Raw genomic sequence first — 72,089 nt, forward strand, 5'->3', positions numbered from 1 at the left:
CCTGCTTTATGATAAATACTAAAGGAAGTCCTTAAGGCCGAACAAAATTACACTAAGTAGTAACTCACATATACCTGAAAAAATAATGTTTATGGTAAAGGTAATATTAAAAAGTATATATATATTTACATGTATGTGTATATATATTTACATGTATATATATATTTTTCCTAACAAATTTAAAAGACAACCATATAAAAATAAATATTATCAAACTGTATCATTGCCCTTATGATGTATAAACATATAGTATACATGACAACCATAGCACAACATAGGAAGGAGAAAATAGAGCTATATGAGAAAAAAACTTCTATATTATTGCACAACTCTGTAAATTGTACTTTAGAAATTATTGAATTGTACACGTAGGATAGTGTATTAGTTCATTTTTATGCTGCTGATAAAGACATACCCAAGACCATGTAATTTATAAAGGAAAAGAGGTTTAATGGACTCACAGTTCCCTGTGGCTTGGGAGGTCTCATAATCATGGTGGAAGGTGAAAGGCAAGTCTTATACAGCAGCAGACAAGAGAGAATGGGAACCAAGTGAAAGGGGCTCCCCCTTATAAAACCATCAGATCTCATGAGACTTATTCACTACCATGAGAACAGTATGGAAGAAACCACCCCCATGATTCTATTATCTCCCACTGGGTCCCTCCCACAGCAAGTGGGAATTAAGGCAGCTACAATTCAAGATGAGATTTGGGTGGGAACACAGCCAAACCATATCAGATAGGAAAATTTTATGATATACAAATTATATCTCAATAAAGTTGGTATAAAAAAACAGGGCCAAATTTCTGCCAGGTATCACTGTACACTTTTATAAAAATAAATATTTTTTCTAGAGTTCTAGTGACTTCCTTACTGGTCTAAAGAGCACTACAAAAATAATGCATGTAAATTATGCTTTTTCATAACTATTTACACTTACATTTGTTTCAATGAAATGAAGCCAAAACATAAAATTCCAAAGCAAAGTTAGATCATGAATTGGCAGTGGAAGTCTGTACAGTGATGTATGAATAGAGAGGAAATAAAGCTGGAAAATGGAATCCAAATAGGGACCCTAAAGCTTCTGATATTGCCCCAGGTATTGTGTACAATATAAGGAGGACTTACAATGTAAAGAAGATTTATAGTTCAACTGAAGGCCTGCAGTGGGAGTCAGAATGGCTAGCTCTGTGTTCTGACTGACTTAGAGGAAGCTTTCTTCACAACATTGTGCTGAACATTCTCTTGGGATAGCATGCTATTTATCACTAGAAAAAAATTGTTTTGTAGCATGATGTGTTAGAATGTTGTTTCACTCTAAAGATGATGCTTTCTAGTGGGAGTTCTGCAGAAAATATAATGAAATTTGTACAAAATCCCACATAACCAAATCATTAGTTAGAACCATATTTTGGAGTTTTATAAAGTATTAATTCTAAAACATGTTCATGTAACAAGCATAAAACCAAGCTAAGTATAGCAAACAATGTAATCGGGAAATACCTGATTTAGGCTGCATTAGTAAATAGACATGAATATATATCAAAACTACACACAGATTTGCAGGAACTTCCTAATTCCAAATCATGGAAAACCATGTTTCTGAAATTCTTGGGTTGTTATTCATTATGAAAATGGTGTGTATTGGAAAATAAGCATTAGTAATTTTGAGTTACAGTTTTATAATATAAATGACGTATTTCAATATAATTATCTTGAGAGTTACACATTGGTTCAAAGAAATTTAGCAGAATGGATTCCTCTGGGAAAAACAAGAATGAATCCATTACAAAGAATATAAAGATGAGAATATTCTATTAGTGTATTATTTGTTATTTGACAATGTCTTATTAATTACATAGCATCTTTTATATCTGTAACCTCAGCTTTGAGCTCCTCATTCATTCCTTAATTCATTTACTTAATTCATAATTAACTTTTTAAGGAATGAAACTGGATGACAGAGGAGTGAATAGTGTATCAATTCCAGGTTCAGACCTTGGTTTGGTCTTTATTTTTCATTCCTTTCTTCTCACTTCCTACCTCTCTACCTTCCGTTTTTGACTGTTTGGTAGAGAAAAGCATTCATTCAAAACTGATAATAGAAAATAAGACAGAAGTACTATGGGAGTCTTGGCATTGGCAGCCATCTTGCAATTTTTCCTTTGCTGTTTTCTTTTATCTTTTTCAGCAAGAGTTAATCTGCACAGCCGTCACTGAATCTATATTGGTAAGACAACGTGTTGCATGGTTCCGAAAGGATATTCTATATTCCTTACTGCCTGCAGAAAAAGGGGACAATAAACAGCAGAAACAAATACTCTTTACACTAGACAAAATGACAACACCACTCACTGGCGGATAGGCTGGACTGCTTACCTAATCCTATACATGCTGTGAGGTTAGCCACCCTCCACAAGGGATCATCTTCTCTTGGCTGTTGGTTAGTGACCCAGGGGTCACCGGGTGGAGAGATACCTGGAACGGCATAATTGTGTTGGACTTACATCATTTTCTCCATATCTGTTTCCCCCTCTACTCTAGGCTGGACCTTATACTGAAAGGTAGTGGTGGTAAGGCATCATCCTAGAAGCAGTCCCTTCCTCTGGCTGATTGTTGTTGACTGATTGCTCATCACAGCAGCTTTACATGTATTACCTTTACTCTTCTCAGGAACATTTGCACTTGTAGGAGGAGACTCTATTCCAACTTTCCTCATCCGTTGGAGATATAAATGAGTACAATAATTCAGTAGTTACTGCAAGACTCATGGATCTTATTGGGGCACAGAAACTAATATAGTATGGATATTTGTCCCCTTCAAATCTCATGTTGAAATGTGATTTCCAATATGTTAGAGGTGGGACTTGGTAAGAGGTGTTTGGGTCATGGGGCAGATCCCTCATGAATGGCTTTGTCCCCTACCCAGGATAATGAGTGAGTTATTGCTCTGTTAGTTCACTCAAGAGCAGGCGGCTGGCACCTCCCCCACTCTCTTTTTCCCTCCCTCACCATGTGACATGCCTGCGAGCACACCTGCTCTGCCTTTGCCTTCGGCCAAGAGTAAAAACTTTTTCAGGCCTCAATAGAAACCAAGCAGACACTAGTGCAATGCTTGTACAGCCTGCAGAACCATGAGCCATATATACCTTTTTTCTTTATAAATTACTCAGTCTCAGGTATTCCTTTATAACACTGCACAACAGACTAATACAGAAGTTGATACCCCAAAATGTGGCATTTTGACATGCTGAACTGAAGAAGCTTCAAGCTGTCTCTGGCCTTCCGCTTCCCTCTGATTCTCCCAAAGCCTTTATCTACCTAAGATCAGACCCAGCAAAAGAAAAAAAATGTTTTTCTTCCTCTCCCTGTAATACCAAAAGTGTAACCACACCTGAACAGAACCTTTCACAAGATAATGTACACGTTAATTTCTGTTTCCTGATCTATTTATCCTTCCTAGTAATCCACTCAACAGAATTTCTCTTCTCCTGAACCATGCTGTGGGATAGGAAATCACTCAGTGATTTTCCTATGTATACACATTAAATAGATTTGTACACTTTTCTCCTATTAATCTGCTTCATGTCAGTAATTTTTAATGAACCTTCAGAGGCCCAAGGGGAACTTTCAAGTTTCAAGTTTTCTATCTCCACAAAGCTTAACAAGGGCAAGAAAATACAGATACATCTAGAAGTTCCTCTCCTTGTAGGCAAAGAATACCTAAAATCTCAAAAAGGAGGGGAAGGCTAACTGTCTAACTTATAATTCAGACCACTCTCCTCTCACAGACAATGTCCATCTGAGTTCATCTTTCATGATTCTAGATTGCCATCTAGTACTAGATTCAGAAGGAGGAGAACTGATGTTCATTCTAATGTCTTCAAGCAATATTACTTTGCTTCCTGTGTGTTCCAGCTCCCAAAAAACTCCATCAAGTTATGCCTCTCAATACCCTCCAATGACACTGATAGTGAACTGAAATAATAAATGAATTAATTAGCAGGAAAAAAGTTAACACAAAATCAATGGTCTACAAGTACATGAACAATAATCAGATGATGTTAAAAAAACACTTTTGTAATTGCTGCAAAATAAAAGGTAAAATATTTATGAATAAGTATAACAAATATGCAAAATATTGAGGAAAACTTTAACACACTCATGAAATACAGAAAAGTAAGCCTCACTAAATAAGAAGACATCAGTTGTAATACAACATTACAGAAGCATCATGCATAATTATCTCCTTTAGATAATTTATAAATTTAATATGATGTCAATAAAAATATAACTTTTTTTCCCCTGGAGGTAGAAAAGTTGATTCTAAAGTTCTTATGAAATAAAAAAGATAAAATCATAAAACAGAAGACCAATTGCAGGTGACTAGTTTAACAGTTATGTAAAATACTACAAAGCTCCCATACTTAAACAGTGTGTTACTGGTAAGTTAATAAACAGAAGGCTAATGAAAGGGAATAGTAAAATCAGAAATAGACCATGTTCATAGAAAAATTTAGTATATATTAAACATGGCAAAATGATGGAATTTTAATAAAAGATGTTGAGACAAATGATAATCAGTGAAAAAAAACATAAAATTTAAAGCATACTTCACAAAATCCAAATAATAAACTCGAAATAAAAAATCAGTTATTCTGTAGGTTACCTGTTTACTCTGTTTATTGTTTCTTTTTCTGTGCAGAAGCTCTTTAGTTTAATTAGGTCCCTCTTGTCAATTTTTTGTTTTTATTGCAATTGCTTTTGAAGACTTAGTCATTAATTCTTTCCCAAGACTGGTATCCAGAAAGAATGGTGTTTCCTAGGTTTTCTTCTAGGATTCTTATGGTTTGAGGTCTTACATTTAAATATTTACTACATCTTGAGTTAATTTTTATATATGATGATAGATAGTGGTCCAGTTTTATTCTTCTGTATATGTCAAACCAGCTGTCCTAACACCATTTATTGAATAAAGAGTCCTTCTCCCATCACTTATTTTTGTTGACTTTGTTGAAGATGAGATGGTTGTAGGTGTGTGGCTTTATTTATGGGTTCTCTATTCTGTTCCACAGGTTGATGTGTTGGTTTTTGTAGCAGTATCATGCTGTTTTGGTTACTGTAGCCTTATAATATAGTTTAAAGTCTGGTGATGTGGTATCTCCAGCTTTGCTCTTTTTCCTTAGGATTGCTTTGGTAATTGGGGTCTATTTTGGTTCCATATGAATTTTAGAATAGCTTTTTTCTAGTTCGGTGAAAAATGACACTGGTAGTTTAATAAGAATTGCATTGAATCTGTAGATTGCTTTGGGCAGTATGGCCATTTCAACAATATTGATTATTCTGATCCCTGAGCTTGAAGTATTTCTCCTTTTATTTATGTCACCTATGATTTATTTTAGCAGTGTTTGGTAGCTCTCCTTGTAGATAGCTTTTACCTCCTTGGCTAGATGTATTCCAAGTATTTTATTTTTTATACAGTCAACCTACAGAATGGGAGAGAATATTTACAAACTACATAGCCAGAAAAGGTCTAATATTCAGAATCTATAAGAAAATTAAATAATTCATTATGCAAAAAACAAATAACTTCATTTAAAAGTAGGCAAAAAAATGAACAGACACTTCTCAAAAGAAATCATACAAGCAGCCAACAAGCATATGAAAAAAGGCTCCACATCACTAATCGTAAGAAAAATGCAAAGCAAAACTACCGTGAGATGCCATCTCACACCTGTCAGAATGGCTACTACCAAAAAGTCAAAAAACAACATATGCTGGTGAAGCTGCAGAGAAAAGGGAATGCTTATAACTGTTGGTGGGAATGTACCTTAGTTCAGTCACTGTGGAAAGCAGTTTGAAGATTTCTCAAAGAACTTGAAACAGAACTACCATTCAACACAGCAGTCCTGCTGTTGGCTATATACTGAAATGAAGGTAAATCATTCCACCAAAAAGACACATACAGTAACATGTTCATTGCATCACTATTTATAATAGCAAAGACATAGAATAAAATCAAGATAGGCGCCCAGCAGTGGTGGACTGGATAAAGAACATGTGGTACAGGCCGGGAGCGGTGGCTCACGCCTGTAATCCCAGCACTTTGGGAGGCCGAGGCGGGCAGATCACGAGATCAGGAGATCGAGACCATCCTGGCTAACAAGGTGAAACCCCATCTCTACTAAAAATACAAAAAATTAGCCGGGCATGGTGGCGGGTGCCTGTAGTCCCAGCTACTACGGAGGCTGAGGCAGGAGAATGGCGTGAACCTGGGAGGTGGAGCTTGCAGTGAGCCGAGATGGCACCACTGCACTCCAGCTTGGGTGACAGAGCGAGACTGTGTCTCAAAAAAAAAAAAAAGAAAGAAAAAAAGAAAAAGAAAAAGAGCATGTGATACATATACAGCATGGAATACTATGCAATCATTAAAAAAATTAAAATGATATCTTTGCAGCAGCACGGATGCAGCTGGAGGCCATTATCTAGAACAAATTAACATGTGAACAGAAAACCACTTATAAGTGAAACATTCAGACGACTAAACATTTACTACTCAGGAACATAAAGATGACAGTAATGGACACTAGAGATTACTAGAGTGAAGAAGTAGGTGGGGCGGGGTTTGAAAAGCTAACTATTGGGTACTATGCTTAGTACCTTGGTGACAGTATCAATTTTATCCCTAACCCCAGCATCATGCAATATACCCAGGTAACAAACCTGTACATGAGCCCCCTGAATATAAAATAAATAAAAAAATAAGTAAATAAAATAAATACAAAAACTAAGTGCAAAAAAAAGAAAATCATAGAAGTACTAGAAGGAAACATGTAAATTCCTTTATATTCTCAAGATGGGAACATCTTTCTAACTATTGTTCAAAATCAGAAACAAAAAAGAAATACAAGTTCAACTACCTTAAAAAATCTCTACATGCCAGAAAACAACTCAGCAACAAAAACAAACTCAAAAGATAAATGATAAACTGGGAGGAAATACATGCAAAAAATATGATAAAAGGGCTAATATTGTTAATAAATAGACAACTTTTAAAATTGGTGCTAAAAAGGCTAAATAAAAACTCACTAGAAAAATGATTAAAGGACTCAGACAGTTTACAGAAATGAAAAGCCGCTATAGCATATGTGTAATCTGATTTCCTAAAGAAAGGACCTAAAATATGTATGAAACAAAAATGACAAAATATTTTCTGAATTTAAAACAAATTGTTAGTTCATGGATCAAAGAAACACAATAAAGTCCAAACAGGATAAATACAAAGAAAACCACACCAAAACCCATCATGCAAATTTCTGAAAATTAGTGATGGGAGAAAATCTAAAAGCAACCAGGAGGTGGGGGTGGAGGAGGGCGCACATCACAGATTCATATTTTGATGTCCTAACCCCAGTACCTCAGAATGTCACTATATTTAGAGATAAGGCTTTTAAATAGGTAATTAAGGGTAACTGAGGTCACATAAGTGCACCCTAATTCAATCTGATTGCTGTCCTTATCAAAAGGGGAAATTTGGAAGCATACAGAGCTATCATGGGACTGCACACGCAGAGAAAAGGCTGGTGACAAGATGGCCAGCCATCTGCAAGTCCAGGAGAGAGCCCTTAGGAGAAATTACTTGCTGATACCTTAATATTGGAATTCTGTTCTATAGAACTGTGAGAAAATAAATTTCTGTTGTTTAAGCCATCCAGTCTGAGGTATTTTGTTATGGTAGCTGTAGCAAACTAATGTACACATTAAGAACAGAGAAATAAAGAGTGACCCCAGAATGAGCTTTTTCTACCTATAATGTATAGAAAGGGATAATTCCAGAGCTGTGTTGCTATTAATAGCATAGGGCATTAGGAGAGTACAGAAGGAAATGGATATAAATTATTAGTGGACTTTTCATGCCATATAGAAGAATATCAATAGTAACCTTGTAGCTATAACTTACCCAGCATTTTTTAAGGTTTGATCCTAAGAATTAGTTCTGTAGAATGTTAATAAGTTTTCTTTGGAAAATAAGAGGGGCTTTAGAAAATTTTGTAATTTGCTATAAACCAAATAATTTTCTTGATTCAGGAAAATGCGTCTATCAAACAGCATAAGGTAATACGTGATGGCTTTTTCTAAATACTTTAAAAACAAAAATTTAATTCATTTATTTGGACCCTGATAAATGTTCACTGATTATATCTGAAAACTGCAGAAAGGAAATGTATTTTTCCCCTAAGCATGTTTGTATGATGTTGATCTTAAAGATACTATGATCTCAAATTAAATATTTGAAATATCTTTTGTAACTCTTGATTGACTGTCTAAATCTTTGCTTAATTGAGATCATGGGTACAAAATATCAGCAAGACAAGACAGCACTTCTGATTTAATTAGATTTTCCTATTTGATTAAATTGGTTTTCAACTACATTTGAGAACAAGAGAAGACCATTTCCAAGAAGATTTTGTACTTCCAGACTGGCCTTTTAAGACATATCAAGGCTTTTCTGGTAAGTATTTTACTGATTATCTCATAAAATCATTTCATGACAAATTCACAGTACAGTGGTTTTATGGTAAATGGAGATAACAGAATGCACATAAAAATTTCTTCTAAAGTCAAATCCAACTGCCTGCTATTTAGTATCCACTATACCTTCATTATGATTAGGAAGAGTCAGCTGTATTTCTATTTTCTTAAATTATTCTTTGATGAAGTATTTTTAAAAAGTGTTAATTCTAAATTCCATGGATTTCGCTTTAGTTGTAGTTGTTTGCCAATTTCTTTGAGTTCAACATGCTGCAAGTTCACTCCGGTTTTAATGAATCAGAAGACTCCCACCTGGCACAGACTATCATTTGTTTGTTCAAAGTGACCTTCATTTTCTTGGGAAAGAATATTGTACAGATGATATAGTTATTCTAGGTTTCCATGCTACTAGTTGTTAAAGGAAAAAAAAAAAGCTCAGATTGGCATATTTACTTTTTGAAGCAGAGAAAATGTAAACAGTTTTATGAGATTTAGTTTCATAGGAGTTACACTCACCATCTCAATTATTTAAATACAAATAAAAGTGAATTCCTTCAAGACTGGTACAAAGCCAATGCTTGATTTAATAAACAGATGTATGAACAGAATTCTTTATAAGGAAACTAAACAGCTGAGAGAGGAGAAAGACAGAGCTGACATAAACCAAAAAAGTCTCCATAAAATTACAGAACATTAGAACTTGCAGTTCTCATAGAAACAATCTTCAGATAAATGGATCAAAAACTAAAGAGTGTTAGTGATTTTCCAAAGATGGTACAAGCAGGAGATTCTGTGGGATTGTCTTTGAGTGTGAATAATTAGTGTACCAAATAAACACCATTACAAAAATGGTTCCATTTGAAGTATATCTCAGGAGTTTGAGCTGAAAACTTTGCATTAACATTTCCTATAGCTTGTTGCTGAAGAAGACTAAGTGTGGTAAATCTCTGCTAATGCCAATACCTGGCTTAACAAGACCATTTATTTATAAACTGTCACCCTAGCCAAAAACTTGTTCTCTCCGTGCAACAGCTGCCTTTTGAACAATTTCCTTCTGGTCACTGTTAGGACATTTCATTTCATTTCATTTCATTTCATTTCATTTCATTTCATTTCATTTCATTTCATTTCATTTCATTTCATTTCATTCATTTCATTTCATTTCATTTCATTTCTGTTCTTCTCCAGGCTCCCCAACATTCTGCTACTAAATTTCCGTAATCCTCTTTCCTCATTTGTAAAATGGGAAACAAAATCATAGAACTTTTATCCACATAGCTGTTATTAAAGCAAATTATGATCTTGTAAGCAAAACATTTGTCAAGTTATCTGAAACATAGTAAGTTTTCAGTGTGTTTATTCTTAATTCTAAGGAGTGATATTTTAAAAAGCAAGTTAATTCTGTTAAGAGTCTCTCATTTAAAGTTTTTTTCCATTCTTGCATTTGAGGGAAATAAGAAATAACAGGCGATCAAGCATGCAGAATCTTGTCATTTTGCTTTGTTATAACAGCATATTCCAGTCATAGACTGCCATATCTCACTATTTAATTGGACATGCATCAAAGGACAGAAAAGAGAGGAAAAATAACATTTTTGTGAATATTGTTCTTTTAGTGGCATTGCAGCATATAAAACATTAGAGTTACATATCTTATTTCAAATGTAAATATTTCTTGTCTACTACTTTCTGTTTGTTCTTTACTCTGGAAACACTATTAATGCATGTGTAAAAATCTAGTTACTATGGTGATAAGTCTGGTTTTGCTCTTAGTTGTTACCTCTTTTCTTTTCTTTATAAATTTATCTCATAACATTTTTCTAAATTTCAAATTACAATTGTTTGGTAAAATAATTACTCTAAATAATAAAATAAAAATTTATATAATTTCAGGGCAAAATTATTTAGAGCTTTAAGAATTAATAACGTTATTATAAATGACTCTCATCCTCTTGATTTTATCTAATGTACTTGATTTTTGAAAAGATGAGACCAATATTCAAGGTTGTGTTTATTAATCTTTAATTGTAGTATAAATTCTGGCACTAGGTTAGGTCAGTTTTACAATAGTCATCGTGGCCTATTCATTTGGTTATCATTTGTTTAAAAAAAAATTATAGGCCAGGCACAGTGGCTCACACTTGTAATTCCAGCACTTTGGGAAGCCAAGGTGGGAGGATTCCCTGAGGCAAGGAGTTCAAGACCTGCCTGGGCAACAAAGTGAGACTCTGTCTCTACAGAACAATTTTTAAAATGCTTTTTAAAAAGAAATGATCAAGCACAATAAGAGGCTATCCCATACATTCCTTCCCTTCACTAGGAAATTCTCACCACCAGCAATGCCTGATGTACAGCTGAGTCCAATTAGCTTCAGAAGTAGCATGTGACCACAGTCCAACTATAACAATGCAATGAATGATGAGGGACCAATCAGAACTTCCGTGAGAATTTGAAATTTGGCTTTCAAAGAATGTAGATTCACAAGTCATGCAAATTTTTATCAGGAATGACAGTTCTTCTTGTAGCAAGAAGTAGGAGACTTACCAAGAAAACAGAGTGAGAAATAATTTGACTCTAGAGTGATGGAAAAAGCAGTTGCCCTGATGGCTTCACAATTCATGACTTCAACAAGGCTCAATTGTGCTTTTCCCTCATATCCCTTCAAAACATTTCCTCTTTATTTGAATGGATTCCTGTTCCTTGCCACCAGAGAAACATCAATACTAATACTCTTGGTGATGCATTTACAAGAAGATCTAATGAAGCCCATATATGCAGGATCATTTTAAAAAGACACTGTAGTTCTATATTGTTGGCACATAGATCCAATTTAAGTTCAGTGGCTCAAATTACACTGTTTAATTGCTTGAAAATCAGCAGAATTTGGTGGTACTTTCTTAGAGATTAACTCTTGGAGTTGAGTAGTATCCTCAAGACTTGTCAAAATATTACCAATAAGGTATTGAGATACTTTCATAAGATAACAAGGTGACTCTAATGATAATTTCCCATTCCCAGTCGGCTTACATATTAAATACCAAAAGATAATTCTGAACTCGTGCACTTCTATTGCTCACACAGTCTTTTAAACTGAAGGCAATGTCCAATTAAGGACATAAATGTTTAATAAAAGTTGAGATACATGTTTTTAATACTGAATTTAATAAAAATATGTCACATCTTTCATTACATAAAGATCTTCATTGCCTACAGAGTAAAATCTAGAGGTAACATGAATGCAGGCACAGGTAACATAAGTGGCATAAGTGAAATAAATGTGGCCTGGCATAAGTAACAAAAGTACAGCTTCAGCATACTTTTTTAGACTTAGCATCCCAATGCTGGCCACCCTCTAAGCTACAATCATGCAGAATCACTTGCTACTTGCACAAAACACCACGATTTGGACATTCTAATGCTATCAAAATAACATCCAAGCCAATCTCAGTTCCTACTTTCTCAATCTCAAGTATGGAGCTTCATGGGGGTCAGCATTTGGAAGTAAATTACTGTATAAGGACATCAAAGATTTGGGGAAATATGACAGCTTGTATTTGTTGTTTGGAAAAATGATCCAGCTATAGAACAGGCTTATTTGGAACCTTAAAGTGAGTAAACAGGGATCACATCATGGCCAGAGATAAATATTTTCTTTTTCTTCTTCAGGGGCCCTGGAGACAAGGAGAAGGAATTGTTCTTGCTAGCAACTGAGCAACTGGTCATGCTCATCACCACAAAAAATTTAAAAAAAAAATTTTTTTTAATTTAACATTTTTTCTTACACAAACCTGTCAGAGCCAGAGAAATCTCAAACAGAGATTAAGTGTAAAAAGACTTTTGGCATCTGTATTGTTAGTTCCTGGAATGGGTATGTGGCATAAAATTGGAAATCTCAGAGTCTATAGCTTTTTATTTTATTTTCAGTGCTTATATGTGGGTTTCTTTTTCTTTTTCTCTTTTTCCTTTCCTCTATTTTCTTAGTTGAGTCTAAGAAAATCATTTGATTCTTTGTTGAAAGTCAAGTCAGGCTACAGTCTGAAATAAGGAGAGAACAGGACTTTATAATGTCTTAAGAAAAAGTATCTTCAAGAAAAGGATAGATTACACTTGAGGACTAATATAAGACAAAATTTATTGCTTGAAATTTAGCCTCTAACATATGGGTTTGAGAAATGCCGACAGCAGCAGCACAATAGCACTAGCTACCATGAGATTTGTGAGAAAAACACATGAGAGAAGCTATATGGATTCCTACTGGGATACTGGAGGCAGGAATTATGAAGGTTTTACAGCGAAAGTAGAGGACTAAACAAATAGCAAACAAACAAACAAAAAACCCTTGAATTCTACAGAGCACAGTGAAAAGTATGTGACAGTAAAATTAATTGTTCAACAGAATTTTTCCCACAAAACTGTTTAAATTATGAACTCTGGACAACTGGTATGCATAGATTATACTCTGGACAATGTTAAAACAAGATTTTCCTTTTATCCTTTCTCTGTCCTTCCATTTTCCCAGAAAACATTATATATCTGATCTGATCTCTGATGTGTATATGATATTGGGATACGTCAGTCCAATGAGACTAAATCCTAGGATTTTATTTTATTTCATTTTGAACTCAGGCAGAGCATGTATCTTTCTGCTGGAAGTGCCACTCTGGAGAATTATGTAAACTTCAAGTTGTTGGGGACCACTATTTTGAAAGGCTTGTCTGTGAATGAAGTCTGCACAGAAGAATGCAGAGCCCAAGAGAGGCAAAAGGAGAGTGAGAAAGAGGCTTGATGACATCGTTTGGGCCCCTAGAGCCACAAGCATTATAAGCTGCTTTGCTACACAGGACAGTATAGTACATATTTTGCTATAAGGTAGTCAGTGTTGAAGTCCTGTCTGATACCATCATCTTGTTTGGAATCATTTTTTATAAGAACTTGCATTTTTCTTATGAACTTCTTGGATAGAGGACTAGTTTTGTGATAGTCTTGTAGTTCAAGTGATTCTCTTGCCTCAGCCTCCTGAGTAGCTGGGATTACAGGTGCATGCCACCATGCCTGGCTAATTTTTGTATATTTAGTAGAGACGGGGTTTCACCACGTTGGCCAGCCTGGTCTCGAACTCCTGACCTCAAGTGATACTCCTGCCTTGGCCTACCAAAGTTCTGGGATTACAGGCATGAGCCACCGCGCCCAGCCACGTCTGTGTTAACCATTTCAGATATTGAAAAATGAGACTACTTAAGACTTGGGATTGAATCAGTCCAACCTTGAAAATGTTACAACGCTAGCTATTGATTCTAGTTAGGTTGACTGAGAAAAATACTAAAATTCTACCAAGCCCCCTAGTTAAATCCATTTGCAGAGAATGAGAAAATTTGGAGGTGGAATACTTTTAAAGTTTAATTTCTTTTTATTAAAATCTGCAAAAGGAATTAATTTTAAATTTAATTTTTCTGTAAAACCTTAGTAAGAAGGAGAGTTACAAATTGGAGGCGTTTTTCTTAACTGACATTATTGTTGAGCTAAGCCACCATGTAGTACTAATTGAAAAACCTCTCCTAATGAACATGATTGAAATGTGTGGATAGGCATACTTTGTAATTCATAATAAATTAGGGAGTGATATTTTAATCTAGTATATGCTGAAACCTTGGAGATAGCCTAATTAATGTCTGTTCTGATGCATTTTTTTTGGCATAGACTAAATTGTCTGCCTCTCTTCACCCAGGAAGGTACAAAATAATCAGTTGTATGCATTGACAACTAGATGTAAGATGGAAAGGACAGAATTATCTTGATACACTTCAGGAATTCATATTCCAAAAACCAATCCTCACAAAACCCTCAGAAAAGCCCCATGAAATGGGTAATTTTATTATTCTAAGCTTATGCATGAGGAAAGAGCATAGAAAGCCTAAATAATTTGTCCAAACACACCCAGCTAGGATTTGAACATAAGAGGTAGAGCTGAGGTTTGGGAACATAGGTAATCTGGTCTCCAAACTGCTTCCTTCTCTAAAGGAAAAGAAGGTATTAATATGATGGAGTAGAGTATAAAGCATTCATTTGAGCATTCGTGGTATATTTTACCAGGAAGTAGGGTACTGTGTCTTAGTTGTCTCTGATACACTGCAGCTGTGTCAGGAAATGGGCACAGGGTCTGTCTCTCACTTGGAGATATCTGGGTTTCACACAGCCTCTCATGTATTTTCTCTCCCTCTCTCTTGGAGCTGATATTCTCAAGACTTTCTCTCTCTCTGTCTCTCTCTCTCTCTCCGTCAACACCATTCATCTTTTTATTTCTTTTTTTTTTTTGCCCCTGAGACACATATGGACATGCTTGTCTCATCCCAATATTAACATTTAAGAGCAAAGCAGGATCCCTTGCAAGCTTTAAGCTTAGAACCTGTGTAGACTCTGTGTATCAAGCCTTTACCAGCAATCTGCACTAATACCTGTTCAGATATGAATCAAAAGATTATTTGATCTCCCTTTTGCTTGTGTTCTTGGTGTATAATCATTTGGAAAACAGGTGGTATGTCGTGAGTGATTTGGCAAAACATGAATTAGGCACTCTATATTGTTTGAAGTTAATACTGTTACAGGTAGTTAGATAGTTAGGCATGAGCAGGGAAGGAGAGGGCTCTCCCCCACCCACTAGGAATGTCAGGTGATGGTTTGGCAGTTATCACATTTCCTCTCTAAAAGTGTTAAATTGGCAGCCAGCACCAGGTAGAGGCAATTTCCTGATGGTCCACACCTGTTGCACTAAAGTGTTACATGAATCCAGACACCAGGGAGAAGTAACTTCCCAGGCATGTGCATTAAGATACAAAAACGGCGGAGTATTACCTTCTGGGGACACACCACTGGAAAAGGGAAGAAAGCCTCAGATGGGCATGTGTACAGCTTCTGAAACACACTGCGCATGCTCACCTCCCAACGGTAAGGAGGGCACTGCGCATGCGAGTAGCCCATCCTAAGTGAAAATTCTCAGGAAGGGGGCCAGCGTATAAAGTCCTAGGATCAAGGTTAAACACCGCACTTGACCTTCAGGTGCCTGCTTGGGTCTCTTCCAAGCTACTTTCCTTTCTTTCCTGTTCTAAAGCCTTTTTAAATAAACTTCTACTCCTGCTCTAAAACTTGCATTGGTCTCTTTTCCTGCCTTATGCTCCTCGGTCGAATTCTTTCTTCTGAGAAGGCAAGAACTGAGGTTGCTGCAGATCTGTACGGATTCGCCACCCATAACTAGAATACTTTCCACCAGTAACAATACCATCAAATGGTATCAAAACACCACTTGATTTCTGTGTTTTTAACTTGCCTTACATTAATCAAGTCTTTATTGAAGACTTGCAACACAACGTGAATAGTTGCATTCGTTGATCATAGGACTCTGCCCCCAGCTGAATATGAAAAATATCTGAAAGTAGTTCTTGTACTTTACTATATGCATATTTTAAGATGACACAGTGTGGGGTCACTTATTGTTTTTCTTTATCTTGCAACTATGCCATACTTGTTAATTAAACCACCTTTTCAAAATATTGATTTTATTTTCTAATGTTCAGAGAGAAGGCTGTTAGTCATTTAAAGATAACTAATTTATATATAATCAAAGATTTTATCAACCTGTAAAGTGAAATATGCAATACAACTTAAGAGTAGAAATAAAGAGAGTAAGTTATTTCTAGTAGATTTTAGAATAGAAATTAGAGTATGGTCTATTTATGTCAAATATATTAATAGCATCTATGTCAAACTGAGACTAATAGCATAAAGCTTATGTCCATGAGTCAAACAACCACCAAGAACACACCTGCAGTAAAACCTGGGTGTACTGATGCTTGCTGCTGCAAGGGAGACCGTATACCATAGGAATTGTTGGGCATCTTAGTGCTATGTTTACATGTTTATGTCGCTTTCAAAATTCATGTTGAAACTTAATCTCCACTATAACAGTATTAAGAGGTAGGACCTTTTGGAAAGTGATTAAGTCATGAGAGCTTCACCTCATGAATGAATTAGTGCCCTTATAAAAAGGCTCAACAGAACTAGTGAGGTCCCTTTTGACCTTCTACCATCCCTGTCATGTAAGGATGCAGCAAGAAGTGCCATTTATGAAGCAAAGCAATCCTCACAAGACACCAAATCTACTGGCTCCTTGATCTTGGACTTTCTAACCTCCAGAACTACGAGAAACTTACATTATTTAAATGTGACTCAGTCTCAAGTATTTTGTTAAAGTGTCACAAATAGACAGACATCCAGTAAGAATGATCTTAACATAATTTATTGTAAGATTGGGGCTTGTGGTAGATGATCTGGGAGAGTTCTAAGAAGAAAGAGTTGAAGGAAGAGGGTTTATCTCCTTATGGGTACTGTCACGAAGGAGTCATTCCATGAATGAATATCTTAACAAATTTTATCTCTGAAGCCAAAAGAGTGAGGATAAAGCTATAATTGTTTTAAATTTTAAAAAGGCAGTCATTCGTCTTAGCTGGGAGAGGGAGGTTTTGGTAATTTTATTGTGATTACGGTGACCCGGTTTGTATCTGTGTTCAAACACGATTAGGATCTGGTTTTGTTTTTGTCTCACTTTACCAGGGTCAGAGTGGCCTTATCTGATGCTGGTGATCTCTGGGATTGTTTATATATTGTTTGCATTCAACAGAACAACATGGCCTCAGTGTGGGTGCCAGACCAGCTTTGGGTATGTTTCCTTCAAAGGATGACATACAATAAAAACAGATATGGGATGATTACTATTTGCTTCTAAGAAAAATATTGAAGTTTGCTATTTCTTCATCTCAAGGTATGAGAAAACAAATGTTTGCATCAGAGTGGTAAAAGAGCTATAACAATTTCAAATTAACTAAATGTTCAGTGGCCCTTTCCTTCAGAAAAGTAAATGCCTCCAATTTTGTACAACTATTCTTAAAGTCACACTTTTCTACTCCTTAGACCATATAGTGTTCACAGCATTGTCTTAAGAAAATAATGAATATAACAGAAGGCTTTTGCAAAACGTAAAATATGCCTCCTCATTGAGGAACTGTGACTTTAGCAGTGTGATATACTAATAGTCCAAAATTGTAGAGATACTTTAATTTTTGTAGTTTATTTTTAAATCCCTAACTCTTCCTTCTGTGTATGGAAAAATCAGAAAGCTGTGATAGTGAAATCAATTTCATCCAGTACAATATGATTTATAATGCCTTCGTACTTTGTATTAGTTGAGGACAAGGTCATGAATCAATGTAGATGAAGGTTTTATTTAACTTAAGCAAGTTAAAATTTTACTTATCAGGCTAATATTTGAAAAGCATTCTAAACTTTTCTGTTTCTCCAACCTTCAGCTGGAAATATTACTTCCCTGTGTTTGGTTGAGCAGAGTACTAGGTAGTTCTTTATTACTTAATACTAAGTTTTAACATTTCCTTCACTGCAATCCCTCTATTTTAATAGCTTTAACAAAGGTCACATTCAGATTAGCTCAGATCTATTAGAGTACACTACAATATGTTGGTTTTTCATTGAAAATTTATTTAGACATCCATCCAGGATTTTAGACCTTCAACCCAAAGAAAATTTATATGAATACAATATTTTTTGCCATTATTTACAAAAGTAATATGAAGGCTTCCTTAGGCAATTACTTATTCAGTAGTAGGATTTGGAACAGTCTACTTACTATCATGTAATTATTTCAATGTGTTACAGTTTTCTTCTGATTATAATTAATCTCTTTGCATGAGTATCAGATAGAATGACTATCTGATTTGTGGTAACCTGCTGGGCTCACAGTGTCAAGTCTGCAGGTGAAGAAAAACAAATATTTTTATAAGAAAAATGAAGCCTTCACCTTACCAGAGAATCTTCACTTTGTTTAAAACAATACATTTTTTTATGTTTGATGTAATTTTTCACTCAATTATAAAGGGTTTTCTCTTCAACAAGAGAACCAAATCCTTAATAAAATCATTGAGTTTAAGAAGTCTCAAGGGAGAGATCACAGCTAATGTCTACTAGTTTACTAGAGGTCCAAAAACAGTACTATTCACTGGCAAATACTCAGAATATATTTTTTGATTCAGTTAGAAGTGGTCTGGGTGGTTGTATGAACTTTATTTCTATTTCTACCCTCATATCCAACAAATTCAGATGACTGTATATTAAATTTTATCTTATTAAACTTCAAATATTTTCCTGATTTGAAAGTAATTTTTGTCATCTCCTCTTTTGAAGTCAAATATAATTCATGATTAACTGTGAAAAAGTTTGAATTTGAATACTTTCCGGTCCCTTCTTCGGAGCACTTTTGAATGTTACCCTCTTGATCACTGCAGCTGCAATTGTAAATATATACTGAGCTACCAGAATCACAGATAGCACAGACTCTTTATTTTTTAAGAACCTTAAAATTCATTATAATTTGCAGGTAAAACAATAGACTTAAGAGTAGAAATAAAGATAGTAAGCCATTTCTATTAGATTTTAGAATAGAAATTAGAGTATGGTCTATTTATGTCAAATAGATTATGTTGTTTATTGATTCGTTACTGTTAACTAATTCTCCCCAAATATGCAAAAAAAATTATCTTTAGAAATTTCTTGAAATAATGAAGGTGTATTCATTATGAATGAAAGCTCTTGCTATAACATTACCATTAAATTTTTACCAGTGAAAAGGATTTATTGCAATGACATGTTTTCTCATAAGTAATATTAATAGAGGCCAAGATAACAGGAAGTGGGGACGTGCATTCCAGTGTATAACAGAAGAGACTAAATGTTTAAAATATCGTTCTGTAGTAAGGAAATAGAGTAATAAAAAATAAAATGTATTGGAAAATATGGGTGGATTACCAAAGAAAGTATGAAATATTCACAAGTATTGAACAGGAAATAATATATGGGTAGTAAGTAAGGAGAAGATGTAAAGAGGTTTGGACTGGCATGGACAGGTAGGTTTGGTTTTACGTTAGCGTGGAACAGCATTAAAAGAACAGCATTAAAAGAACAGCATTAAAAGAACATTCAGCTACTTGGAACAGACTTCTATCTGCTGCAGTCCAGCCAGTCCCTAATTTATTTTCCTGGTGTAATGGGAAGTTGGCTTCCTGCTTGTATAGTCTAGGCTCCACTATGCTCGGAGCCACCTGAACTCCACCTACAGGTACAGCTATAACCCAGCTGTCTGCTGATTTTGATTAAGGCGCATACAAAATACGAATATCCTGGATTCATTGTTTGACAGTTTAACATCAAATTGGCTTTATTGCTTTGTTGCTAGGACCTGGCTCATCTTGCAACCTAGTTCTGTTCAATATATATGTTTGCCTTGTTCTTCATGACTTAGCTTAACCTTGTAACCTGTGTCCATGGATTGGTTTTTGTCTTATTCTTCATAAAATTACCTTTCAGCTAAAAACAGAAAATCCAACTCACACTATTTAAACAGTAATAGAGATTTATTTGTTCCCATTATTGGAAGATTTGGGTTGTGTTTCAGAGATTGTTTGGTTCAATAGCTCAACAGTATCACTGGGGACATGGTGGCTTTTTCTTTTCTTTCCTTTTTTTCTTTTCTTTTTATTTTTTATTATACTTTAAGTTCTGGGATACATGTGCAGAATGTGCAGGTTTGTTACATAGGTATACATGTGCCATGGTGGTTTGCTGCACCCATCAACCTGTCATCTACATTAGGTATTTCTCCTAATGCTACCCCGCCCCTATCCCTCCACCCCCTGACAGGCCCTGGTGTGTGATGTTTTCCTCCCTGTGTCCATGTGTTCTCATTGTTCAATTCCCACTTATGAGTGAGAACATGTGGTGTTTGGTTTTCTGTTCCTGTGTTAGTTTGCTGAGAATGATGGTTTCCGGCTTCATCCATGTCCCTGCAAAGGACATGAACTCATCCTTTTTTATGGCTGCATAGTATTCCATGATGTATATGTGCCACATTTTCTTTATCCAGTCTATCATTCCACACATATGTTTATTGCAGCACTATTCACAATAGCAAAGACTTGGAACCAACCCAAATGCCTATCAATGATAGACTGGATTAAGAAAATGTAGCATGGTTGCTTTTCTATGTCTATCCTATCTTCCCTGTGTGAGGTTAATTCTGGTTTAGTTAACTGCTAGCGATAGATACATCTTGAATTATTAGAGGATTTAAACAAAAAAAATTAACTTCCCGTTCACATCATCATCCAATGTGATTATTTCTGGTGGTAACAGCCTTCTAGGTCATCATTTAGGAACGTGAGCTCTTCCCAACATGTAGTTACACTTCTTATAAGTGCTCAGAGTTCTCTTCATTCAGCTGGTGTACAGCAAAAGAGAGCATAGTGAAGGCATACCTTCTTGTTTTCACTTTGCCCAGAAGTGACAAAAACAGAATTTAGTTATATGGATATGTGCTATCCCTAGGTACAAAATGCATAGAAAATATCTTATAATGCCAGGAAAAACAGGAAATAGGTTTTGGTAACTGTATAGCATTCTCTGTTACAGTTGACTTCCCAGTAAAGCGGAAAATGGCATAGTACTTCCAGGATTCACATCTTATACCACATCTTTCTGAACTGGAAAGTAGGATTGTTTCTGGCAACAAAGCAAATGCAAATGAGAAAACCTCTTTCCCCAAATCCCCAGCATGCCTTCACTTGTCTCTTATTAGCACAAACGGAGTCTTAAGTCAATTACTAGGCCAGATTCTTAAGGTAGGCCACAAAATTCTGTATGTTGCTTCATTGGCACCAATCAATATAAAAATGGTCAGGACCACCCTTTGCCCAATCAACCCTCTTCCTGGAACTAGGGGTGTGTCAGCTTCACCTGAAGAACATTTACTGCATGCAGAAAGATACATTCCCATATTGTGTGTTGTTTAGCAAGGAGAAGAAGGAACATATATTTAGTTGGAAACCAATGGTCCATGACACGCATAAGTCTCTGTCTCTCTCTAGACTGAATTCTCTCTTAATCCCCAATCTCCTACCCTTGTGAATCTCCAAACCTCATGTGATTTGAAATCAATCCCTAAGTTTCCAGTGTGAGCCACTGCATTTCAAAAGTTGTCTAAATTTCAGTGTGCTTTCAACTTCAAATTCTATCAATGCTATGCCCTACTGCCTGGGAAAATGTCTCTTGTGTTCTGCTGATAGCATCTTCAGTCCAAGCTCTCACTCCCCTAACTCTGCAAAACCAAATTATTGTTTATCTTAATAGCATAGGTATTTCCTGGGTTTATTTTTTTTTATGCCTAGTTTGGCCTGTCAGACCATCCTCTAGACTCCAGGACTGATATTCCACCGAAGCCAGGACTGTTGAGTGACAACCTTGTCTTATAACTTAAATAACTGAGATCTGATTATCTCCAATTTTGAGAGGAAGTAGAGAGCAAGAAAAAAGAAGGTGGGAAAAGGAATAAAGGAATGGAATTGCTATGTAATAAAAGTACTCTCAATCATTTTTGAGTTCTTGCATATAGTGGGCGAGGCAATGATATAAGCCTTATTTTATTGATTTCTCATAAGAGCCCTATGTGATAGGTAATAAGTATTTGCTGTTTCACAGATGAGGAAATGAAAGTTGGAGAGGCTAAATATCTTTCTCAACATATTTAGACCATAAGTGTTGAGACCAGAATATAGGCCTGGACTGTATAACTATGACACAAAGCAAAGAAAAGGTAGATTGAGACTGCAAAGTAAAATATGCCAACTTCTCAATTCTGTGTATGACTGGACCTTTTTACTTATTTAAAATCAAAGCTCTATTTATTCATTTACTATTAATATTTTAGTTAGTTAATATTGCAAGGCACTGTACTAAGATGTGTGAGTGGATGCAAAGATGAATAATACATGGGGTGACCTCAAGAAACTTCTTATCTAATATAGCAAGAGTGATAAATGGGATATCCCTATATTAAAATACACTAAATTGAATAAACAATATATTATTGATTACATATATAATTATATTAAAATATCTAAATAATGCCATGTGTATGTCAGTGGATTGATGGCCCACTTACAGTGAGTATTGAGGAACCAAAAAGTAGGGAATCAGAGCATTGGGCATAGACTGCTTTACTAAGAATTTTTGCCAAGAAGAGACTAGATCTAGGGATGGCATAAAGTCAAGGAGGAGTTATTGCATATTTTGTTATTATTATTATTTACAATTTGAGAAATTTAACAAGTGTAAGTTCAGGTGAAAGAACAAGGAAAGAGAGAGGCTGGAGATTAAACACAAAAGGAAGAAAAACATGCTATTACTTTTCAATAGTTTTATGTAGACTTTCAGTAACCTACAGTTACTGGCTTCTAAATGTGTGCTTTCCATGTGTTTTTCTTCGCTGTTTGCTTTCATCTCTTTTGAATCTCAGGCTCAGAGGGCCTGAGATTAAACTTCTCACTTCATGCCACAGCATCATTATCATTGGGTCTATGCAAGGCTGTGTTCTTGCTTCATTTACTGATGCACTTATTTCTAATTTCATCTCCCACTTCCAGTTCTGCACTTCTCCAATATTGCAATAGGCAACAATTAATCAATTTAATGTATTCATTTTTTTATTTTGTCGCTGCAAGTTTTTATTATTGTTTTGTGTTTATATTTTGAATTTATTAAAATGATGTTGTCTTGCCTATTTCATTTTACCTCTTGTCTTTGTCTCTTATTTTCCTTTCAGTATTATATCTTTAAAGTCATTCATGTTTCTATGTGCTCTCCATTGATTCTACCTGTGGCATTATACCCATACCCCCCAGTGTGGATTCCTCCCATTTTACCTCCCACTCTCCGAGTGATGGAACCACAGAATGCCTCCAACACTCCACCACCACAATGCTGCAAAGGACATAGTCTTACATATCCCCTATCATTCACTGTGAGGATTTTCTTTACACTGTGATATGTAAATGTAGAGAAAAGTTTCTTGATTTCCTCAAGCAAATCTACTGGGACTGAGAAAACACTGAATATATAAATTAATTTGTGGATGGTTGATGTTTTATGATATTAAAACATCTCATCTAAGAGCATGCAAATTCTCCAACCAACAACAAGAAATTTTTCTCTAAAATATTTTTAAAGGGGAGTATTTTGATTAACGTTGCAATTGTTTAATACTAATTGTCTATTTGAGTTCCATGTTTTTCTTGATCCAATTTTTGGTTGTTTTTATTTTTGGAGGAATTGATTCATGTTATTCAGTTTTCAGATTTGTTGGTGAATAGTAATTTTCATAGTATTTTGCTATTCTTTTAATCTTTGCTGTCTCAGTGATTTTCTATTTTCATTCTGTATTTTGTTTACTTACATCTTTTTTCTTTTTACCTCTTTCTCTTTTTTCTCTCTTAATCAGATTTTCCAGCCATCTTATTAATCTTTTTTAAAATATAATTTGAAATTATGAATACTTTCTACTGACTATTTCATCTTTTCTGCCCTCTTATCTTTATTTTCCACGTTCTTCTTTCTTTGAGTTCACTTTCTTCTTCTATTTCCAACTTCTTGAGTCGAATATGGAGCTCATTAATCTTTTCTCGCTTCTGATAAAAGTGTTTGAAGCTATCAAAATTATTCCTTTTACAGTTTTATCTGTTTCCCACAAATCCTGACTTTATATATTTTTTGGAAGTCAATTATGTATCTATGTCTATATCTATCTAATTATGTGTCTATTATTTTTCATTATCAAGTTATAAATATCTATACATTTCGTTTATAATTTTCTAGGTTTGCCAAAGATTATTTAGAAATAGTAATTTCATTTTCAAAATATATGAGTTTTTCTTTGCTGTTATTTTTTATTTGTTCAAATTTCACTATGTTTTGGCGGCAGAAAAAAAGCCTATGAAATACTGATACTTAAGAATTTATTTATTCTTCCTTTATGATCTCATGTATGACCTAGTTTTAAAAACATTTTATGTATTCTGGAAAAGAATGTATATTTAATGTTTGTTAAGTCAAGGAGAATAGGTGGGTAGGTAGTTAGAGATAGACATAATAGCTCAAGGTTTTTCATTGTATTCCTCAAATTTTCAGGATCTGTATTTTTGGTCTACTTGCTCTATATGTTTTTGAGCAAAGTATTCTAAAAATGAACAACTATAATTGGTGATTTATCTCTTCCTTCATGCTGTTTACTTTGTTGTTTCCTTGATATATTTGGAATCCATATTGTTAAACAGGCATATGACTATGATAGATATATTATTCTGCTGTATTGTGTCTTTTTTTTTTTTTTTTTTTTTTTTTTTGAGACGGAGTTTCTCTCTTTCGCCCAGGCCAGACTGCAGTGGCACTATCTCGGCTCACGGCAAGCTCCGCCTCCCGATTTCACGCCATTCTCCTGCTTCAGCCTCCCTAGTAGCTGGGACTACAGGCGCCCGCCTCGGCGCCCGGATAAATTTTTTGTATTTTTTTTAGTTGAGACGGGGTTTCACCGTGTTAGCCAGGATGGTCTCGATCTCCTGACCTCGTGATCCGCCCACCTCGGTCTCCCAAAGTGCTGGGATTACAGGCGTGAGCCACTGTGCCCAGCGTATTGTGTCTTTTATAAGAAAAATATTGTTATGATATCTTTTTACATGAAAATCTATTTTTGTCAGATATTGATACTGTTTCCCCAGCTTTCTTTTAAGTTTATATTTTCCTGGCATGTTTCTCTCCATTCTTTCATTTTCATCATGTTTAGATGTTTTTAAATGGATCCCTAGAAAAAAGCGTATTAATGGATTCTATTTCTGAGTCTAGTCTGAAAGCCTAAATTACTACATCTTATTTTTCGTCGGTATCAGGCAAATTTTCTGATGAGTTTTATTTTTAAACTCTTAGGGAGAAATAAATCACAACCCTGACATCTGGAAGGGGAAGTGGTACAAAAGCAAAAGGTTGGACAATCTGTACATGTTTTCATCACTTTAGTGGGGATTTTTTTTTTCTTTCTGGTAATTATTCCACCAGTACCATTATTCAGTCTGAGATGTTGCTGCCAATTTCTAGTAATAAAGAGCATGAAATAGTCATCCTAAGATAAAAAAAAAAGATAATCAAAAGCAGAAAGTTAAAAAGATTTATCTTAATTCATTTTCTCATCAAAATATTCAGTAGCAATTTTCAGACACTCACCATCCAAACACAAACTAATTTAGGGTAGTCATAAATCTCCTCGGTGGCTTCCCACACTGTTGTTAATTCTTAGATTCCATGTTTCTTTCTTGCTTTTATAATCCTTCCAGGACTGACTGTATGAGAGAGAACCAAGAATCATGCTTGTTCACATTTTGGCAGACTCTAATGATTCATTTTAACTGTCTTAGACAGAAAACTAGGTCAATAGATCTTGGTGTTTTCTAGAATCTGGCGTTGCGTAGGTATTGGCTGTAGGAAATTGCTAATTCCATAGCATTGACTGTATATTGTTATACAACTATTTGTCTTGTATCTGCCTTTCTTCTAGCCTGGTGCCATTGTTTTTATCATGTCTATTGTGGCTACCATAATTTTATCAGATACTGTGTGCAACATAAAGTGCTTGACTCAGCAGTTTGTCATAGAAGATAAATCAATACAGGCTGTTTAAATGCTTCAAATCTTTTGAGTTAGTTTATATAATTCAAATATTGCAATTTAATGTTTTTACTAAACTTAATATGGCTACAAAAAAGAAATGTACAATAGAGAGGCCTTTAAGTTAAGTGACTTAAGAGAAATTATCTAGAAACAGTGAAATATTTTGTTTGCAGTAAAAAAGAAAGGGTATAGCAGTGGAGAAAAGAAAATAACCATGACAAGGGAAAAATAATGAAAGTTGTTTTTACTCATGAAAGCTGGGAAAGTATATATGAGCTACATGTTTTTGAAGAATAGGAAAAAACATTCAGTGAATATTGTATAGCCCTAAATATAGAAATAAAATTGAAGAACCACCTCCTCTTCTGCCATTCTAAAGAGGAAAAAACGTTCATAAGGCCGGAACTTGGCAGAGTGTAGATAGTAAAGAAATAGGAATTGCCAACCACAAATATCAGTCACTGAATTAATGTTGAATTTTGAATTGTGTTTATTACATATGCTAATATACTTCTGTGACATTAATGATACAGAAGTATGTGTGCAAAAATCACTAGGTCGAAAGTTATAGACATTGTAATAGATTGTTTCAAATAGTCCCAAATAAATCATACCCTTATAGTTCCTTCTCACACTGATTCTGGGCTGGCCTTATGACTCGTGCGGGCCAATAGAATACTTCCTTGGCCAGAAGTAACATTGTATAAATTACGGGCTTAAATCTTGAAAGGACTTTCAGCTCTTATTTTCATCCTCATGCTGTCTGAGACTCTGCATCAGGGAGCCTGGGCAAGCCTCTTGAGGATAAGATAGAATTCTTGAAGATGAAATACTAGGAGGAGAAAGAGAAGTCCACCCAACCCCTATTTATTCTAGCCTTCCCAGCTAAGGCACTGGACATGTGAGTGAGGCCATCTTGGACCCTCCAGCCCAGTCAAGACACCAGCTGATTGCCAACTCAAGAGTGAGCCCAGTTGACACCAGGAGGAAGCAGAGACAAGCAGTATGGCTGAGCCCAGTCTTGATCACAGGAACAAACAAATATTCTTGATGTTGAGTTTTGTTTGTATGTTTGCTTTACAGGTTTATTGAGGTATAATGGACATAAGATACATTTCTCCCAGGTCAAATATATAATTTGTATTTTAACATGAGGACACAATCATGAAATCATTACCACAATTAAAATAATAAGCATATCCATCGCCCATAAAAGTTTCGTTATGCCCCTTTGTAATCTTTTTTTCTTGCCCCTCCCCACATCATACCCTATCCTAGGTAAACCACTGATCTGTTTTCTGCTACATTTAACATTTTCTATAGTTTTATATAAGTGAAATCATACAGTATGATACATTTAACATTTTCTAAAGTTTTATGTAAGTGAAATCATACAGTATGTGTTTGGCCTGACTTTTTCTTTTTATTTTACTTTATGCTCTGGGGTACATGTGCAGAATGTGCGGGTTTGTTACATAGGTATACACGTGCCATGGTGGTTTGCTGCACCCAACAGCCAGTCATCTACCTTAGGTATTTCTCCTAATGCTATCTCTCCCCTATTCCCCTCACCCCCCAACAGGCCTTGGTGTGTGTTGTTCCCCTCCCTGTGTCCATGTGTTCTCATTGTTCAACTCCCACTTATGAGTGAGAACAAACAGTGTTTGGTTTTCTGTTCTTGTGTTAGTTTGCTGAGCATGGTGGTTTCCAGCTTCATCCATGTCCCTGCAAAGGACATGAACTCATTATTTTTTATGGCTGCATAGTATTCCATGGTGTATATGTGCCACATTTTCTTTATCCAGTCTATCATTGATGCATTGATGGGCATTTGGGTTGGTTCCAAGTCTTTGCTATTGTGAACAGTGCTGCAATAAACATACCTGTTCCTGTGGCTTTATAGTAGAATGATTTATAATCCTTTGGGTATATACCCAGTAATGGGATTGCTGGGTCAAATGGTGTTTCTGGTTCTAGATCCTTGAGGAATCGCCATACTGTCTTCCACAATGGTTGAACTAATTTACACTCCCACTAACAGTGTAAAAGTGTTCCTATTTCTCCACATCCAGCATCTGTTGTTTCCTGACTTGAATATGAATAGACACTTCTCAAAAGAAGATATTTATGCAGCCAACAAACATATGAAAAAAAAGCTCATAATCACTGATCATTAGAGGCTCTTTTCACTGAGATTAATCATTTTTACACTTGTCCATATTGGGTATATCAGTAGATTACTTCTTTGTATTACTGACTAGCATTCTGTAATATGGACATACCACAATTTATTTATGCATTTACCTGTTAATGGACACTTGTATTGTTTACAATTTTTGACTATTACAATTAAAGCTATTCTGAACATTCATGTACAACTTTTGTATAGACATGTGTTTCATTTCTGTTAAATAAATACCTGACAATAAAATGTCTGGATTATGTGCTAGATATATGTTTGACTTGAACATTTTAAGAACTGCCAAACTGTTTTTAAGAGAGGCTGTGCCATTTTACATTCCCACCAATCATGTGTAAGAATTCCAGTTGTCCTATATCCTTGCCAACTACTGAGAGTCAGTCTTTTTAATTTTCCATATTCTAATATGTGTGTAGTAGTGTCTCACTATGGCTTTAATTATCAATACCATAATGACTAATAATATAATTATTTAACCTGGGTTGTTAATTTCCTTATCATCGAGTTTTGGGGATTCTTTATACCATTTGTGAATATTTTCTTCCATTGTGTGATTTGTCTTTTTCATTTTTTTAACAATGTCATTCAAAGAGTTCTACATTTGGGTAGAGTTCAATCTATCATTTCTTTTCTTTTATAGTTTATGCTCTTACAGTTGAATCTTTAAAAAATAGCCTAACCCAAGGTTGCAAATATTTTTCTTTTGTTTGCTTCTAAAAACTTTATTTTAAAAAAAAATTTTGTGTTTAGGTTGTTTGCTCATTTTGAATACATTTGTATTAGTAATAAGATATTAAGAATCAAGGTTCTTATTTTTACATATGGCTAACCAATTGTACCAGCACAATTTTTGAGAAAGCTTATCCTTTCCCCATTCAATTGCATTGTCACCTTTCTCAAAAATCAATTAGGCATGTATGTGTGAGCCTATTTATTAACCAATTGATTTATTTTACCATCTTTGTGCCAATAGTACACTGTCTTTATTAGTTTCCTTATGATAAATCTCAAAATTAGGTTTTAAGCCTCCAAATTTATTTTTTAAGGTCCTTATGGATTTTATACATTAAATTTATTTCTGTAAGAATTTTTAATCAGAATGTTGATTTCTATAAAAATAAAAGAAGTTCATATTTTTAGAAGGTGGCTGGAGATCACATTTAACCTATAGATTCAAAGGGAGAATTGATATCTTAATAATATTGAGCTTTCCAATCCTGAACAAGAATTTATGTACTTGTTTTGTCTTAAACTTTTGCAATGAACTGAATATTTGTGTTACTTCAAAATCCATATATTGAAGTCCTAATCCTCAATATAATGGTATCTGGAAGTAGGATCAGGCCTTCGGGAGGTCATTAGGTTTAGAAGAGGTCGTGAAGGCAGAGCCATCATGATGGATTAATGACCTTATAAGAAAAGGAACAGACCAGAGCCCTCTTTCTCTTCCCAGTGTGACAATACAGCAAGAATGTGGCTCTCTGCAAATCACAGAGGGTCAGCAAACCAGGAATCAAATCAGCTAGCATCTTGATCTTGGACTTCACAGCCTCCAAAACTGTAATAAATAGCTGCCTTGTCTATGATATTTGTTATAGTAGCCTGAACTGACTAAGGCATCTCTCTCTCTCTCATTAATGTTTTATGGTTTTCAATTTACAGGTCTTGCATATTTTTTGACAAGTTTATCATTAATGATTTCATAATTTGATGCTATTTTAAATAGTACTTAAAATTTTAATTTCAGATTACTTATTGTAGCATATAGAGAAATATTTTTAGAATATATTAACCTTGCATTATGCAACCTTGCTAATCTCACTACTATTTTATAGATTCATTAGTATTTTCTACATAAACAGATTATATATAAATATAGTTTTACTTCATCATTTCCAATATGGATGCTTTAACATATTTTTATTGCCTTATGGCCCCAAATAAAATCTCTAGTATGATGTTGAATAGAAATAGTAATAGACATTTTTGTTTTGTTCCTGGTAAAGTTTTCAGTATTTCCTCATTAAAGTTGAGAAAGTTTCTCAGATTTGTTGTTTGTGGAAAGAGAGCCCTGTCAAATGTGTTTTCTGTCTCAAATGAGATGATTGTATTTTGAGGGGTATTGAGGTTTGTGAACACAGTGAATGAATTACAGTGATTAATTATTAAATAGTAAATAAAATTTGTAGTCCTGTGATAAGTCCCACCCAATCATCATGTTTTATCCTTTTTATAAACCATTTTGATAGAGTTTGTAAAATATTAAGACCTTTAGCATCTGTTTTTGTGAGGTGTGTGGGTCCATGGCTTTCTTTCATTGTAATGTCTTTTTTCGATATCAGAAAAATGCTGACCTCATGGAATGAGCTATGAAGTATTCTCCCTTCATAAATTTTCTGGAACAATTGGTATAGAGTTGGTATTATTTCTTCCTTAAATATTTGGTAGAATTAATAAATGAAGCCATCTAGACTTTTAGTTTCCTTTGGGATAAAGTTTTTAAAATACAAAGTCAATATCTAAATATAGGGTCATTTAGCTTAACTAATCCTGATAAGCTTTGATAGTGCATGTCTATCAATGAATTTCATCTAAGTAGTCAAATTTATTGTCATTAAGTTGTTTATAATGTTACCTTATTACTATTTAAACATCTATAAGATCTATAGTTATGTCACCTCTGACATTCCTGATATTGATTTTTACTTTATTTCTGGCTTTTCTGGCTGGACATTTATCAACTTAGTTGATGCTCTCAAAGGACCAGCCTTTTGTTTCATTGATTTTCTCTACTGTTTTCCTGCACTCTATTTTATTGATTTGCCCTATTTATTATTTGCTGTCATACTTACTTTGGATTTATTTTTATCTCCTTTTTCTGTTATTTTTAAGATGAAAGCTGAAGTCATTGATTTCAAATCTTCCTTCTTTTCTAATATAAGCATTTAATTCTACAAATGTCTCTTTAAGAAGTGCTTTATCTGCATCCTACAAATTATTATATATTGTGTTTTCATATTCATGTAGATTACTTTCTAATTTCTATTCCAATTTCTTCTTTGACTCATGGATTATTTTTAAGTGTCTTCTTTCATTTCCAAATATTTAGAAATTCTCTATATAGCTTTTAAATTGATATTTACTTTAATTTCATTGTTGTTTTAAGCCACCAAGTTTTTGGTGTTTTGTGTAGCAATTAGATAATTGATAAAGAAATTGTCAGAAATATCTGAGTAAAGTGAGATACTGTATCAATCTGGGTTTTGCAAAGAAGATAGGAAGACATTTAATACAAGAAATTACATGCATACAAAAGCATTAGAAAGACTAGGAAAACAAAGGTCAGAAAAGGCATCACTAACTTCCAGGAAATCTGGAAGTGGCAGGCAATGGCAAAGGAAATTGTAAGAGTTTCAGAACACCACTGCAGACATGTCAGCTGCTTGCAGCACTGAAGCAAGTGATTCACAAAACATGTGAAGGCACTGGAAAAACATCAGGTCTGTCTTTTGCCTGTACATTGGCTTACTGCTGCCAGAGCAAAATGGCTTTGATTCTATTTCACCTTCCAAATATTGTGTGGTACCTTTCAGTGGTAGAATCTAAAAAGAAAATAAATTCTTCGAAAAGTATCTTCCAGGCTTTCTGGATTATGCAGAGACAAGAGGATAAGATAATTATTAAGCCCCGTTGGCTAAATCCTAAAGCAAGATAAAGATTTGCTATCTCTTGTCTTGTCAGAAATTTTCCTCCTGAGCCATTGTAGGGTGGTGTCCATCTCTGCTGAGAATGACCAGACCACACCTGACAGAACATTTACAAACCACAGTGTTGTCTTCTCATGTCCCCCAGAGTACATCAGAGCATGTGTCCCAGTCGAATTCCCTTCCTGGTGAATGTATATGCAAACCACATGCTGTGCAAAGACATATAGCATTCCGCATTTCAGAGAACAATAATACAATTAATGATAAGGCACTTCCATACATATCACCTGCTTAGATTCTTGTAATACTTCTCAGGTTTGGTTAAAAAAAAAAGCATTATTACTACAAATTTGGAAACAGAGACTCAAAGAGATTAAGTAACATTCTAAAAGTCATGTGGCTAAAGATCATCAGGAGGACAGGTAGATATCAGATCTAATGCTAATCCAGTGCACATGTTATTTTCAACTTTCTGATTGCTTATGTAAGAGAGTAGGATAAATAATAAAAGGTCAACTTCGAGTGTTACATAATTTCATGATTTCCAGCAATAAGGCATCTGAATGATGCTACTGAATGGGTGGTAATTGCCAGTAAGAATGAATTGTGTTATTAGGTTACATGGGAGCTGTTCCCATAACCGATATCAGATAATTTAACTATTAAATATTGTTTATACAAATATTAGCCAGGCATTGTGGCTCGCGCCTGTACTCCCAGCTACATGGGAGGCTGAGGCACAAGAATTGCTTGAAACTGGGAGGTGGAGATCGCACCACTGCACTCCCACCTGGGTGATGGAGTGAGACACTGTCTCAAAAAAAAAAAAAAAAAAAAAGATTTGTATCTTTTTATTTTTTTACAGTGATATATCAGAAATATTCTGCCACTCCCATAGTAGGTAATAACTTAGGCAGCACATTGATTTCAATGAAATTTTAACTACTTCTTCTCATCTTCACAATATTAGTATTGAGTTATATGTCTCCCATTGATAAAACGTACGATTCTATTACTTTTTTTTGAAGATTTAAAATGTTGGCAGATTATAGCTTTCAGTGTATTTTTCCTTAGAGATGACTAACATAGCTGATTACTCTCTAAAAATAAAGTGAATTCAAGTCATACTTTACAGCTGATAAAGTAAAAAGAAAAAAGTAATCAAGTGAAGCACTCTGAATTTAAGAGCAGTTTTAAGGCAGTTCTGGTAATTCTGGGAGCTAAATTTATTTCTGAAATTGTTAGCTTAAAAAAGTCTTTACTTAGCCCAGGTTATCTAGAAAAGAATATCATTATAGGATTAAGAGTTAGGTTAAACACTCCCTATTGAAGGATTTTTTCTTATGGTAACAAATACTATGTTGTATTCTAAATGAAAAATAAAATGTGATGCCTTTGATAACTGACTTGGTATCTGAAAATGAGTTTTAAATTAAATAATACAAGATAAGCAGAATGATAATCTATAATAATTAGATTCTTTTATAGAAACACACATTTTAAAGATTTCGCTATTAAAAATGGCCTCACGTGTTAAGGCATAAAAAGATTAGCTTTATAAGACAAAAATATCAAATTTTTCAACCAATTCTTTTTAGAAATCTAACATGGAAATAATTATAAATAGTTATTCAGACTTTTTATTCTTATTCTCTGTGCAGTTTGATTTGTGGCACATGCCACTTTTGGCAAAGTTTTTGGTCCTGAACCTTGGATTTGGGCCCTTAAATTTGTAATGACAGATAATGATCAAGTTAGTGTGCATAAATCTAGGTTTAGAGATGATGCCAGCTCCTGTCATTATAAGAATTTCTACAAATTCTCAAGATATATGTAATTGAATTTATTAATAGCTTCAAGCTGAAGTTGAGCTGACCTTCCAGGAGCCACCTCTTCTTTGTAAAAGATACAAGACCAAGTTCCTATGACTTTTTAACTACAAAGATCTGCTTTTCATTTATAATTTAAAGGCATTGTTCTTTAAGTATTTTTAAGAGTTCTTAACCTCAGTCAATGCTACAAAATATCTGTGTTATGGTAAGAATAATGAGATTTTATAGGGGATTTTTCTCAGAGAATTTGCTTATAATACTGTGGAATAAAAAGGAATTTTTCAGAGTTTTTTCTCTGCTTCCTTCATTTGTTTGATTTTTAGTTTTCTAAAAGAAAGTACTTTGATTGCCCAAGACAATTACATACAGACACTCATATACAAAATATTGCACAGTTTCAAGGATTCATAGACCTCCCTTGAAAGTTAAGATTGGCCTGTGGATTCCAGGTAATGACTCTACTACAGGTACTTCCAAATATACTGCTACCTATCAGAGCTGAACACAGGAACATTTTCGGTTTCCCAGAAATTTAACTTTTTATATTTATCCTTTTTTTTCCCTTGCCATATTTTTCTCAATACTAATTTGGGTTATGGCACTGTGTATGTGAACAATATCCTAAATCCTTCTTAAAATAATTTTCTTGAATTTCATTTTAAATTAGGAGTTGCTTTGGTACATTTAAGGAAAATAAGTCAATTGATTAATTTTTTTGAAGTAGCAAATGTAGTGGTGGCATGTAGCAGTAGAAAATATATAGGTTTTAGCATAAATCAGATCTGATTTCAAATACTGTCTCTGTTACTTTCAAACATCTTTAGAAAATGTAGTAATCTCCGAAGTCAGTTTCTTAACCTCTAAGTTGTGAAAATGACTTTACTAAATGTCTCTTATTTGCCATATATCATGCTAAGTTATTTGTATAAGATATGCATTGTCTAGTTCCTTTGAAAATCTATGAAAAGTTATTATTTACATCTTGCAGCTGTGAATATTGAAGCTCAGAATCATTAGTAAGCTTGCCCAGGATTAATACAGCTAATACATGGTAGAGTAGAGATGGAAATCCAGGTCCAATTTAACTACAAAACTTCAAAATATACTGACTTGTGAATATTAAGCATGTGAAAATCCAACTAGGGTAATAGAATATATTAAAAATAATGAGCAAAACCCATAGCTAAGCAATTTAAGTCGTAAGTTCATAGAATCTCTGCTTTTAAGGTCAACCCTTTCTGATACTATTGCTACCACCACACTGCATTGATATAAGATGAAGATTAAGAGACAAACATTGTAGAAAATGTTATGAAAAAGGAAAACACACACACACACACACACCCCACATTCCATCTGCCTATCTCCCTTTTTGGTAGGTGGCATGCTTTTCTTCTGAAAACCAATGTAGGAAGCCCAAGGAGAATGGCTTATAAGTGTGGAGTGCCTGTTAAATGAAGGAACTAAATTTGTTTCTTGGTCGGATGTCTATTTAGCCATCAGACTTCCTGCTCTCTGTGCTACCAAAGCTTTGGTAAAGAAAATTAGAGATAGAGGTTTTGTTATGATTTTCAGGCTGAGAGAAGAAAGAGATAAAGACAGTACCATCTCAATGTTTGTTCCTGCAGCATCTGGTCTGGGACCTCACCAAAAGGCTGGATAATGGGCAGAGCCATGGTTTTACAGGGGACCATAGGAGTGTGGGTCACAGATGTACATTTTTCAGAGGAATGCAATACAAGGCTGCCAGATAGGCTGACGTGTGTGGTTTTATTTCACCAATGTGCCGGTGAGCTGTGTGGGAGTTAGCCTTTCACGTACAGAGAGCCCTGTAAGTCAATATCAAGTCCATAGAAAGTAGGCAGGTTGAGGAGTTTGCACCAATTAAAGAGAGGACAAGTTTTGCCATGGGCCATCATCTAAGAAGCCTGTCTCCCATACCCCTCCATCCAACTCCCACTTTTCTAGAAAGACACACACTAGGGAAAATGTAAGGTACTGATTTGGAAACCAGAACATTCACCCTTTCATCCCCTACCCCCACCACATACACATTTTCAAACCTCCACGCCACTAGAGTTTAACTTCCTGGAGGCTGGGGAGTAGGAAAACAATAGTGATTGTTTTAATAATAAATAGTGTTTTAATAATAAAAAGTGATAATAAAAAGCTCCATGAGCTTCAGCCATGGGGTAGGGGTTTTACACAATTATTTTCGTTTCAGTCATGGGGTGGGACTTCCAGATAGATGTGTTCCCCAAGTTTTTCAGTGATAAACCTGTGAACAGTCAAAAGAATACACAATTAGTGCAGGCTTCGGAAAAAATAAAACCATTGTATATTTATGTATTAGTGTTGATGCTCCTCAATAAATTAACTATAAATTAGTTGATGTATATAAAGTGGGTGGTTGTCATAATTAAATCTGAGTTGGTAACTAGCCACATATTCTTATTCCATTTCAATTTCTACTTAGGTCTCAGAACATAATTTGCTATGGAAACAAATCATTCTTCACATACAGAGTATGTGGAAAGTAATGAATTGACCTGTGGGTGAAGGTCCTGACTTGTTTAAAATTCATTCAGAATGGTTGGTTGATGAGAATCAAATGTCCTGACTTACAGGTATAGGTTCTCTAGTGGTCCCTCAACCATTTACAAAGGTGGAGAAGGTTTAGTAAAATATTTTTCTTTGGCATAGGCTGATCTCAAAAAACCATTTAAAAAAAGAAGTTATCAATCCTTTGATAAACTGCTGCATAACTGAGCCAGAGGAATAAAAGTTGTTAGTATTTGATGATCTGAAAGGAGCTTGAGGGTAGGAAAATATTTCTAGCCTGGCAATATTAAAAAAACACTCAGTAATTTGAAAATTTCTATCACTGCCTCAAGCAACTTTAGACTCTCAAATGTATAATAAATATATTTATTCTGGGTTTAGAACAGATTATACAAAAAATATTGGTAAGAACAAAGTATAAAAATCTCATTTGTAACTGAATAATTATAGACCCAATTTATGTGTCTTGGGTGAAAATAAGTCTAAAGAAACACCCTACTCTTTCACATGTCAAATTTTAATGTTATTTTAGAATCATGTAGGTAATGAATACAGTACATGAAGTAGTCTTTTGTATTTGGGGATTAGGACTATCCCAATGTTTTTGAAATCTTTATAGCATAAAAAGTAGACATTTTGCATTTGCTTACTCAAGTAAGAAAAGTCTTACTCTAAGCAATGGATTTTTTTTCTTGCAATGGCACATTCTGCCATGTATGCATTTTTAATTTTTTTTTACAGAAGCATAGTTTACAATGCTTAAAAATTATTATATCTAATATAAACAATTATCAGATATGTTCTTTTTTTTTTTTTTTGAGATGGAGTCTCACTCTGTCGCCCAGGCTGGAGTGCAGTGGTGCGATCTCGGCTCACTGCAAGCTCCGCCTCCCGGGTTCAGGCCATTCTCCTGCCTCAGCCTCCGGCGTAGCTGGGACTACAGGCGCCCGCCACCTCGCCTGGCTAATTTTTTGTATTTTTAATAGAGACGGGGTTTCACCGTGTTAGTCAGGATGGTCTCGATCTCCTGACCTCATGATCCACCCACCTCGGCCTTCCAAAGTGCTGGGATTACAGGCGTGAGACACAGCGCCCGGCCAGGATATGATATTTAAATATAAATGTTGAAGAGGGATTTGGAAGCATAAGGGAAGAGAAAGATAAACAGGCCTATTAGTTGCCATATTGTAAAAAAACTCATATAGCTATTGTAACAGATTTTTAGGCTTAATATTTTTCCTTTAGTATGATGAACTTCTCTTTAACATGTATCTTACCTTTTTTTTTTTTAGCTTGAGTGGAGACAAGGCCTTTGTGGGCACAGTGTTAACTGCAGAAAGTACTTTGCCCAGTGTGTACAATCTGGAGCATGGGGAAGAAAAAGCAGGAAAACTAATACTGTTTTGTGAATCTTCATGTAAAACTCTGACTTTTAAATTATTATCATAAGATGAAATATTTGAATGGTCAGGAAGCAAAGAGGTTAAAAGATTAATTGTGAGGTGACTATGAGCTAGGACATATTCCCAATTGAAACCAAGAAAGACATAAAAACAAATAGTAAAACATTGCTTTTACTGTCAAAAATAAAACAGAAGTTTCTTTCACGGATTCATTATATTGTGGGGCCCTAAACACACTCATAAAGTTGATCTATAATCAAATATTCAGACAGTTTCTTAACTGCTATCCTACCATCTGGAAATTAATAAGAAATGAATAAAGTAATTTATTATTAAAATTAAAAGCAACATCAGGAATGGCATGCTGGCAGGTAAAACAGCATCCAAGGAATATTTCAGAGTCAGCTCTGTACCAATAAAAGTATAGTATTTGGTAAGAATTCTGATGATTAACCATATTATGGCATACATTTTCTTTCTCTTATAACCTTCTAATTTTTACTACTTCTCTAGAGATAAAGTGAAAGCTACTAGAGTAATAATACTGACAAACTAAGACTGAATCCCATCAGGCAAACAATAAGTAATAGTTGATGGTGACACTGATGGGAACATAAAGAAAGCTTTTAGCAGAATAATGATGAACACTGGTTTTTTGTTTTAGAAATTATAATAAGAACCATTTGACCATGATGATTCCACACGTACCCAAGCTTCATTAAAACACTCTGTGAAAATGAGGTGATTTTAAAGACAAATAAGATTGTGATTAATAATTGTTCACATCCTTTTATTTTTTACATGGCTATTTCAACCCAAAACATTTGTTGTAATGCCCAGGTGGCATTAACTTGTATGGAACACTGTGCAATTCATTTATACATCCTTTCAATTAATATTTGTCATAAACCTAAATGTGCAAATCACTAGGGTGTAAAGTGAACTAAATAAATTCTTTGTTTAGTGAAGTTTACAGTCTAGTGGAGGTAAATATCTCAAAACAAATTTTAAGAAATATATAACATATCAAATAATAAGTACAATCCAAGGAATAACAAAGCAGGATAAGGCTTCGAGATTGGTGGCAGTGGAGGGGTGTTATTTCATATAGAATGATCTGGGAAGTTCTCTTTGATATTATGACGTTTGAGAAGAGACCCAAAGGAAGTGAGGACGTAAGCCAGTGGATATTTGGGGTACAGCATGATGGACAGAGAGGAAGAGGAAGTTCAAGGTCTTGAGACAAGAGCATACTTGGCCTGTTGGAGTGACAAGAGGCCAGTGTAGCTGGAGCTGAGTTAAGGGGGCAATGTAGAAAATGAATTCAGAGCAGTGAGGAGGGAAGAGCCTATTAAGAGGGAATGTGTAAGCCTCTGCAGGGAACTTGGCTTTTCCTGCTGAAGAGACAGTAAGCATTGGATGGTTTTGCAGAGAAGAGTGATGGGATCTACCACTTCTTAGAAGGATTACTCTAGCTGCTGGACTGAGAATAAACAATATTTGCTCAAAGATAAAAGTTAAAATGACACACTCCTATGGTGTGCCATTTCATTATTTATGTGACATTGTTTTTCAGTGTGTCATGCATATAGAATAGCCACAAAATCTTGCGCATGTTGGTCGTCTCTTGGAGGAGGATGTGGGTCTCAGCAGTAACTTACTTGGCTGTTGGCCACATCTGAGATTGGATTAAGAAATCAGGACTCCAGCTACAGAGGTTTCTTTTAGTGCAGGCTGAGCTAACTGGTGATAGTTGGGAGGTTAGGGTGGGGAACACCCCTTTCCTTCCCATCCCTCTACAAAGGGATGCAGGTTGAGCTCTGCACACTCTGGTACTCAGGTTCCTGGGCCTTTCACTTTGTGTTACCAGAAGAACCCCTATTTTTCCATTCATGAGCAGTTTTTCTCATTATCTTCAACTCTGTACTTTTTATTGCTTTTTGGCCGCTTTCTATCTATAATGATTGTCATTAAAGAACAGCTAGCTGGTGTGGAAAAAAAAAAAAAAAAGTTAAAAGACCCATGAATAGACTATTGCAACAGTCTCAGCAAGAGAAGATGGTGATTTGTTCATGGTGTGTAGTTGTAGCAGTGGAGGTAGAGAGAAGTGATAAAATATTGAATAGGTTTCCAAGGGTGAGCTGATAAAATATGCTGATAGATTAAATCAGCATATTTAATGCTAGCATGTAAATGGCAGAGAAGATCAAGGATGAGTCTGAGATTTTTTGCCCAAAAACTGGAAGGATGAAATAGCCTTTCACTAAGATAGAAAAAGAGGATCGGCCTTTAGGGGTAGAACTGGAGATCAGTTAGAATTTGGGCTTATTAGGTTTGACATGCCTATTTAACATCCAAGAGAAAATGTAAATTAGACAGTGAAGTATAATGCAGAAACTAAATAGCAATAATGTAGAACACATTGTCAATTGATTGTAGTTTACTTGAGAAGTTAAAAGTAAAAGCACAGTAAAGAATTCAGAAACACTACAATGCAGTTAAAATGTATAATGAATTTAAATATGTAAGTGTTCAAAGAACTCTCTTAACTTCAAGATATCTTCAAAATACCCCCCAAAAAATTAACCCTTAATTTGTATTTACAAAAAGAGCTCCATGGCTTGTAAGAGAAATCTGTATTACAAAAATGTGAAAATTAACCTCCCAAAGTTATGGAGGTTAAAGATTTCTGCTTAAAAATAAAAACGAAAATCCTATACCTTGCCTTGAAATCATTAGTTCACCAACTTTTCTAACTTCTTATTTTCTTAAAAAGAGCTTACTTAAATGAATATGCTGCTTTGTAAGTTAATAGGGCATAAACCAAATTAAATCACCATGTCGGAAATTGTTCCCCTGTTTTAGCACACACATAGGATTTTACCTGAAAATTTCCAGTCAAATAGTCAGCTCTACAAAATCCAACTGAGGGCAATTAAAGGAAAATATTTTTCTTTCCGACTTGAAAGAAACTAGTGTTAGAACAACCATGAAAGCCTGTTCAAAGTAATATTGAGCAATATTTGTAGAAAAGGGATACCAATTTTTTCCTTAAAATAAATATGGTAAAATAATTATGAGGATATCTGAAATGACTTTGCTACTGAAAAGGAAGAGGAATTTAAGAAAGAAGTATCAAGTTGCTGGGCCTTCAGACAAATAATCAGTTACAACAGAAAGGGCCCAAGAACATGGAAACATGATTTTTTTTAAATGAAGGATTATATTTGGAGATAGGGTTAGAAAAAATAGATTAAAAATTGGAGTTAACTGCTTCCCAATGACTCTCCAAGGAGACAACAACCATCCCCAGCTACACAGCTTTCAAAGACATTCTATTTATATAAGCAAATACATACTTTTTTAAGAAAAGTTAAGTAAGTCCTGGTGCAGTGGCTCACAAAAAAAAAATGGGGGTTAATAATACTTTAACATGTAAAATAAATGCCCTAAATTGCCTGTTAGAGTTATGAGCAAGCCTTGATCCTTTAGCAACAACTAAAATCAATACAGAGGGAAATGAACCATCTCTTTTTCTTGATGTAGATATCTTCTCTTAAATAGTCCAGTGCAATTGCCAATACTGGTTTAACTACAGAAACTAATGTAAGTAATTGTTTGTAAGTGTGGTTCTCATTCACACTTGTATATATACATATGTTCCTTTTAGAGCTGCCTATAACTTACTTTCAGAAAGTCTTAGAAAGCAAGATAACACTAACTGGAAACAAATCTGTATTTATGGACATAACATGTGACTCACCCTCTGCTCAGAGAAGAAAATCCCAACATGTTATACATAATGATTCATTTAGGGCTCCCTTTACATAAATATCACCATATACTACTGGAACATAAGCATCTATTGAATCAGATGAACATAAATCTAAAATTATTTTGAATAGTCTAGTAAAATCTCTTTGTTTTATAGTCTATAAATGTCCCATTAATTACCAGGAAGGAATAGACATATCTTTATGTATCTAGTAGATGAATATAATTAGCAAATTCTTGAGACCTACAAAAAATGCTCTTGGAAAAATCTTCAAAAGTTACAGTTATGAGGGAATAAATGCCTGTTCCCTTCCCATCACATCTTTATCAGGAGCTAATTTAAGCAGAGTTGGGTACAATTTCAGTTGAAAATGGGAATATATATGGTTTCTTATAATTATTTTATTACTTTACCTTGAGTTTGAGACATTTTTTCTTGGCCCATTTTTATTTTTAATTTCTTAATTTTTAACTTTTGTTGGTACATAATAGGTGTATTATTTATGGGACACATAAGATATTTTGATACAAGTATACAATTCATCAATAATAAGATTAGGGTAAATAGGGTATCTGTCATCTCAAGCATTTATCCTTTTGTGTTACGAACAATCCAATTATACTCTTTTAGTTATTTTTAAATGCACATAAATTATTGTTGACTGTAGTCACCCTGCTGAGCTATCAAATACTAGATCTTATTTATTCTATCTGTACATTTGTACCCATGAACTATCCCCCACTTTTCCCCATCCCTGCCCCCACTATCCTTCCCAGCCTCTGGTAACCATCATTCTACTCTCTATCTCCATGAATTCAATTTTGTAAAATTTACCTACCACAGATAAGCGAGAATATGCAAAGTTTCTCTTTCTATGCCTGGCTTGTTTCACTTAAGAAAACTTCTATTTACATCTATGTTGTTGAAAATCACAGGATCTTGTTCTTTTTTTGTGGCTGAATAGTAGTCAATTGCATGTATGTATCAATTTCCCTTATCCATTCTTCAATTGATGGACATGTGGGTTGCTTTCAAATGTTGGCTATTGTGAATAGTGCTACAATAAACATGAAACTGAAGATATCTCTTTGATACACTCATTTCGTTTCTTTTGTGTATGTATCTCTCAATGAGATTGCTTGATCATATGGTAACTCTACTTTTAGTTTTTAGGGAATCTCCAAACAGTTCTCCATAGTGATTGTAATAATTTATATTCCCACCAACAGTGTATATGAGGGTTCCCTTTTCTCTGCATCATCGCTAGCATTCATTGTTTTCTAGATAAAAGCCATTTTAACTGGGGTGGGATGACATCTTACTGTAGTTTTAATTTGCATTTCTCTGATGATCAGTGATGTTGGGCACCTGTTTGTCATTTGTATGTCTTCTTTTGAGAAATGTCTATTCAGGTTTTTGCCCATTTTAAAATCATATTATTACTTTTTTTTCCTGTGGAGTTGTTTGAACTGCTATATATTTTGGTTAGTAAGCCCTTGTCAGATGGGTAGTTTGCGAATATTTTCCCCTAGTCTATAGGTTGTCTCTTCACTTTGTTTATTGTTTCCTTTGCTGTGCAGACGCTTTTCAACTCGATGTGATTCCATTTGTCCATTTTTGCTTTGGTTGCCTGTGTTGTGGGATATTAGTCAAGAAATTTTTGCAGAGTCCAATATCCTAGAGAATTTACCTAATGTTTTCTTTAAGTAGTTTCATAATTTGAGATATTATATTTCAGTCTTGAATGTATTTTTATTTAATTTTTGTGTATGGTGCAAGATAGGGGTCTAGTTTTTTTTTCTGCATATGCATAGCCAGTTTTCCCAGCATTTTAACCATTTATTAAAGAGACTGTCCTTTCACCAATGTATGTTCTTGGCACCTTTGTTGAAAATGAGTTTACTGTGGATGTATGGATTTGTTTCTGGGGTCGCAATTCTGTTCCATTGGTCTATGTGTCGATTTTTATGCCAGTACCATGCTGCTTTGGTTACTATAGCTCTACAGTATAATTTGAAGTCAGATAATGTGATTACTCCAGTTTTTTTTGTTTTTTTTGCTTGTTTGTTTTTTGTTTTTACTTAGAATAGCTCTGGCTATTCTGGGCCATTTGTGGCTCAATACAAATTTTAGAATTATTTTTTTCTATTTCAGTGAAGACTGCCATTGGTATTTTTATAGGCATTGCATTGAATTTGTAGATTGCATTGAGTAGCATGAACATTTTAAAAACTATTGATTGTTCCAATGCACAAACATGGGATATTCTTGCATTTTTTGTGAACTCTTCAATTTCTTGCACCAATATTTTATATTGTTATTATAGAGATCTCTCACTTCTTTGGTTAAGCTAATTTTTAGGTATTTAATTTTATTTGTAGCTATTGTAAATGGTATCTTTTTTTATTTCTTTTTCAGATTGTTCACTGTTGGCATATAGAAAATGCTACTGGTTTGTGTATATTGATTTTGTATCCTGCAACTTTTTTGAATTTGTTTATCAGGTCTAATAGTTTTCTTGTGGAGTATTGAGGTTTTTCCAAATATAAAATCATATTATCTGCAAAGAAGTATAATTTTACTTCTTCCTTTCCAATTTGGACATCCTTTATTTCTTTCTTTTGTCTGATTGCTCTAACTAGAAGAACTATGTTGAATAACAGTGGGGAAAGTTAAAATTTTTGTTGGGGTCCAGATCTTAGAAGAAAGGCTTTCAGTGGGTCCCCATTTAGTATGATACTAGTTGTGAATCTGTCATATATGGCTTTTGTTACATTGAGGTAGGTTCCTTCTATACCCAGATTTTGATGTTTTTTATCATGAAGGAGTGTTGAATTTTATCAAATTTTTTTTTCAGAATCAATTGAAATGATCATATGGTTTTAGTCCTTCACTCTATTAGCATACCACATTGATTGACTTGCATATATTAAACCATCCTTGTAACCCAGGTATAAATCTCATTTGGTTATAATAAATAGTCTTTTTAGTTTATTGTTGAATTAAGTTTGCTAATATTTTGTTACAGATTTTGCATCAATATTCATCAGAAATATTGGCTTGTAATTTTCTTTCTTTCTTTTTTTTTTTTTTTTGATGTGCCTGGTTTTGCTATCAGAGTTATACCAGTATTGTAGAGTTTGGAAATATTTATTCCTCCTCTATTTCTCAGAAGAGTTTGAGTAGGATTGATATTAGCTCTTCTTCAAATGTTTGGCAAATTTCAGGAGTGAAGCCATCGGGTCTTGGGCTTTTCTATGCTGGGAGAATTTTTATTATGGCTTTGATCTCATTAATCGTTATTGGTCTGTTCAGGTTTTGGATTTCTTCATGTTCTATTTTAGTAAATTATATGTGTCTAGAAATACATCCATTTTTTCTAGATTAATCAATTTATTGGAATATATCTGCCCATAGTAGACTCTAATAATCTTTTGCATTTTTGTGGTAATGGTTGTAATATTTCTTTGTCATCTCAAATTTTAAATATTTGGGTCTTTCTTTTTTTTAGCAGTTAGTCTGGCTAAAGATTTGCCAGGTTTGTTTAACTTTTCAAAAAACTAACTTTTCATTTTGTTGATCTTTTGTATTGTTTTCTTAATTTTAAATTAATTTATTTCTGCTCTGATCTTAATTATTTCTTTTCCTCTCCTAATTTGGGGTTTTGTTTGCTCTGGGTTTTCTAGTTCTTTAAGATGCATCATTAGGTTGTGTATTTGTTTTTCATCTTTTCATATGTAAGATTAGAGCTATGAACTTTCCTCTTACTACTGCTTTTGCTATATCACATAGGTTTTTGTATGTTGGGTTTCCATTATCATTTGTTTCAATAAATTTTTAAATTTTCTTTAAATTTCTTTATTAACCCACTGATCATTCAGGAGTATATTGTTGTATTAGTTCATTTTCACGCTGCTGATAAAGACATACCTGAGACTGGGAAGAAAAGATGCTTAATTGGACTTACAGTTCCATATGGCTGGGGAGGCCTCAGAATCATGGTTGGAGGTGAAAGGCACTTCTTACATGGTGGTGGCAAGAGAACAATGAGGAAGAAGCAAAAGCAGAAACCCCTGATAAACCCATCAGATCTTCTGAGACTTGTTCACTATCACATGAATACCATGGGAAAGACCCACTACCGTGATTCAATTACCTCCCCCTGGGTCCCTCCCACAATACATGGGAATTCTGGGAGATACAATTCAAGATGAGATTTGAATCCCGAACCATATCATTCCACCCCTGGCTGCTCCAAATCTCATGTCTTCACATTTCAAAACCAACCATGCCTTCCAAATGGTCCCCCAAAGTCTTAACTCATTTCAGCATTAATCCAAATGTGCGCAGTCCAAAGTCTCATCTGAGACAAGGCAAGTCCCTTCCACCTATGGGCCTGCAAAATCAAAAGCAAGCTAGTTACTTCCTAGATACAATGAGGGTATAGGAATTGGGTAAATACAGCCATTGAAAATGGGAGAAATTGGCAAAACAAAGGAGTTACAGAACCCATGCAAGTCCAAAATCCAGCAGGGCTGTCAAATTTTAAAGCTCCGAAATGATCTCCTTTGACTTCAGGTCTCATATCCAGGTCACACTGATGCAACAGGTGGGTTCCCATGGTCTTGGGCAGCTCCACCCCTGTGCCTTTGCAGGGTATAGCCTCCCTCCTAGCTGCTTTCACAGGCTGGTGTTGAGTGTCTGTGGCTTTTCCAGACACGTGGTACAAGCTGACAGTGGATCTATCATTCTGGGGTCTGGAGGACAGTAGTCTGATTTTCAAAGCTCCACTAGGCAGTGCCCCAGTAGGGACTCTGTGTGGGGGCTCCAACCCCACATTTCCCTTCTGCAGTTCCCTAGCAGAGGTTCTCCATGAGGGCCCTGCCTCTACAGCAAACTTTTGCCTGGGCATCCAGGCGTTTCAATACATCTTCTGAAATCTAGGCAGAGGTTCCCAAACCTCAATTCTTGACTTCTATGCACCGCAGGCTTAACACTACATGGAAGCTTCCAAAGTTTGGGCTTCTATCTTAAGTAAGCCACAGCCCAAGCTCTGTGTTGGCCACTTACAGCCATGGCTGGAGTGGCTGGGACACAGGGCACCAAGTCCCTAGGCTGCACGGACCTGGGGCCCAGTACACAACACCACTTTTTCCTCCTGGGTTCTGGGCCTGTGATGGAAGGGGCTGCCATGAATGTCTCTGACATGGCCTGGAGACATTTTCCCCATGGTCTTGGGGATTAACATTAGGTATCTTGCTACTTATGCAAATTTCTGCAGCCAGCTTGAATTTCTCCTCAGAAAATGGGTTTTTCTTTTCCATCACAGTCAGGCTACAAATTTTCCAAACTTTTATGCTCTGCTTTTCTTATAAAACAGAATGCCTTTAACTGCACCCAAATTACCTCTTGAATGCTTTGCTGCTTAGAAATTTATTCCACCAGATACCCTAAATAATCTTTCTCAAGTTCAAAGTTTCACAAATCTCTAGGGCAGGGGCAAAATGCCTCCAGTCTCTTTGCTGAAATATAACGAGAGTCATCATTGCTCCAGTTCCCAACAAGTTCCTCATCTCCATCTGAGATCACATCAGCCAGGACCTTATTTTCTACATCGCTATCAGCATTTCGGGCAAAGCTGTTCAACAAGTCTCTAGGAAGTTCCAAGCTTTCCCACATTTTCCTCTTTTAAGCCATCCAAACTGTTCCAACCTCTGCCTGTTACCCAGTTCCAAAGTCATTTCCACATTTGGGGGTATCTTTTCAGCAACAACCCAATCTACTGGTACCAATTTACTGTATTAGTTTGTTTTCATGCTGCTGATAAAGACATAACTGAGGCTGGGAAGAAAAAGAGGCTTAATTGGACTTAACTGTTCCACATGGCTGGAGAGGCCTCAGAATCATGGCGGGAGATGAAAGGCACTTCTTACATGACAGTAGCAAGAGAAAAATGTGGAAGAAGCAAAAGCAGAAACCACTGATAAATCTATGAGATCTCATGAGACTTATTCGCTATCATGAGAATAGCATGGAAAAGACCAGCCCTTATGATTCAACTACCTCCCCCTGGGTCCCTCCCACAACACATGAGAATTCTGGAAAATACAATTCAAGTTGAGATTTGAATGGAGACACACCCAAACCATATCAATTGTTTAATTTCTATGTGTTTGTACAGTTTCCAAAATTCCTTTTGTTATTGATTCATGGTCTTACTCCATTGTAGTCAGAGGAGGTACTTAATATAATTTCAGTTTTTAAATTTTCCTAAGACTTGTTTTGTGGCCTAACATATGCTTTATCCTTGAGAATGATCTATGTGTTATGATGACAAGATTGTGTATTCTGCAGCCTTTGGATGTAATTACATATTAGATCCATTTGAGCTAAAGTGCAGATTAAGTTCAATGTTTCTTTGTTGATTCTCTGTCTGGAAGATCTGTCCAATGTTGAAAGTGGGGTGTTGTATTATAAGCGGGATGCTGTTATTGTACTGGGGCCTATCTTTCCCTTTAGCTCTAATAATATTTACTTTATATATCCGGATACTCCAGTGTTGAGTGCATATATATTACAATTGTTATATACTCCTGCTGAGTTGCCTTCTTTATTATTATATAATGAAATTTGTCTCTTTTTGTAGCTTTTTTCTTGAGATCTATTTTGTCGGATATAAGTATAGCTACTCCTGCTCTTTGTTTGGTTTCCATTGACGTGGAGTATCTTTTTCCATTTTTTTTTTTACTTTTTGTCTATCTGTGTCTTTATAAATGAAGTGTGTTTCTTGTTGGAAACAGATTGTTGAGTCTTGTTTTTATTTTTTTTCAATAAATTCAGTCACCTTATGTCTTTTGATTGAAGAGTTTAGTCTATTTATATTCAATGGTATTAATGATAAGTAAGAACTTACTCCTGCCATTTTGCTATTTTTGAAAGGTTGTTTGGTGGTCTTCTCTTCCTTCTTTACTTCCTTGCTGTCTTCTTTTTTGCAAAGGTGATTTTCTCTGGTTGTAAGTTTTGATTTCTTGCTTTTTATTTTTTTGTATTTCTTGTGTGTTTTTTGATTAGAGGTTACCATAAGGCTTTCAAATCATGTCTTATAACCTATTATTTAAAACTGCTGACAACACTGATTGCATACATTAACAAAGAGAAAACTAATGAAAACTCTACACTTTAATTCCTTCCCCCGCTTTTTAACTTTTTGTTGTTTCTATTTGTTGTATTGTACTTTCTATGTCTTGAAAAGTTGTTGTAGCTATTATTTTTTATTGTTTTATCTGTTAGTCTTTCTATTCAACACATGAGTAGTTTACATACCACAATTACAGTGTTACAATATTCTATGGGTTTTGGTGTACTTACTATTACCAGTGAGTTTTATACCTTTAGATGATGCTGTGTTGCTCATTAATGTTATTTTCTTTCAGATTGAGGTACTCTCTTTAGCACGTTTTGTAAGGCAGGTCTTGCATTGATGAAATCCCACAGCTTTTGTTTGTCTGGGAAAGACATTTTTTCTCATTCATGTTTGAAGAATATTTTCTCCAAATACACTATTCTAGGATAAAAACTTTTTTTCCTTCAGCACTTTAAATGTGGCATTCTACTCTCTCCTGGAATGTAAGGTTTCCACTGAGAATTCTGTGGCCAGATGTATTAAAGCTTCATTGTGTGTTATTTATGCCTTTTCGATCGCTGCTTTTAGGATACTTTCTTTATCCTTAACCTTTAACAGTTTAATTATTAAATATGTTGAAGTAGTCTTGTGTGTATTAAATCTTCCTGGTGTCCTATAACCTCCTTGTACTTAAATATTGATCTCTTCCTCTAGGTTTGGGGAATTCTGTGTTATTATCTTTTCCTATAAACTTTATACCCTAGACTCTTTCTCAATCTCCTCCAATAACTTTCAGGTTTGGCTTTTTGAGGCTATTTTCTAAATCTCGTATGCATGCATGCTTCATTCTTCTTTATTCTTTTTTTCTTTTGTCTCTTCTGTGTATTTTTTAAATAGCCTGTATTCAAACCTAATGATTGTTTTACTAAATCTATAATTAAGAGACTCTGATGCATTCTTCAGTATGTCAATTGCATTTTTCAACTCCAAAATTTCTGGTTGATTACTACTAATTTTTAAAATTTCTTGGTTAAATATATCTGATAGGATTCTGAATTTCTTCTCTGTGTTATCTTGAATTTATCTAAGTTTCCTCAACATAGCTATTTTAGACTGGGCGTAGTAGCTGACACCTATAATCCCAGCACTTTGGGAGGCTGAGGTGGGCAAATAACCTGAGATCAGGAGTTTGAGACCAGCCTGACCATCATGGAGAAACCCCATCTCTACTAAAAATACAAAATTATCTGGGTGTGGTGGCAGACGCCTGTAATCCTAGCTACCTGAGGGGCTGAGGCAGGAGAATCACTTGAACCTGGGAGGCGGAGGTTGCAGTGAGCCAGGATAGCGCCATTGCACTACAGCCTGGCAACAAGAGCAAAACTCTATCTCAAAACAAAAACAAAAACAGCTATTTTGAATTATCTGTCTGAAAGGATTGGTCCCTGGTTTCTTATTTCATTTGGCAAGGTCAAGTTTTCCTGGATGGTCTTGATGCTTGTTTTTCAGTGTCTGGGCATTGAAGAATTGGGTGTTTATTGTAGTTTCGCAGTCTGGGCTTATTTGTACTGGTCCTTCTTAGGAAGGCTTTCTGGCTGTTTAAAGGGACTTGAGTGTTGTGATCTAACTTTTAGATCACTGCAGCCTTATCTTCTTTAAGGGACACCCCAAGGCCAGTAACACTGTGGCTGTTGCAGACTTGTAGAGGTACCACCTTTGTGATCTTAAATAAGATCCAGAAGAATTATCCAATTACCAGACAGATGCAAGCACCCTTGTGGCAAACACCACTGGGACTGTGCTGGGTCAGACCTGAAGCCAGCACAGCACTTAGTCTTGCCCAAGGCCTGCACTAACCACTACTTGGCTACTGCCTATGTTCCCTCAAGGCCCTAGAGCTCTACAAACAGCAAAGGGGAAGCTAGCAAGGATTGCATCCTTCCCTTCAGGGTGACAAGTTCCCTCAGGTCTGAGCAGGTCCAGAGATGCCATCCAGGTGCTAAGGCCATGAATCAGAAACCTTAGAAATCTACATGGTGCCCCATCTACTGTGGCTGAGCTGACGTCCAAATCACAAGACTGTGTCCTTCTCACTCTTCCCTCATTTTTTCCCAAGCAAAGGAGTATCTCCCTGTGTCCACCACCAGCACAGTCCCATGGAGAGTACTACCTGACTACCACAATGTTCATTCAAGCCCAAGAGCTCTTTAGTCAGCTTGTGGTGAATACTTCCAGGCCTGCCACTCTTCCTTCAAGGCAGTGGGCTTCCCTCTGATCCACAGCAGGTTCAGCAATGCTGTCCAAAACCCAAGGCCTGGGACCTGGGATCCCAAGAACCTACTTGGTGCTCTACCCAACTGTGGCTGAGCTGGTACCTGGGCTGGAAGACAAAGTCCCTTTTACTTTTCCCTTTTCTTTTCTCAAGCAGAAAGAATCCCTCCTCCTAGCTGGGAATCTGATGGGTTACACCTGAAGCCAGAATGTCTCTGATTCTCACCCAAGGCCCAGGGTGAGTACTGCCTGGGTACCACTGCTAATTATGCAGGGCCCAAGGGCTCTTTAGTCAGCAGGTAATGAATTCTGCCAGGACTGGTTTATTCCTTTCAAGTCAGTAGGTTCCCTCCTGGACAAGGGTGTGTCTAGAAGCATTGTCCAGGAGTGAGGGCCTGGAACTGGGCCTTAGGTGTCTGCCTTCTGCTCGATCGTACTGTGGCTAAGCTGTTGGCCAAGTTGCAACACAAAGTCCTCTTCACTCTTCCCTCTTCTCTCCTCAAGTGGAGGGAAGGAATCTCTCCCAGAGCTGTGAGCTACTCTGCTTGGGGTTGGGGTAGGGATGGCATAAGGATTCCCTTGGCCACCCAGGCTGGTGCCTCACTTATTCACATGCTCCCCAAGTCCACAGGCTGTCAGTCTAGCACAGCACCAGGACTTGCCCAGGGATTGCATTCCTTGTTCCTTCAATTCCCTTTTAAGTTTATTTAGAACTCCAGAGCCCTTTAGCCCATGGTGGCAAGGCTTGCCAGATCTCAGCTTCCAACAACTGAGATGAGTAATTTTCCTCTGGCTATGGATGGTCTAAATGCTTCATTCATAGGCACTGGCTGAATTCTGCCCACTGTTGCTTTCCACTATGACAGGAAGCGCTGAATTTCAATATAAAGTCTTGCAGTCTCTGTGCTCTCCCTTTCCCAAGCATACAGATTTTTTCTCCATGTCATGTGGCAATGCTGGGGAATGGAGGGGTGGCATCGGTAAATCAAGACTGTCTTTTCTATCCTTTTCAGGGCCTCTTTTAATGATAAGAGGTTGAAATATTGTACTGTAAGTGCTCACCAGATTTTTGCATCTCATAAAGGTGCTTTTTTGGGTGTGGATAGTTGTTCATTTGGGTGTTCCTGTAGGAAGGATGATCAATGAAAGCTATTTGGTCATCTTGTTCCACCTCCCAAAAAAAAATGAGGCATTTTTGCTAACTCATAATATACTCTGAGTGTGCTGTCTTGATCTCTGCCTTAACTGAGTAGCATCATTAAAATCACTCTAGATGAAAATAGTATTTGTAGTTGAATCAGGAAAGATAGAGAATCATTTTCATGTGTAAACATTTGGAAGCATTCCCACAATGTATTATAATCTGAAGATTGTTGCATATAGAAGTGTGATGCATGGAACATCACTAGTTGGTAAATAATAACACTGTTGAATTATTTCCAGAATGGCTGGATTTGAAGAGTTGGCTTCAAATTGAGGGAAATGCCTATCTTTTCCAAATGACAATTTGATAGTGGAAAACTAAAAGGAGAGTAAGTGGGGAGCAGAAGACAAAACAGGCATTTCCTACCTCTATCGCTGCCCACAATAAACCTTTCACTGTTAAGTATAATGGTGAACTCAAAAATCTTTCCAATACTTCAGTAACTGATCCAGTCATTTGAAGTGGTTGTGAAATTATTTCAAGAAAGGAATGATGGTGTGTTAATCTGATCATGAGACATTATTCTTCTTGCAATGATGTATTTAAAAAGCATATTGGAAACAAATGTCTCTGCTTCAATAACAGTATGCAGTAAAAAGAGAAAAAGACTTAACACACTTGAAAAGGCTACCTTTTGACCCCACACATGCCTTGTATAAGGATAAAAAATCACTCCGAACGTATCATATCCTGTCATCCCAGATGAACACCCATCTTCTCTTTTCCGTTCTTTTCTACTGTTTACCTTAACTTGGTAGCCTCTAAATTTTTTAATTTTGAAACTCAAAACAAACAACCCATGGAGTTATTTTGTTTTGTAATGATAAGAGGAGAGCAAGAACTCTCCTGCCGATTAAAGTGAAAGCAAAAGGAGCATGGAGAAAAGAATAGAAGCCCAGTGTTGTATCGGGGTGGTTTCAGTGACCAGGAGTCTTGAACAAGGGTGGAGAAATGAATTAATATTTGGCAGAGAAAATTGAGTGGTCTGGGAGAAATAAATATATAGAGATATTAAGATGAGGTAAACCCTCCAGTTCTGGGAAACAATCAGTGTTGTTGAGGATAAACCCATCACTCTTGGCTCTGTATGAAAACCTGAACTTGTTCTCTATCAATTGTCAGCTTTTTTTTAAAAAATTTACAGAACAAACCCCTATGTCCCATCTTTGTCTTCTCCTCTATTGCCCCCACTTCCCACTCACAAGCTGGGCTCAAGCACAGGTAGTTTCCTTTTTGTCTTTATTTTTTATTAATAGTGCAGATTTTAAGGGATATACTCCACATACTTTAAAGAAGAGTGACAAAAACAAAAGAAGCAACAGCAATGCCTCCCCAGTGAGCTATTGCTTCATAACTATGTATAATACCTTTTTGGAAAAAAATGGTAATGCTGATTTCTCTGGAATGCGTTTTTGTCAGCTATGTCTTCTTCATGGAGGAAAAAACTGAGAGGTAAGCTGGTTTTACAGCAACTTCTATTTCTTGAATAAAGCATTCACTTCTTCCAATTTTGTGAAGGAAATTATGATTTTCATTGTGTTTGTATGGAGTGTTATTATGTCTTTACAGTTGAATATAACAACTCAAATATCATTAAATAGAACACATGATCCAAAGTCAACCTTTCAGTGTCCCTTGTTACAAACAAAAGTAAACGACAGCATTAAACCCACACTACAGAGAACAATACTTATGGAAAACTCAATATATGCCAGGTACTGTGCCAAGTGCTCTAAATGGATGCTCTCATTTAGTCCTGGTAATGACTACTGGAAGAGTGCACCTTTATTTCCATTTTAAAGGTAGGGAGACAAAAACCCAGAGAGGCTAAGGAATTTGTCAAAATTTAACCACCGGCAAGTAGTGGAATTGAGATTTGAATAAAGGTATTATTTCAAAACCTTTGCTTTAAACCACTGCAGTAAATTATTTTCAGTAAAGAAGTTGGCAAGATTTTGAATGTCAAGGAATTTTATGAAATTATACAAAATAAAACATTCAGAAGGAAGAATGTTATCTGCCTAGCTTGAATCTCCAGCTTCTACTTTAAAAAGGATGCTTTTCATTCATTTTGGTATTTCAGACACTAAATCTCCAACTATAATAATGAAGATTTACTTACAATTCAGTATTGACCTTATATTACCTTTGGATTAGGAAAAATTGTCAGTTTTAATCTACCATTTCTGACTTTTTGTCAGTCACTTCATCCCAGATTGAAGACTTAATTACTTTGTCTTAACTTCTGAATGCTATTTCTGTGATAATTTAAATTATTGTTATTTAAAGTTTCTGCAATTTAATTATAAAAGAAATTCTTGATTTACAAATTGATTTTGTTCCAAAAGGTTTATCTGTAGGTCAGTTAGAAACTTGGAACATAGTCATTCTTATAAGCAAAGTTGCAAATGAGACTGAGTCCCAGGCCAGTCATAAAACCCTTAAAAATTCATAATGAAAGCTGAACTACAGTACTTGTGTTATTACCCTAAATTCCAAGTCATCAGAGCAGATCAGTAATTATTCAAAAAAAGTTAGAGTAGAGGAGAAAGACAGATTTAATTAAATGCAAATATTTAATAGTTCTTTATTTATAATAAAACACAACACATAATAAACAACCTAAAGAATATTTTAGATGTTCACATTATAAAACTGTTCAGTAAGCGTGATTGACTGAGTCAATAAATAGAGACATCTGCATCCAATATATTACCCCTAAGGGAGGGGGATAAGAGAGGAGCATTTGCAATAACATGAATCGAGGAATAAACTTTGTGAGAAGATCAGCCACAGTGGCCCGTGTGGTATGCATACTTAATTCCACAGGTTCCTTATATATACCAGTGGTTTCCAAAATGTGGTATGCACTTTCCAGCAAGTGTGTAATGCAATACAAATGCAATACACTGGAGTAAAAGAGGAAATCTTTATACATTTTATTTATATATATATTTAATATAAGATAGGAATTAAGCCCACTTGATATTTAATACCCAGTTGAACCTGAAATCCTCATTTGGTCCAGATGGTTTTCTGGCATGTATTGTGTTTGAGATATTGAGGGAACAGTGGGAGCTACCAGTGGTGTTGTTTTAAAAACTAAATTAAGGCTGGGCGCGATGGCTCACGCTTGTAATCCCAGCACTTTGGGAGGCCGAGGCGGGCGGATCACGAGGTCAGGAGGTCGAGACCATCCTGGCTAACATGGTGAAACCCTGTCTCTACTAAAAATACAAAAAAAAAATTAGCCGGGCGTGGTGGTGGGCACCTGTAGTCCCAGCTACTCGGAGAGGCTGAGGCAGGAGAATGGCGTGAACCCGGGAGGCGGTGCTTGCAGTGAGCCGAGATTGCGCCACTGCACTCCAGCCTGGGCGACAGAGCGAGACTCCGTCTCAAAAAAAAAAAAAACCTAAATTAAAAAATAAATTATTTTTATTAAAATATACTCAGAGGGCACAAGTCATAAGCATAGAGCTTGGTGATTAGTACAAAGTGAACACACCCAGAATAAAAGGAATCTCACCAGCAGCTCTGAAGCCTCCTCAGGTGCCTTCCCACTGCTGGGTCTCTCTTTTCCCAACAAAGGTAAACACTCTTCTGACTTCTGTCACTATAGCTTAGTTTTGCCTGTTTTTAAACTTGATATATATAAATAGAAGCATACAGTCCAAACTCATTCATATCTAATTCCTTTTGCTCAACATTATGCTTGTGAGACATCTTTCAAGTCGATGTAAGTATTTTGTTCATTTTAATGACAATATATTATTCCATGGTGGAAATATGTCACAATTTATTTGTTTATTGTAATACTACTAGAAATTTATACTGTTTCCAATTTGGAGGTTTTAGAAATAATGCTATTCTCAACATTTTTTATACATATCTTTGATGAATATATGTATGTATTCCTGCTAAGTATATATTTTGGGTGGGATTACTAGGTTCTGGGGAACATACGTGTTCTGTTTTCCAAAATGATTATTCCAATTTACATTCCTACCAGCAGTTCATGAGTGTTCCAGTTGATTCATATACTCCCCAAAATTTATTATTACTATCTTGTTTTAGCCATTCTGGTGAATATGCTATAATATGTACTGGTGGTTTCAATTTGCATTTTCCAGTGAGGTTGATTATCTTTTCACATATTTATTGGCCATTTGGAAATCCTTTTCTGTGAAACACTTTTAAAATCTTTTGCTCATTTATGAATGGATTATCTATTTTCTTATTGATTTGTTATCATTCTTTACATATTCTGGATCTCAATCCTTTGTCAGTCTTTTTTTTCAGACAAATGTATTACAAATACTTTCTTCTACTCGATGGCTTGCCTTTTTCGTTTTCTTGTTGGTATGTTTTAATAAAAAGATGTTTAATTAACAACTTCTTATTTTATGATTAGTGATTGTTTCACATGCTCTGTTTAACAAATTTTTGTCTACCCTCATGATGGTGAAGATATTCTCTCTATATATTATCAAAAAGCCTTCTGGTTTTCGTTTCACATTTATATCTCCCTGGGATTTTTATTTTGCATAGTCCAGCTTTGTTTTTTCTATAAGACTGCTTAGTAAACCCAGTATCATTTCTTGAAAAAACCATTTATATTGCCTTATCGTGTGTCCTTTTTTGTGTGTATTTCCTTCTATCATTTTTGAACACATTACACTTTGTATGTGCCCAATTAAAAGGACTTACGGATTCATTTACTTAAAGAGTAAAATACTATAATATTTCACAACAAAATGTAGATGATCAGAAAAATCTTTGTTTACTAGTCATTTCATGGCAAAATTCTTAAAGATAAATCAAAACATTTATTTTACAAAAAAAAGTTGTTTCAATTTGCTTACTTTTCCTGTGATGACCACTGGCTGCCAGTGGTATATTCCAAGAAAGTATTTTTAATAAAATAACCAAACTTATTCTTACTCTTCAAAACGAAGTTGAATTTTAACAAAAATTAAGTAAGTAAATGCTTTTCAAACAAAAACACAGGGATAGTAAATGGATATATATATAAGGAAATACTTCACAAGTTATACAATTTTTCTGCTGAAATATGTCACAAAAATTCTTTAAAAATTAAGAACGTAAAACAGCTGGTAAATAATTTTCTTAGTTTAAAAAGTCTTATAAACAAAGAATTTTAGTAATTTTTTATTTCCATGGGTTTTGGGGGAACAGGTGGTACTTGGTTACATGAGTGAGTTATTTAATAGTGATTCGCGAGATTCTGGTGCACCCATAATCCAAGCACTATACACTGAACCCATTTGTAGTCTTTTATCCCTCACCCCCTTTCCACTCTTTCCCCTTGAGTCCCCGAAGTCCACTATGTCATTCTTATGCCTTTGCACCCTCATAGCTTACTTCCCGCTTATGAGTGGGAACGTATGATGTTTGGTTTTCCATTCTTTAGTTACTTCACTTAGAGTAATACTCTCTGATTCCATCCAGGTTGCTGTGAAAGCCATTAATTCATTACTTTTTATGGCTGAGTAGTATCCCACCATGTATACATACCACAGTTTCTTTATCAACTCATTGATTGATGGGCATTTGGATTGGTTCCACATTTTTGAAATTGCAAATAAATTTTGAATCACTTGTTTTAATTTGCAACTAGTGGTTCAAAATGTATTTGCAATTGCAAAAATGTGGAACACCTGTCTACTTTCTTTATCTATATATATGTATTATTGTACTTTAAGTTCTAGGGTACACGTGCACAACGTGCAGGTTTGTTACATATGTATACATGTGCCATGTTGGTGTGCTGCACCCATTAACTCGTCATTTAACAGGTATATCTCCTAATGCTATCCCTCCCCCATCCCCTTACCCCACAACAGGCCCCCATGTGTGATGTTCCCCTTCCTGTGTCCAAGTGTTCTCATTGTTCAATTCCCACCTATGAGTGAGAACATGTGGTGTTTGGTTTTTTGTCCTCGCAATAGTTTGCTGAGAATGATGGTTTCCACCTTCATCCATGTCCCCACAAAGGACATGAACTCATCATTTTTTATGGCTGCATTGTATTCCATGGTGTATATGTGCCACATTTTCTTAATCCAGTCTATCATTGTTGGACATTTGGGTTGGTTCCAAGTCTTTGCTATTGTGAGTAGTGCCGCAATAAACATACGTGTGTGTGTGTCTTGAAAGCTGAAACTGGAACCCTTCCTTACCCCTTATACAAAAATTAATTCCAGATGGATTAAAGACTTAAATGTTAGACCTAAAACCATAAAAACCCTAGAAGAAAACTAGGCAATACCATTCAGGACATAGGCATGGGCAAGGACTTCATGTCTAAAACACCAAAAGCAATGGCAATAAAAGCCAAAATTGACAAATGGGATCTAATTAAACTAAAGAGCTTCTGCACAGCAAAAGAAACTACCACCAGAGTGAACAGGCAGCCTACAGAATGGGAGAAAATTTTTGCGATCTACTCATCTGACAAAGGGCTAATATCCAGAATCTAAAAAGAACTCAAACAAATTTACAAGAAAAAAACTGACTACTTTCGTGAATAACTGAGTAACATCAGAAAATACAAAATGTGTTATATAGTGGCTTGAAACAACACTCATTTATTAACTCACAGTTCTGTAAGTCAGAAGTTCAGCACAATATGCCTGGGATATCACAAAGCTGAAGATGTTGAGTGGACTGAGTTCTCATCTGGATGCCCTGGAGGAAAATCTGCTTCCAAGTTCATTCTGTTGGTGGTGTTTGTAGGACTGAGGTCCCTGTTTCTTTGTTGGATGTGACCTGGGGATTGTGCTCAGCTCCAGAGATAGCCTGAATTCCTTTCATATGGTCTCATCCCTCTTGAAGCCAGCAATGGTGCCATGAATTCTTTTCATGCTTTGAGTCTTGGACTTCCTCTTCAACCAGCCAGAGAAACTTCTGTGCTTCTTAAAGTGATGTTGTGATTAAGTCATTCCCTTAAAATAATTTTCTTACTTTAAGATCAACTGATTTGGAATCTTATTACATTGTAAAATTTCTTTACAGCAATGCCTAAACTAGTGTAGGATTGTATCAATTAGCTAGGAGTGCGAGGTACACTAAGGGCTAAGAATCTTAGGGGGCCATCTTCGAATCCTGCCTACCACAGGGGCAACAAGTTACCTCAAAATCTTGATTATTACAGAATAGGGACTTCCTATATGTAAGACAAGAAATAAATTTGATAGGGTAAATATAAAATGACTTGTAAATTATGAATGTTTCATTTATTACTCATCCAAATACTGCTGCTCCATCAATAGAATATCAAAAGGTGGGCAATATAGTTGTCTTTGATTTTTGTGCCAATGTTTAATATTATAAAAATAATAATTTTATACATATGTTTAATGTTGTAATTATGAAGATACATTTGTCCAGAGAAGGATATTCGAGTTAATAATTTGTTTTTCTAATTTACAACTTTTACGTGTTTAAATTATGATATAAGAGGAATGCTGGAAATTGGCCTGCTCTTCTCCCAATAAATAAGTCATGCTTTTTTTTTTGAGGCTAAATGATTAAGGTGCTTAAATGGGGGACATTTATAGAACAAGACAATTTGTTCCCTGCTATCCTTTGATTCCCTTAGCTTACTTAAAGTGTCTCCAAGCCTGCTAAATAACAGATTTCATATACACAAAGCATTCCTACAGCAACTCCTGGTGAATTCCTTCTAAGTGATACTCCTGAACCTACCTGTTCTGAACTACAGAATAAATAAAATGCTCCTGCTGAAAAATAGTTATCCAACTAACTTCTCACGCTTTATATCCAACAATTCCATTGCTGCCACAGCAAGATATGGTCAAGGTCTTTGTACAGAACTATCTAGTTGAAGTAATTTTTTACTAGTTTATTGTACTGGCCCTTTTTTCTTCTACAATTTCGTATTATTATTTTTTCCCAATGAAGCTTTACTTAGCAACATCTCAAGCATCGTCATGAAGTGATGTGAACATGCTGAACATGCTAAGAGAGAGAGTTTCTGCCACAAATTTACCTGAGATAGCCTCCTTAAGCTATCTCTTTTTTTTCCTCCCCCATTACCTATCAGCAGCAGCAGTAATTGTGAGTTGCAGGGATGGGTTCCCTATATGTTCATTACCACATACAAGTAACTCATCCATACAAGCCTTATAAACCATATATTGAATATTAAATGCACAATATTTAAGGTTATTTTTCAATGATAGTCCTATGTCCTCTATTTGAGACGTTAAAGTTATGGTATCTTGGTTAATTAAACTTCCAAAAATTATTAAGGAAACATGATCTGACCATTACAGATTCATATACGGCAGCAGAGGACTGAGTCAGGAAATCAAGAATGCATGTTTACCGTAAAATTCAATAGCTTGGCCACTGCCTCTGATACATGCCTATAATTCCACTTAGTGATTATCACATGGCACTGTTTCCAAATCTTGTCAGAAATCTTAAATTTCTAATTGCTGATTAGTTGCACACAAGGTCCAAGTCACAACTACTCCATAGCTAAACCTCTAGTATGTTTATCTTTTTCAGCCACTCTCTAAAATTCTGCAAAGTGTTGGTGTTATTTTGCTTACTGTGAGACTTCAAAAACATCTCAACTCCCCTGTGGCTGGAATAGGTTGGCACTCAAACTGGAACCTTTTATGTCCAGTGTCCATTATATTAATAATGTTGCCTCAGATCAGTTAGATTTATTGTCTTCAGATACCCAGACCATGTCTTAAATAATTGTACTAAGTAAGATTTTCTATTTAACTAAGCCACATTTCTGCCCAAATGAAGGCAAGTCCTAATCTTGATTACATTTTTAAAGTGTAATTACCTGGGAAAGAGAAAAGAAATAATAACAGAGATCTTATGTTTGTCCTGATGGCCACATGATGAGAAGTTGGGAGGTATTTAAATTTAATATCCATTGGGAATTCACCAAGTAGGCCTGAACTTAGTGCAAGGATCTCTAATTTATGAAACTATTTTGAGGCTTCTGTGAGCAAATGTAGGTCTCTGTGCTCTCCTATCCCCTGGCAAGGGAGGGGTATACACTTTTGTTTCATTATGTGTTACTTCCTAAATTGTAAGTTATCATTCCCTAAAAGTCTGCAACACCAAGAAATAATATCCCAGCACATGGAGAGAATAAGCAATTGGATTTCCTTTTCTCACAGGTATGGTCATGACTTAGGTACACGTGGGGACTGAATTAAGATTGAATGCGTTGTATTTTAAGTCAGAGAAACATGATGAAAACAAAAAGCATGCAGTTGTGTCACTAAATTATCTTTCATTTTGGTTAGTAAAGGAAAAAAATATTGAAGATTGTTATGTTAAAGAGACTGAAAACCAAGGGCAAGACTCTGCCTCAGCTCTCTCTGCCTGACGACAGGACATCAGTCCTTGCTTACTGGAGACAGCACTTGCTTATCAGCCCAGAGAAGGCACTAGCAGACACCAGAGGAACTTGGGAATGGATTTTACTATCTCCCTATATTTTCCTACCATTTAAAGGACTGAAACTTCTCTCTCTTTTTTCTTGTCACTACATAGGATTTATGGCTCTTTGTTAAAATACTATTAAATTTAACCAAGGTCCCTGAGCCACTGCTTTGAGAGAGAAATACTTTTGAACTGAGGCCTCTCCTGTGTAATAGAACAGCACACGTTGATAAGCTTATGCTTATTTTTCTTTTGTTAATCTGACTTTTATTTTCAGGAAAATGTCTGAACTAAGAACCTTAATAGGAGAGGAAATGAAATTGTTTCCTTCCCTATACTAGCTAAATATTGGGATATGCCATTACCAAATGTTACAATAATGGCTTACATTTCACTGTGTTCCTTAGCAATAGAGGAAAAAGAAGAAAAGAGGAAAATCATAGTTTTGTTTTGTTCGTTTGTTTTTTAATGGAGTCTCCCTCTGTTGCCCAGGCTGGAGTATAGTGGTGTGATCTCAGCTCACAGCAACCTCCGCCTCCCAGGTTCAAGCAATTCTCCTGCCTCAGTCTCCCAAGTATCTTGGACTACAGGTGTGCCCCACCACTTTTGGCTAATTTTTGTATTTTTAATAGAGACGAAGCTTCACCTTGTTGGCCAGGCTGTTCTCAAACTCCTGACCTCAAGTGATCCACCCACCTTTGCCTCCCAAAGTGCTGAGATTACAGGTGTGAGCAACCGCGCCCAGCTGGAAAATCATACTATTCATCAACACAATTCGATGAAACTTTCTGAGGTGATGAAAATATTTTATATCTACACTGTCCGATATGTTAGTCACTAGCCACGTGTAACTCTTCAGCACTTGAATTGTGGCTAACTTGATTGAGAAATAAACTTGCAATAAATTTAAATTTATGTTTTTAAAATAGTTTTTATTGTGTGTATTGTGTGTATTCTATAACATGATGTTATAGAATACATATAGATAATAAAAGTTACTGTACTGAAGCAAATTAACATGTCTTTCACCTCACAGTAACCCTTTTGTGTGTGGGTGTAGCAAGAGCAGCTAAAACCTACTCATTTAGCATGAGTCCAATATACAGTACAATTGTATTACCTATAGTCTTCATATTGTATGTTAGATGGCCACATACAGATAGTGGCTACTGTATTTAGACAGCAGAACTATAGACACAGAAACAGCAACACTCTATTTTGAAATTGAGTTCAGAAGTATACATACTCAGAAATGCCAAAACTTTGGGGTTGATTGATTTCAAACTCTTACCCTATTTTCTGATTCCCCGTAGATAACTAACACTTGTGTTGCAACTTCAAAATTGTCCTTCGATTTATTCTAGTTAATGACTAATAGTACCCTAGCTGTACTTCCCTAATGGATTTTAAAAGCTCCCAGAGAGAAATATTGTCTTAAAATGTACCCTTAATGTATGGTGGCCCACCTTAGACATTTAAATATTTATTACTACAATTTTCTTGGGAAGAACATGCTGTATATCTTTAATAGACAAGGATAACTTAGACCAGCAGAGTATCTAAATGTGAATATTATAAAGATAGGAAAATGGTTTACAGTACAGGCTGCACATTCTCTCACTCTGAAGGCCTTGTGTGTATATGCATGTGTATATGGTTAGTAACTGTGTGAATCTCAGGCAGGAGACACTTTTCAGGGAACCACAAATCTTTGTCTTTTATGTAGCTTTGGCAAAACTAGGTGACTATATTGGTGCTTAAAGTGACCACTAAAAAATCAAGAGCTTTATGGCAACCTAGGACTCCTGAAATGATATGAACAACTCAGAAAATCACAATAAATATAATTAATAAAATAGTAGATAACATCTATTTATTTTAATTTGAATTGTAGCTCATCACTTCTCCTACTAAGGCTCATCTTTCTGTGCAGTTAGGTTAAAAAAAAAAGTTGTGTTTTATTTTGCTCAGTTAAACCAAGTGGCAGGTACTTCTCTGCACTGCCTCTTCTCTCTGCAGCTCTCAATGCTGCCTGGGGCTGCCACTCACTCTGTGATTACCCTCAGAATCCCAATGCCACTGTTGTTTCATTATCCTGTTGCAATTGTCATAGAGGGAAAGTCTCACTTCTCTCTTCCATAATTTCCTGTGCCACCACCCAAAAACAAAGGGTTATGGAGTCAGTGAAGGTTTCATGATAATTAGAGAAATTTCAGGCTGAAATAATAGTGTGGGAGATGATCAGAAAACCAAAGACTAAATGCTAAAGTTCGAGAAAAAGAGGAAAAACTTCGGAAAAATCCTGCATGGACTGCTTCGAGTTGCTAGCCTGTTTTCATCTGGAATACAATCCTCATAAATCCCTTCTAGAGAAGGTGTCCTATTTCAGTCTTTCATCTCTAACCTTGAGGTTGGTGTCAGGCTCCAAATCTTGCTTTCCCTCCCCAAATAGGGGAACTCTCAGGTGCAAGTAACCTATAAGGTCACATTGATTTCCCAAAGACCAAAACATTCAGAAAAATCTAGGCTGGCTTTTCATGCCCCAAATCAGATTTTCTTTGTGATTCTACCTTTGCTGTCTTGGGATGGACCCCATTATTTTACTGGGTTGCTCCTGCCACTAGTTTCTCAAGTGAAAACAAGAAGCAAGTCTCTGCACTAGACATCTGTTCTGGTAGCTCTAAAGCTTGGTTGTCTGTGATCATCTGAAACCCTCAGATCAATGGAGAATGATAAAGAGCTATGGGACAACAAAGAAACAAATGGTCAGACAACAATAAAAAGTGACACATCATACAAGAAAAACAAATAGGAACAATTAGAACAACATAGATGTCTGGTACAATTTGGTGAAAAAGCAAGATACACCTTACATTTAACATTTAACAAATGTTAAATGAAGGATGGGGTTAGGAGGAGAAGAGATTTTTCCATATTATACTCCACAAATGATGTAATGACCTGTATCATCAAGTAGAAGTTTCATTATTACATTTAATATTTTTTAGTAAATCAGGGAAAGATAATAAACTAAGAAGCTACTTATATATTTTTAAATATTTGTGAAAAGGTGCTCTAAATTATATTCTTATCTTTCATTTAACTTCTGGTTAATTTCATTGTTTCTGCATCAACTTAATTTATGTGATTATATTACAATATCAGCTAAGTAACTCCAGAACTAAGATGTTGTCTTTTTCCTTACTCTGGCTTATGCTGACATTCAATTATGTAATAGTATAAAAGTGAACCTTTTGAGAAGAAAGATTCACTTATTTTTCTGGAGATATATTTGACTAATAAACTACTATTTAGTAATTATTAAACACCTCCCTAAATAATTAAATGATTAAACTATTGTTATATTGATTACTATTATATTAATAATTATTATTGTTTATTGTTATAAATTACTAAGTACTGTTTCGTTGGGGGCACCTTTGGTAGTTTAATATATTTTTATCAAGTTGATTTTAGTTTAATTTTATAGTTGGGTCCTCCAGTTCTGGACTTCACCAGCATCACAAACCTATCATCTCATTTATCGCTCTCTCAGCCTGCTCTAGACTAGACATATCATTGAAATGGAAAACAGCTATTGACTCTAAAGTCTTCTGCTTTATTAAGAAACAGACTACTATCTGTATCTTAATCCTGTCCCTAATTATCTGAGATGGAAACTACAGTTAGCCTTTGAACAACATGGGTTTGAACTGCTTGGGGCCACTTATACACAGATTTTCTTCTGCCCCTAGTACCCCTGAGACAGCAAGACCAACCCAACCCCTCTCCTTCCTCCTCCTCCTCCTCCTTCTCTGTCTACTCAATCTGAAGAAACAAGGATGAAGATTTTCATGATGGTCGACTTCCACTTAATAAATATATTTTTTCTTCCTTGTGGTTTTCTTTTTTTTTTTTTTTTTATTTTTTTTTAATTTATTTTTTTATTATACTTTAGGGTTTTAGGGTACATGTGCACAATGTGCAGGTTTGTTACATATGTATCCACGTGCCATGTTGATTTCCTGCACCCATTAACTCGTTATTTAGCATTAGGTGTATCTCCTAATGCTGTCCCTCCCCCTCCCCCCACCCCACAACAGTCCCCGGAGTGTGATGTTCCCTTCCTGTGTCCATGAGTTCTCATTGTTCAATTCCCACCTATGAGAGAGAACATGCGGTGTTTGGTTTTTTGTCCTTGCGATAGTTTACTGAGAATGATGTTTTCCAGTTTCATCCATGTCCCTACAAAGGACACGAACTCATCATTTTTTATGGCTGCATAGTATTCCATGGTGTATATGTGCCACATTTTCTTAATCCAGTCTTTCGTTGTTGGACATTTGGGTTGGTTCCAACTCTTTGCTATTGTGAATAGTGCCGCAATAAACATATGTGTGCATGTGTCTTTATAGCAGCATGATTTATAGTCCTTTGGGTATATACCCAGTAATGGGATGGCTGGGTCAAATGGTATTTCTAGTTCGAGATCCCTGAGGAATCGCCACACTGACTTCCACAATGGTTGAACTAGTTTACAGTCCCACCAACAGTGTAAAAGTGTTCCTATTTCTCCACATCCTCTCCAGCACCTGTTGTTTCCTGATTTTTTAATGATGGCCATTCTAACTGGTGTGAGATGGTATCTCACTGTGGTTTTGATTTGCATTTCTCTGATGGCCAGTGATGATGAGCATTTCTTCATGTGTTTTCTGGCTGCATAAATGTCTTCTTTTGAGAAGTGTCTGTTCATGTCCTCTGCCCACTTTTTGATGGGGTTGTTTGTTTTTTTCTTGTAAATTTGTTTGAGTTCATTATAGATTCTGGATATTAGCCCTTTGTCAGATGAGTAGGTTGCAAAAATTTTCTCCCATTTTGTAGGTTGCCTGTTCATTCTGATGATAGTTTCTTTTGCTGTGCAGAAGCTCTTTAGTTTAATGAGATCCCATTTGTCGATTTTGGCTTTTGTTGCCGTTGCTTTTGGTGTTTTAGACATGAAGTCCTTGCCCACGCCTATGTCCTGAATGGTATTGCCTAGGTTTTCTTGTAGGATTTTAATGGTTTTAGGTCTAACATATAAGTCTTTAATCCATCTTGAATTAATTTTTGTATAAGGTGTAAGGAAGGGATCCAGTTGCAGCTTTCTACATATGGCTAGCCAGTTTTCCCAGCACCATTTATTAAATAGGGAATCCTTTCCCCATTTCTTGTTTTTGTCAGGTTTGTCAAAGATCAGATAGTTGTAGCTATGCGGCATCATTTCTGAGGGCTCTGTTCTGTTCCATTGATCTATGTCTCTGTTGTGGTACCAGTACCATGCTGTTTTGGTTACTGTAGCCTTGTAGTATAGTTTAAAGTCAGGTAGCGTGATGCCTCCAGCTTTGTTCTTTTGGCTTAGGATTGACTTGGCGATGCGAGCTCTTTTTTGGTTCCATATGAACTTTAAAGTAGTTTTTTCCAATTCTGTGAAGAAAGTCATTGGTAGCTTGATGGGGATGGCATTGAATCTATAAATTACCTTGGGCAGTATGGCCATTTTCACGATATTGATTCTTCCAACCCATGAGCATGGAATGTTCTTCCATTTGTTTGTATCCTCTTTTATTTCATTGAGCAGTGGTTTGTAGTTCTCCTTGAAGAGGTCCTTCACATCCCTTGTAAGTTGGATTCCTAGGTATTTTATTCTCTTTGAAGCAATTGTGAATGGGAGTTCACTCATGATTTGGCTCTCTGTTTGTCTGTTATTGGTGTACAAGAATGCTTGTGACTTTTGTACATTATTTTGTATCTGAGACTTCGCTGAGTTGCTATCAGCTTAAGGAGATTTTGGGCTGAGACAATGGGTTTTCTAGATATACAATCATGTCATCTGCAACAGGACAATTTGACTTCTCTTTTCTAATTGAATACTTTTTTTCCTTCTCCTGCTGATTGCTCTGGCCAGAACTTCCAGCACTATGTTGAATAGGAGCGGTGAGAGAGGGCATCCCTGTCTTGTGCCAGTTTTCAGAGGGAGTGCTTCCTTGTGGTTTTCTTATAACATTTTCTTTTCTCTAGCTTATTTTAGCGTAAGAAGAATACAGTATATAATACACTACACATAACATATAAAATTGGTGTTAATCTTCTGCTTATGTTGTTGGTAAGGCTTGCGGTCAACAATAAACTATTAATATTTAAGGTGTGGTGCAATCAAAAATTGTATGTGGAGCTGGTGGCTAACATCTGTCATCTCAGCAATTGGGGTGGCCAAGGGCAGGAGGATTGCTTGAGGCCAAGAGTTCGAATCCAGCCTGGGCAACATAGTAAGATCCCCATCTCTACCAAAAATGTGAAAATAAAAATTAGCTAGGTGTGGTGGCCTATAGTCCTGGCTCAGAGGCTACAGACAGGAGGATCACTTGAGGGAGTTCGAGGCTGCATTGAGATATGATCACGCCACTGCACTCCAGCCTGAGCGACAAAGTAAGACCCAAGTTATATGTGAATTTTCAATTGCCCAAGGAGTCGTTGTTCCTAATCTCCAGATTATTCAAGGGTCAACTGTATTTAGTTTCTCTTTGTCCTCATTTGCTCAACAGGAAAAATAGAAAAATTTTCTCTCTTAATTTCAATGTTGATGTGAAAATGTATTTTAAAGAGCAGTATTTGAAATTGATTAAAGCCAGATTATTGTTTTTATTATTTTGAATACTTACAAGAATATGGCTGTTGCCTAATGAGAAAACATTTTTTATTACTTTCTTCCACAACTCTTTTATCTTAATAGAAGGACAAAAATATGGATTCGGAATCCCGATTGATGGCTTAGAATTTATTATCTTATAAAAATACTGAGGTAACCTATAGTGATGTTATCAGAATTTCTTAACCTGTATGAACTCTAGTGGAAAAAAATAATTTCCTACCTACATCACACAAATAAGTTTTCCTGATTCTGCTTTCTGGCATACATGTTTGAAAAGGGGCATAGTAAAAATCTTGAGTGATAGAGAATTAAGATTTGATAATGATTCTATCACATGTAATAACCAATTCAACAGTTTCATTGAGTGCCAGATACTGCTAAGTGCTCTGGAGGATACTATGATGAGTGAGGCAAGACATATTGATGTAAAACTAACATTAGGATAATGTTAAACAGTAACCTGGGGCATGGTGCAGTGGCTCATGCCTGTAATCCCAGCAATTTGGGAGGCCAATGCCAGAGGATTGCTTGAGCCCAGGAGTTTAAGGCCAGCCTGGGCTCCATAGGGAGACCTCATATCTACAAAAATAAAAAATTAGTCAGGTGTGGTGGTGTACACCTGTGGTCCCAGCTACTTGGAAGGCTGAGGCGGGAGAATCGCTTGGGTGAGGTCGAGGCTGCAATGAGCCACGATCGTGCCGCTGCACTCCAGCCTGGGTGACAGAGCAAAAGCCTGTCTCAAAACAACAAAACAAGTGAAAGGCATTGAGTTGTTAATTCTTCTGGAGAGTGTTGAGGAAAACTTTGCATTAAAAGAATGTGAGATCTGAGTCTTGAAGATGAGTTGAATTTTGAAAGAAGAGTAACAATAAAGGGTTTTCTAGTTCTATATATTATATATAATATGTATATATAACATGTATATATTTTTGTTGCTTATATATATACAAAGGAATGAAAATAGCATCTTCATGGAACAATGAGAAATTTAGTGGTTTGAAAATTCAGCAGGTTTGTGAAGAACATTTGTGGGGAATAGATTGAAAAAGTAGACTTAGGGTTCAGATTGTGGAATTATTCTGAATGTCATATTACTTTTGGACTTTATTTTATGGGTCATAAAAAAATACTGACATTTTTTAAGTATGAGGACAAGATTTGTGGGTGACAAGCAGTTTGTATTTTAGCAGTTCAGCCAATGCCTGACTGGGTAAGGACGGGGTAAGGAGATGAGGATAATCTAAAAGGAGACAGACTGAGCTGATTGCTCTGTTAATAAGGAGAAGAGGAAACATAATTAAGAGGGTTTCAGAGAAATGATCAGTACAACTTATTGAAATACCGTACATAAGAGAAAAAAGAATCATAGATAACTGTGGGACATGATAGATTAGATAGCTTGGGTAAATGGTGATGTCATTTAGGGAGATAAAAAACTAGCAGGAGGAACACATTGGCAAGAGTTCTTAAGTAGCGTTCAGGTGTAGTTATCCAGTAGAAAGTGACTTTTTAAAAATGGAACTGTTCTGGGTGCTGAAAAATCTATGGTATCGCTCTGTGACTGGATTTCTGAAGCATAGTAGAGACGTAGGTTTCAGAGTAAAGATATAAATACTAAATTCATTAATTTTTATAAGGTGATATAAAGGTGTTAGCTGGAAATAGAGTAACATTTTTTTCCTGGACAATAATTTTTAAAAATTTCACCCTCAAATCACACCCTCTAAATTGGTGGTTCTCATAGCATGGTCATTAGAGCAGCAGCAATTTGGAAGTTGTTAAAAATATAACATATTATAACCCAACCATTACCTAATACATTAGAAACTGGACACTGAGGGCCCAAATCTGTGTTTTCACAAGCTCATCAAGTGATTCTGATTCATACTTGGTGGCACATTGTAATCACCTGGGAACTTTAAAAATACGGTGATGGCTGGACTCACCTCCAATAATTCTGATGTAATCAGGTGTATGGCCTAGGCATCAGGACTGGAAATTTCAGAAGTTTCCCAAGGTAATTGTAATTTGCAAGTAGGGCTAGAACCACTGCATTAAAGATTAACAACAAAAAAACAAAATCAAGAGGACTATTTCTCAAACTTTAAAGTGAAGAACCAACGGGGCATTTCTGTTTGTCAGATAAGTTTTATTTTGTTTTTAATTGGCATGTAATAATTGTACGACTTATGGGGTACACTGTGACGTTTATATATAGGTGTATGTTTATATATATATATATGTAAACATATATATACATTGTTTCAGGGTAGTAAGCATATCTGTCACCTCAGCCTCTTGTCATTTCTTTGTTGTGAGAACACTCAAAGTCATCTCTTTTAGCTATTTTAAAGTATACAATACATTACTTTTTTATTATTATCACTCTACTGTGCAATAGAACACCAGAACTTATTCCTTCTATCTAACTGTAATTTTGTTTTAACTAATTTATTTCCATACCTTCACCTTGCACTCTCCCCAGTCTCTGGTAACCACTATTCTACTCTCTACTTCTATGACATCAAGTGTTTTAGATTCCACATATGAATGAGATCATGCAGTATTTGTCCTTCTGTGTTTGCCTTATTTCACTTAACGTAATGTCCTCTAGGTCTGCCATGTTTTTGTAAATGACAAGATTTTGTTATTTTTATGGCTGAATAGTATCCCATCGTGTACCACATTTATTTAACACATTCATCTGTTGATAAACACTTAGGTTGATTCCATATATTCGGATTGTGAATAGCGGTGCAATAAACATGAAAATGCAGATATCTCTTTGACATACTAATTCCATTTCCATTGGCTATATACCCAGTAGTAAAATTGTTGGATAATGTGGTAGCTCCATTTTAAATGTTTTGAGGAACCTTTATACTGTTGTCCATAATGGCTGTACTCCTTTACACCTCCATCAACAGTGTGTAGGAGTTCTCCTTTCTCCACACCCTCACCAGCATTTGTTATTTTCTTGTCTTTCTTCATAGTAGCCGAATAACTGGGTTGAAGTAATAGCTCATTGTGGTTTTGATTTGCATTTCTCTGATAATCAAAGATGTTGAAATAAATCCATCCTATTTTTATTAAGATAAAAGTACGTATTCTGATACAGAATGTCAGAAGTGTGGCTTAAGAGTCTGCATTTCTAGTTAGCAACTCTTGATCATAGACCACATTTTAAACAGCGAAGCTCTAGGGCACCCTAATCAGGCATGTATGTCGTATCTTCCATAGATGTGAAGAAACAATGTATTGGCTGGGGGATGACTTTTCTGGGATTTTAATTAGCTGCTCAAGAGAAAAAAAATCAGAGGTGAGAGTGGGAGCCAAACAAACTTACAAACATACTCAACTTTTAGAAAAGTTTTTGGATTAAAATTGTATCCCAAAAGAGTGCTTCAAAAAATTCATCCTTTAAAATAAAATACTGGACTAAACTTATCTGAAGTGTTCAGAGTTAAATTTTTGCAGGTAGGTCCCAAGGGAATCTGGATTATTTTATGCCTGATTACTTTTTACTGGAGAGGTCATGGGTCTAAATTTTGAATGTGTCCTACAAAGTTCATGTGTTGGAAACTTAATCCCCAATGAAACAATGTTGAGTGAGATGTGGGACCTTTAAGAGGTGATTAAGTAATGAGGACTCTGCCTTCATGAATAGATTAATGCAATTATTAAGGGAATGAGTTTGTTATGTTGGGAGTGGGTTCCTGATTTTTTA

The sequence above is a fragment of the Nomascus leucogenys genome, chromosome 18, assembly GCF_006542625.1.
Source record: "Nomascus leucogenys isolate Asia chromosome 18, Asia_NLE_v1, whole genome shotgun sequence".
In the NCBI taxonomy this organism is placed as follows: domain Eukaryota; kingdom Metazoa; phylum Chordata; class Mammalia; order Primates; family Hylobatidae; genus Nomascus; species Nomascus leucogenys.